General features: G+C 42.1%; 2 protein-coding genes and 1 long non-coding RNA gene across 3 annotated transcripts; 1 reads left to right on the top strand and 2 right to left on the bottom strand.

Moving 5' to 3' along the window:
• Positions 1-17,350: 17,350 nt before the first annotated feature.
• LOC147338398 (uncharacterized) lies at positions 17,351-20,220 on the bottom strand. Its single transcript, XR_015124715.1, has 5 exons — positions 20,143-20,220; positions 19,378-19,443; positions 18,859-19,014; positions 18,314-18,406; positions 17,351-18,023 (listed from the first exon to the last, which is right to left on the bottom strand). It is a non-coding gene; the product is annotated as an uncharacterized LOC147338398 (long non-coding RNA).
• A 4,496-nt stretch (positions 20,221-24,716) lies between these two features.
• On the top strand, positions 24,717-26,811 carry LOC147338399 (uncharacterized). The gene is made up of 4 exons (XM_086261926.1): positions 24,717-24,997; positions 25,139-25,390; positions 25,958-26,047; positions 26,219-26,811. The coding sequence occupies exons 1-4, from the start codon at positions 24,868-24,870 to the stop codon at positions 26,476-26,478; spliced, it is 732 nt and encodes a 243-aa protein (XP_086118052.1). The 5' UTR covers positions 24,717-24,867; the 3' UTR covers positions 26,479-26,811.
• LOC147338400 (uncharacterized) lies at positions 25,552-28,802 on the bottom strand. Its single transcript, XM_086261939.1, has 2 exons — positions 28,483-28,802; positions 25,552-27,686 (listed from the first exon to the last, which is right to left on the bottom strand). Exons 1-2 carry the CDS (start codon positions 28,794-28,796, stop codon positions 27,302-27,304), a joined length of 699 nt encoding a protein of 232 aa, XP_086118065.1. The 5' UTR covers positions 28,797-28,802; the 3' UTR covers positions 25,552-27,301.
• Positions 28,803-72,089: the final 43,287 nt, after the last annotated feature.

Raw genomic sequence — 72,089 nt, forward strand, 5'->3', positions numbered from 1 at the left:
ATTATGGAATCAGTTTATAGACCAAATATATTCTGACTCATCAAAGTCGCCCACTGTGATATAACAGCTGAACACAGCCGTGGCTTCTTTCTACAACAGAAATCAAATCTTCTCCCATATCTGTAGCAGAAGTTCCCATGAATGTGGACCTTGTAGCTGCTTTGCTTTCACTCTTCTGTCCAGTTCAAACCAGCTCGATGGGGTTTAAGTCTGGAGACTGTGCTGGACCTCCATGTTTCCAAGCTCATCTTGTTCTTGTTCCTGAGGTGGTTCTTCCACAGCTTGGACTGTGTGGGGTCTTTATCCTGCTGTAGGATGAAGCCCTGACCAACTAGGTGCATACCAGATGGTCCTGCATGGTGCTGCATGAATGCTGTGGTAGCTGTTCTGGTTCAGGGAGCGTCTCTGTACCAGTCACTGACCCTGGATCAGCAAACAGCCCCAGACCATCACACTTCCTCCTCCATGTTTGACCGTTGATGCCACACACTGTGGAACTTTCACCTACTCCACGGCGTACAAAGATCCTGCATGAAGATTTCAAATGTTGATCCATCCGTCCATAAAACCTTCTTCCAGTCTTCAGTAGTCCAGTGTCGGTGTTTCATGGCCCAGACGAGCCTCTGTGTCTTATTCTGACGTCTGGCTTTCTAGCTGCAGCTCATCCTGTCAAACCTGCAGCTCGAAGTTTCTCTTCACAGCTGAAACTGAGACTTTCTTACTCTTTTTTTTTTTTGCCTGTCCCATTTTGTTCTTTTGCCATCAGAATTATTGTCTAAAGGCAAAGAAAGATGCCCAACGGATTTACTTTACCAAATGGACCATCCCAGCCTTGCCGTATTGGTCTATTTGATTCACCTTTTATTGTTTATTTTATTTTCACTTGCTAAACATGGGACAAACTTGACTGGGGAAAAGAAAAGGGAGAAAGAAAAACAGCGGGGAAGAGGGACGGTGATAAAGGGCAAAAAACCAACAAAATAAGCAGACAGAAAATACAAATATCAATCACCTGGATCACCTGTTGAGAAAGAAAAAAGAGAAAACAAGCAGAAGAAAAAAAAAGAGCAACATAATAAACAACATCAGGATGATCTGTGGGGATATCACAGTAAATGCTAAACGTTATTGTGCAGCACATAAGATCGAGACTTTTGAGACTTTCTTACTCTTACTAAGCTGCTTGAAGCTGTTGTCCTGTGAGCCGCCGATCACACAAGCTGTTAACTCTCAGAAACTTGTCCTCTGATTCAGTCGTGTCTTTGGGTCTGCAGACCTCTTCCTCTCAGTTTGCTTCTGAGCCTTTGATGGTGAAGGAAACTGTACTCACTGACATCTTAACTTTCTTTGCAGTCTCTTTGTGTTATGATTGTCTGTCTCTCCTCTATTGTTAATTTCCTTTTTCTTGGAATTTTTTCTTCATTTTTGTACCAACACTTTCTGCAGTACAATACTGTTCAACAGATGCTCATGAGGGTGTGGTACCACAGTGTGTTCAACACTGCTATTTGCAGACAAAGGGGGCTGTAAGTAATCCAGAAAAGTTGGAACACCTGTAGGAATTAGTAGCACCAGCTTTAAAGGCTTGAGCAACCTCCATTGCTGCGGAGAAGCTTTAAATTATTAACCCATGTTGTGTTCCCTGACAAAGGCCTTTTTGCATAATTCTGAAATGTACATTATTTTTCAGTTTTGGGTAACCTTACCTTCTATTTTAACCTCTGGCAGTTCACCACTTACGTTTGTACCATTTATAGCCACTCTGATGGACAGGTCGTCAGTGTGTCGCAGGGCTAACAGGTCGCGAATGAAATGCGGCCTGAGAACATGTCGGAGCTGGTCAAGGATGAGTCTTTCCAGGGTCTTCATGACGCAGGAAGTCAGTGCCACAGGTTTGTAATCCTAGGGACCACTGGGATGTGACGTCTTCAGTATAGGAACGAGGTACGATGTCTTCCACAGCACTGGGACCCTCTGCAGACTAAGACTCACAATGAACAGTTTATGAAAGACTCCACAAAGCTGGAGGACACAGGCCTATAAGAAGTAAGACTCACCCTGTATGGTCCAGCAGACGTGCCTGAGTTGAGTCTCCTCATTTGTCTGTGAACCTGGTCGTGAGTGAAAGTGACAGGTGAGGGAGGGGGTCAGGACTTTTAGAGAAAGCTATTGTGCAATGTGGAGAAAGGAGAGAGAGTGCTGTCGATTCCAGGCTGACTACAAGGAAGTCAGTACAGAGATGAGCATTCAAAGTGAGTGTTTGACATTTTTCATAAGGTTGTTTTGGACATATCTTTATGGAGTCTGCCCTGTTGCTGCTCTCTTCTTTGGACTGTTTAACTTGCTGCCAGTCTTCCTGTGCATGGTCACTCTCTGTTTCTGATTGAATGTCGCATTTTTACTCAGCCCCTGTCCTCACCGTTGTTTTCGATTAAATTATGTGCTGTCCACAGGAACTTGTGTAGGCTGAGTGGCCATCTTTTCCCAGCAGAAATGGTGTTGAGCCCATGGCCATTGTGCGCTGTCCTTTAGAATCTATGCCTGTTATTGTGAATGTTTTTAACAATACTCTCTGCATTAACTAAGAGTTAGGGTAGTACAGGGTGGGCCATTTCTATGGATACAGCGTAATAACATGGGAATGGTTGGTGATATTAAAGTCCTGTTTGTGGCACATTAGTATATGTGAGGGGGCAAACTCCTCAAGATGGGTGGTGACCATGGTGGCCATTTAGAAGTCGGCCATCTTGGATACAACTTTTGTTTCTTCAATAGGAAGAGGACCATGTGACACATCAGACTTATTGGTAATGTCACAAGAACAACAATGGTGTGCTTGGTTTCAACGTAACTTTATTCTTTCATGAGTTATTTACAAGTTTCTCTTTGTTCACAGCCATTGACATGTCGAAGAGATTAACACATGAGGAGCAGATCGAAATTGTGTTGATATCTGGTGAACGCAGTAACCGGGTCATTGCAGCAGATTTCAATGCAAGACCCCCTACGAGACCACCCATTTCCCATGCTACAGTCAGCAAACTGCTTGCTAAGTTTGGTGAAACTGGTTCAGTGTTGGATTTGGCAAAATGTGGACGCAAGAAAACTGTCACTAATGAAGAAACATCACCGGCTGTCCTAGCTTCATTCAGCAAGAGCCCACAGCGTAGCACTCGCCGCATGTCACCGGAGAGTGGCATTAGTCGAACCTCCCTTCGGCGGATATTAGCTACTCACAAATGGCACCCTTACAAACTCCAGCTGCTGCAGCATCTCAGCGAGGATGACCCAGATCAGCCACAGAATCTGCAGAATGGGCAAAACAAAAACTGGAACAGGACCCTCAGTTCACGCAGAAGATTTTGTTCAGTGATGAGGCAAATTTTTATGTGAATGCTGAAGTTAACAAACAAAACCAACGCTATTGGTCTGACCCTAACCCACATTGGATGGATCCCTCCAAGACTGTTGGAACAACAAAAGTGATGGTTTGGTGTGGTATATGGGGAACAACGATAGTGGGTCCATTCTTCATCAATGGAAACCTCAAGGCCACTGGATATTTGAAATTGCTACATGATGATGTGTTTCCCTCTTTATGCACTGAAGCTGGCACGTTCTCTGAGTTTTTCCAGCAAGATGGTGCACCACCACATTATGGGTGCAGGTCCGAGCATTCCTAGATGAACCGTTTCCTGGAAAGTGGATTGGTCGTCGTGGGCCAGTTGAATGGCCCCCAAGGTCTCCCGATCTGAACCCCTTAGACTTTTATCTTTGGGGTCATCTGAAGGCAATTGTCTATGGTGTGAAGATACGAGATGTGCAGCACCTGAAACTACGGATACTGGATGCCTGTGCTGGCATTTCTCCTGCGGTGTTGCTATCAGTGTGTGAAGAGTGGGAGAAGAGGGTTGCATTGACAATCCAACACAATGGGCAGCACATTGCACACATTTTATGAGTGGTCAGAAACTTGTAAATAACTCATGAAAGAATAAAGTTACGTTGAAACCAAGCACATCATTGTTTTTCTTGTGACATTACCAATAAGTTTGATGTGTCACATGGTCCTCTTCCTATTGAAAAAACAAAAGTTGTATCCAAGATGGCCGACTTCTACATGGCCACCATGGTCACCGCCCATCTTGAGGAGTTTGCCCCCTCACATATACTGATGTGCCACAAACAGGACTTTAATATCACCAACCATTCCCATGTTATTACTCTGTATCCATAGAAATGGCCCACCCTGTAGTTGTAAACTAAGTATAGACCAACAATTCTATGTTTTGTGTGTGTGTGTTTCTTTTTACATCTGTTAAATTCATGTGTGTAACCAAGTCTGTGTCTTTTGTTTGGGATGTTTGTGTTGGGACCCGGATAAACAGTCCAGGTCTCTGCTCCCTCTCTCCCGCTCTCTTGGCAGCCTCCTCTCTTATTTGAACAAACCATAGTGATCTTCACCCAAAGACCATCATTCCTGCCAAATCTCCCACCACCATCAGTGCTGGCTCTAAGCCAGGGACTGAAGATGCCAGCACTGGCCTCCTGCTGGGTGGCCCCCACCGGTCTACCAAGGTCAAATGTATTTAGCTCCACTTCTCAGGTAGTGATGGTGATGGCAGTAGGAGTAGGTTTAAGAAGACAGTGCAGACCTGAGAACTGGATAAACATTAAAGCTTGAGGACGAAATAGGCTTATAAAAACAGAAGCTTGTTTTTTCTTTGTTTGTTTCGTTTTTGTGAAGATGGAGAAATTTAGCTAACTGGCTCATGTCCAAAACATGCACTCTGATATGCTCTGTGTCTGTAACTTTGTTTGTTTTCACGAGGGCTCTGTAGGCTGTAAGATAACCTTTGTTATTTGCATCTCAGTATATCCATAGAGGTGTACTATAAAACAAGATTAAGCTGGGCAAGTTTCCGACACACCTCAGTGCTCCAGTGAGGTCCATTCAAAATTCTTCAGGAGCTGGGTTGTACACTGGTTGTACATCCTTTCAAATCAAACCATTTTCCTCCTCACAACAGGGCAGCATCGAGTAGCACGTGGCCAAATTTATCAGAATGCAGCCTTGTGAATTCAGCCAAAACCTCTGGAACGTCTTACTGTCACCTTCATTTGTTTATAAAATCTACCCAGTAGAAGTACCTTACTCAGATTAAGTCAACTAACCAGTCATGCAAACCCATTTCCATATTCTATTTTAACATAAACTCATCCTTAAGCCTTTACAAGCCACTGCACCATAACCTCCAGCTGCCACTAGTCCCCTCTGGAGCCTTCTCTAAACCAGGCTCAACTCCAGGCAGTGTCCTCCACATATTTTTGTTTTATATTACATTTATTTCCAGGTGCCCTTGGTGCAGTCCTATTACAAAATTCTGGAAATACCACAATCTGGTGCTATATCTGCGTTAAAGCTCATCGAAAGGCATCTAAGTCAACAAAATAACACCTTCTTTGTTAAACACAGATGGGGGGCAGCCATAGCAATTAAGAACCATAGAGGGATTCCATACATTTCTCTGATGCATGGGATAAAAATGAAATTAGGTGTTCACATGTATCCAAGAGCAAGTAATTATGTAGTCCTGATATTAAATAACAGTATCAGTTCTCTCTCATAGACAGCTAATCTATTACACTTTACTACCATTACACACTCTAGGCAGCACTTAACCTGTAAAGTGACGTGTAACCATGTGCTGCTAAGCTATAATAGAATGATTAACACAAGGCTGGACTGGGACAAAAAAATCGGCCCGGGCATTTTGACTAGAGACCGGCCCACCAGGATAAAGATTGAAAATGTGACGTCACTCAGGGGTAGAACCGCAAAGGATTCTGGGAACTTGTTGCAAGAGGTACTAGCGCACGCAGGCTTTCAATTGAACTCAGTTACACAACAATAAAAAGAAACCCGAAAAATGGCAAGAAGCTGTTGTATTATTAACTGCAATAGCCGGTCGCATGACAGCCACGGGAAGCCGACGGGTAAAGAGATCGTTTTTTTTATCGGATTACGTCGTTGAAGAGAAATTTTTTAAGCCATGTTTCCGAAGTAAGAGCCGACGGATGGCCTGGATATACCAAATATAACGTCTCAGAACACTCCGGCTCACATGTTAGTCTGCTCCAAGCATTCCCACAAAGGTCAGAGTTTTGTAGTCGTTAATACGTCATTTTTCTTAACATAATTGGTGATATAGGTTACAAGCAAGTCTGGCGCTGAACAGAAATTGTTGCGCTATGCTCCTTTGTTTATTGTGCATAAATAGTAAATTGTCCTGACACAATATTGCGTTTCGCTTCTGTTATTATGGTACATTGACAAAAACATATACTTTTATTCACAGGATAAAACAGTTGTTTTGTATCACTAATTGTCCAGTATGATTACAGCATACAATATTATTGTCACTGCTACATTTCTGTAATGCTACCAGAAATTATTTCCACTACTAATTAATTACCATTGAGCTCAAAGGTTATATTAATAAACGGTTAACGAATGTGTATTTATGACGACGATTTGTGAGACTGGAAATCTTACGTTTGTTCGTAAGATAGTCTTTACTTTCTACACGGTGCATTTCAAGGTCCTGCACCCATCCGTCGGTAAACTGTACCTGGGCTTGTTGCAGTGACCTGAAGTTACTAAACTTCACGAGTGTATGCACTCACTCCAAGAACCGTATGATTATAAATATGAGCGTGGTGAAAGTTGGGCAGCACGCTAACGTCTTTTGTCCCTCTGTGTGCTCGTAAGGGTCTAACCCTTTCACTCCTTTGATTTTTTTCCTCGTATCTTTTCTTTGTCTTTTCGTCGAGTCTGTCTTTGTACGGACCGGCATTGTTCTCCTTTTGTTTTGTACATTACTTTTTTGTGCGGCAAAGAAAAAACAAGAAGGTATTGGAACCGGAGAATGAACGTTTTGCGGTGCTGCAAATGCTTGCATTTGATGCGGTACTTGGATTGTTTTGCCACGAGTTCCCGGCATGCAATACGCAAAAGTCACGTGATTGCTAAACAAGGGGGAGGGTGCATCCGGCCTCCTCGGCTGTAATTGGTCCAGCCCAGAGCCCTTTTCATTTGTTTTTGCACCTTCCTTTCTCCATGCATTCAGTTCCTTGGCCCTGTGCCATTTCTCATTATTACGCATAGCTTAATTTATGGATATCTATGGTCTGATTTCATTCCATGTGTGGATTGGACCGACGTCTGGTGATAATTTAATGCCAGTAGCACCTATAAAAAAAAAAAAATAAATAATATATATATATATATATATATATATATATATATATATATATATATATACACACACACACACATACATACAATTATTTACTTACTGTATGTATGACTCTTTGTTTTTCTCTAATCCAAACAAATTCAAACCTGTGCACCAAATTCTTGTTGTTAAAGTCAATAAAGATGTGTGCTGTGCAGTCATTCCACCACTGAAGAAAATAAACAGTTCAAATAAAACATTAAACCCCAAAAATAATGTGTCATGGCTTGGTGATGATACATTAAGGACCATGTTAATATGAAGACTATATCATTCAGTGACAAAGCAAGTAGATAAAAGCTGGTTATCTGGTGGAAGTGTTGACCAAACACTTGCACCTATTACAGCATCATACATGATATTCTCTTGGAACATGTTCCAGGTAGAAGGTCCACACAGCAGCCTCTCAGGCCCAGACCCAGGATGCTGTTGAGAAGGCTGGCAATGCTTAGCCTGGTCACTGCTGCTGTTTGCTGGGACTGTGCTGGAAACCTTTGGCTGACCAGATGCTGGTCACAGTGGAGAGAGGATATACCTGCTGAATCGTGGCAGCGATGCTGAACCACACTAACTCGTCCCATCAACATAAGTTAAGAGAGGATAGAGGCCACGTGATGAACTGTATTTCATGAATTGAATGAAAAGAAAGACATCACTTCATGTTGTAGTATATATATACCAAATTTTACAGTGTTTATTTATTGGATAAAATAAGTTAAATGTCACCGTTATTACTGTCCAGCCGGAAACGGCGGGGATGTCCAAATTCAGGCTGCATCATCCTAAGGACCTGGCCTTCGTGGTCTACGTAAGCTACGAGTTTGGCTTTTTCAGTGTTTTATTTGTTCATGAGTAAATCGGTTTGGCTGAGATTAAAGTTATTAGATTAGATTAAATTAAATTTAACTTTATTAATCCCTCGGGAGGGTTCCTCCGGGGTTTTCACACAGCTGAATAAACGTCAAACAGAAAACTGATTAAACAGAAGTGTGAGACGGTCGAGAGTTTACGTCAGCGCCCGGTTATATTTTAGATAGCAAGGAGCAGACGGCAGAGTTTCACTCCACCGAGGGAGCTCTTGACGTACTACCCGGCTTTCTTTAGACCGCGAAGGCCGGGTCCTCAGGTGGAAGCAGCCTCTGAATTTGGACACCCCCCGCTGTTTCCGGGCCGGCCAATAATAACGGTGACATTTAACGTATTTTACCCAATAAATAAACCCTGTAAAATGTATTTACCCCCAATAGCCCTCTTGAATGTCTCCCTAGTATGGACACAACACCTCACTTTTTTGCCACATGTATCGCAAACCACGTCTCAGCTGTTTGTGGAGGTAAAATACGTCCGCACAATTACACTCAGCCATTGTTGTGAGTGCGCACGCCAGCGGCTGTGAGACATTTATGCAGCCGTATTTCGCACATGACTATGAAAGGCGGAAGAGGAAGTAGTTCCTTTGAATGTAGACAATCCGAATGTTATAGTTTCTTTCCACTGTGTTCATGTTAATGATAAACTACAAATTTACTCTAAATTACTAAAATATCGATATTTTAATGTGAGAATCGATTCTAGAACATAAATGATTGGTATCGGAGGAATCGATATTTCAGGATCGATCCGCACATCACTAACAGTCACACATCTGCGTCCTCCAAACAAAGAAGAAGAGGCCCCTCCAGACATTTCAGTGGAGGCTTGTCAGAGCTGCCTCTCTGTGACCACCAGAGATATCAGAATAGTTAGGATTGACCAAAACCAGAGATACTGGCAGCAAATATTTGTTTTTTATTTTTGGAGTTGAGTGTGCAGTTAGAGGTGGACTTTTTTCACAGACACAGAAAAGGAGTTGAGTGGAAGCACACTTTCATTTGCTCAGTTTTATCTTGTGTTCTGCTTTAAGATGAAAGTGCTCGTGGCTGTCTGAGTGAATGACACGCTGTGTTATCTGCCGCCAGAGAGTCTGTATTAATTAGCAAACAACCGCCTAAACATGTTCTGGATCTGAGGGTTAAATCAAAATGCTGACAAAGAGCAGATTAACAAAGTTGGCCCAGAAAGCTTCAAATCACAAGGCTGAGTTCAGCAGTGGGTGTTTCTATAAATATTCCCATCACTTTTCCATGCACCTCCAGGGGAGGTGCACAGATTCCAGATGCCTTGTTACGCTTGGTTTGGCTGTTACGGAGGGTGTAGGGGCCGGGGGCCACTGACAAACACACACCTGAGATTTTCAAGGATCAGGTGTGACTAATCTGAACACCCTCATCGTAGTTTGAAGAAATGACTGTGTTGACTCTGCTCTTATTTTTTACAAGGTTCTTAAACAAGAAATAGTAAAGTTTTTCTCTTTCTGTTAATATTTCATTGTTTTGGTTTTGACGCATGACCTGAAAACACTAAATATTTCATAAATGCTTCATGATTGGCTGACGAGTTAAAAACAATACAGTGTAGGGGAAAGGCAAATAAAACACTTCTGTAAGCAGCTGTGAAGAGGCATTGAGTGATACTTGAACATTTACTTGAACCTCCGAAATGCAAATTCTTTTGTAATTTTTTTTAAACCTTCGCCATCTACAAAGACGCCTTTTACTTGGCATGAACACTTGAACCAGGTCACACACACATGTGGTGCTTTTCCTCCTGTCTGCTCGCATCTCTTCCTGTCATTAGATCTGATTTTTTCAACATGGTCTTAAATTGCCATAACAAAATCATTGGCTCGCTCCCTGCTTGTCAGAATCTATCGTCCTTTAACCTTCATTGCTCTTTCTGCCCTTGACCATGACATGGCAACCTCAAGTATTGATAGTATCAGATTGATGGTATTGATAATATAAGATCTCCCTCAGTACTTAAGGATAATCAGCGTAGATGTACAGTACAAGTATTCTGCACTGAAGGCTGAAGAAACAGGGTCAACAAGGTCAGTGCGCCCCAGGGCAGCTGTGGCTACAATGTAGCTGCCATTGCCAGTGTGCGAATGTGTGTGTGAATGACTGAATGTAGTGTAAAGCGCTTTGGGGTCCTTAGGGACTGAGTAAAGCGCTATACAAATGCAGGCCATTTACCATATCATATGAGGGGCCCATGTTATTACAGGTTTTGATTGATTTGATATGAAATGTATGACCGATGCGTGTACATCATTCATCAGTGTCAAGACGACAAGCTAGTAATCAGCACATCACACAGCTGTCATTCAGGCCTGGCTGCACCGTGTGGTGAAATCACCTGCACGCACAAGGAAGTGTACGTATGCGTTTGTTTAACCAAAAGAACCAGAACAAAACCAAAAAACAAAGAAGAGAATACACTGGAAATGGTCCGTCTCACTTATTTAAAGGCAGGACTTGCCTAAGTCTCAGTACCACTCATCGTAACACTGCCTGCCTGGTTCTACCATTGCCTGGCTGGTTTTAATGGTTCTAATGCTTTTCCCATCATGTAATTGAGGGTGAATCTGTTAAGGCTCTCCAGAGGCCGTGATTGTTAAGAGGCTCCTAAATGAAGACATTTAAAGCAAAAGAAGGAGAAAGGGCCAACTAATCAAGAACATCTGTTTGGTAAAAATAAAGGATGTAAAAAAGGGCGTTTGGGTTTACCCACCATGGAGGGCAAAGAAGGAAACGGGTAGGGCAAAGTATCTAGGACACCAAAAGTGAAACACACTTTTAGATCACAGAGATGATGTTAAGTGTGTCAGACAAACTGACCTATTTTGGATAAGCACCTATTTTCCCTTCTTGAAATGTTAAACTTCATCTCCTTGAATTCATGTAGACAGTGATGAATCCAGGAGGAGAGGAGAGCATCCAGTGGAGATCCGTCTGCTTTTTATCATAATTAGGGGAACCAAAAAGTATACATAAAAATGTGATGAGCAGTCATATCCAATAGGTCCACTCTCCATTTATTAACATTAATTATATACACTTCGTGATATGGAGGTTGATTAACCATATGCTCGTTATGGAGGTTGCATGTTATAATAACATAATTGGCGACTCAGACTTGCAGGTTCATAACATAATGCATGCCGCTTTCTTTTATTAATGATTTGATATACAGACTCTTAACTGGTGACCACCGATAAAATAACAGCAATATCAAAGATCGTGCAGCCTACATGGCCCATCCAGCCCTTCAGCTGTCCTTGACCAGCCCTCATGAGGTTAATGGAAAGTTTGAATTCAAACATAAATATGCATCATGCAGGATGTCCCATTTCAGGCACCAAAAACTCTTCTCTGGGGATATTAGCAAGGAAGAGGAATAAACTACCCAAAGAATGGCTTACTGGGATTTTTTGGAACAGACCTATGAGATCTATGAGATATGCATTTGCTATGAAATATGTCTGCTCACATTAAAAATGTCATAATCTGAGATACTGTCCGGTGTTTTTCTGCTTGGGCTCTTTTTGTTTCCTGTGCCCACCCACTGGGGGGTGACTGGTTCCACAGCTGCATCTTTCCACTTATAATCCATCAACAGCAATGAGCGGGATGTCATTTAAGACAAGCCCAGCCTTCCATTCTTTACCAGTTCCTCAGCTTTCTTATGGTGGTAACTAGTCCTTCACGTCTCTTATTGTTTAAGTTTTGCCTGGTACTTACGTCTCCTTGTATCTTCATTCTCTTTTTCTAAGACCTCAGTTCGATTTACCTGCAGCACAACTCACTGGACTCACCTCAGGATCCCTGGAAGGCTCAGAACCTCTCTTAACCCACTTTGCGATTCAGCCGGATGCGTAGTCGTCGTTCTGCCCGGAGCTAACCGTCTGTTACGTTCCCCTGAGGGGTCTAGGCGGTGAGGGGGGAGTAACAAAAAGTGACCGGGTTAGAAAAAGGAGTCAAGGAGGCAAAAGGGTTCAATCAAAGAGTTTTATTAAAGTAGCTCAACTAAAAGAGACGGACAAGCCGCTATCACCATTTAAGAAAACAAACAAAACTCAGGCGTGGTCAATAAAGTAAAACGTAAGCCAAAAAGAAAGAGCAGCTCACTAGCTGCAAACCACAATAACACAGCTCACTAGCTGTAACCACTCACAAACACACTCAGCTCACTAGCTGTAACCACACTCATGGCACTCTGGCCCAGAGCTCACCTTTCCCTGGGCTTAAATACTTTTAATTACTGATGTGAGTCAGCTGTGTAACAGGGAAAGGTGGCACCTCAGGCAGAAGAGGTGGTGGGACACGCCCACACAGGCACCTTCAGGAGGAGGCCCTGCTAGGGCCGTAACACCGTCTCCAACCTGCAAGTAAGCTTCTGCTCTCCAAACCCATACTGACCTTCAGTCAAACTTACCTCAGGAATGAACCGCTCTTTCCCTCTGTTCCAGTTGCCTCATTGCCAGAGACTCTCGCTACGTTTCCACGAGTTCAACAATACTAAATAAAGCTTTAAGTCCAAACTGTTCTTTGATTCTGCTTTTGGGTCCACTCCTACGTACTGGCTTCTTGGCCCCCTGACAAAAAAGGCTGATGCATAACATGGACCTTTAACAAGACAGACTTATATTTATCTTGGTGTTTTAGCACTGTATGGCACAACAGGGGGTGTTTTGTAAGTCAGAGCTAAAAATGAAACTAAAATAGTTGACTTCATTCGGCCTGTCAGTACATAGAGCAGATTTCTCTTGTATTGGCTTCCCTTCATTGGCTTCCTGTTAAATCCAGAATTCAAAATCCTGCTCCTCACATACAAGGTCTTAAATAATCAGGCCCCATCTTATCTTAATGACCTTGTAGTACCATATCACCCTATTAGAGCACTTCGCTCTCACTCTGCAGGCCTACTTGTTGTTCCTAGAGTATTTAAAAGTAGAATGGGAGGCAGAGCCTTGTTGGGTTTGATTTTAATTTGGGATTGGTACAATCTTCAGTTTTTTACTGATTGAATAATTACTTAGAAACCTGCAGACATCAGTATAAAAGAATGTGCAGGGGCAGCTTGAGACACGAGAACTGACATCTGATTTCGGTCAAGGCCACCTCTTAGCTCAGTGCCTGCAAAACAACCAGCTTCTCCCCACCAGTTTTAACTGGTTAGATGCACATTCTCAGAGGTGCCTGAAGCACCACTGGTACAAAGAAGAAAGTGGACTAGACTAATGCCAGGAAAAAAGCTAACACCCCATTTGTGCATTTTCAGTGTCTCCAGCACCTTCACACAACTCTTCTCTTCAGAGCATGCCTCCACCTCTCTAGGCTCTCCTCCACCCACCCCCTCCCTACTCTCACTACTGTAGGATGAACCTCAGACCAGGCCGGTGCTGCAGGATGCTGTGGTAACTGTTTTGGCTCAGGGTTCCTGAAAACTGCCTTTTTGTATGATTCTGAAATACTGTATATGTTATTTTTCTGTTTTGTGTAATCTTTCCTTTGTTTTAAACCTCTGGCAGTTCACCACTTACCTTTGTACCATTTCAAGCTGTTCACTGGACTTGAATGACTTGAACTGCAATAAATAACTGGAAAAATTTGGCTGTTCTAAAATTTTTAGTAGAGTATATCTTTAAAAATGTCATTAATCATAACTGAACATAACATTGGACTTACCACACTTCCTTGAGGAGTTCCATATTTTACATTGCTCTGAAACATGTGATCCTAATTTAACTTGAACACTTCTGTCACATTCCTCTTCCGACTTGATGCTATTAAATCAATGAACCCTGTCTCCCGTTGGCCCTTGAATGAATATTCTTCGGCCTTTAAAAGGTGCAATTGTGACCAATCAGTTGCTGATCAGTTGCTGATTGGTCTGGTATCCCTCAGCTGGTCCAATAGGGCTTCGGAGTTGACGTCACGCCGCAATGCATTGTGGGAGCGCGGCGGCATTTTCGGGGTCTACGAATCAAATCAAACACACTGTGTTGGAACGACGATTACAAGATGGCTTTCACTGGAGGTGCAAGCTAAGGTTCCCAGGCAGCCAGTCATCTGAATGTGTGTTCACACTCACTCACATTTGCATGAAAGAAGGCTGCCTCACTTCTTAGGCCATAATGCTCCTATTGGCCGCTCTCAGCCCATTTGTGCCTGGGTGGGCGCCTAATAGCTTTGCAGCAGAGCTGCTCCTGCTTCTCTGGGCTACGCTACAGAAGTGCTGCTGCTTTGGCATCACTTTCTTTTTTCGTGGATTTTCTGCTGGACATTTCAGTAACAGGCTGTGCAGTAATTAGCTTCAGAGTGGGCTCTCTGTCTCATGCACAGCTGACTTGGATTTCTGTGGTGACCCACAACGTTTGATCTTTGTGCGTGGCTTGGACTTATAAGTCCTTTTATACACCAGTGGTTGAGCTGTGGGATGTACGCAGAGCTGCTAATGTGTTTTTGATGCATTCAATGATTCAGCTTGAGCAGTTTGTGTATAGAACAACTTCACACTACTAACTGACTAATCAATACTGATCTGATTTAAACTGAAGCTTTAACCACACAGGGTGTGTTTGCTTTGGAAATATTAATAAACTGATGCTCTCTGTATTCAGAAGCTGCCGGGCTAAAGCTGAGGCACTCCTGGTTTGAGCTTACCTTAATGTGTGTGTGTGTGTGTGTGTGTGTGTGTGTGTGTGTGAGAGAGAGAGAGAGAGAGAGCAGCATGCGTGAGTTGGTGATTCTCTGGACCTCATCTGCATTCACCCACTGGTACGGCACAGCTCTGAATCAATTAACAGTCCATTTGTAATTGAATTGTTGTGTTAAATCGCTGACAATAAATCAATTATTTAATAAACGAACCACCTCTCTGTTCTAAGTATAACAGACCTGAGTGCTTTCTTGGTAATTAGCATAGTCCTAGATATTCTCTGGGTTTCCCAGGGTAGTGTTGTCAGGTTTCTCCTGGTAATTGCAAAGCTTTCAGAGTGTGTGCATGTAACATCATCATTAGTTTCTCTCACCTTTTTCCTCACCCCTCAGACACAAAACTGCATGTGCAAATTGGAGAACAATATAAGAATAATGCTCCTCAATGTAAAAGTGTGAAGAAGTGAACGATTTGAAAAGTTGATTATTTAAAGTACAAAATTTCAATAAAAGTTTCAGAGAATCTGGAGACATTTGTATGAGCAGAGGGCTGACAATCAGTAATGGGTGCCGCTTATCTCCAGGATCACGTTACTTTAAAAACGGGTTTAGTGACTGCATGGGCTCAGGATACTTTCAGAAATCACATCTGTGAGCACAGGTCATTGAGTCATCCACATAGTAGGTTAAAGCTCCATCACAAGTGACGTATGTGAACATGATCTAAAAACACTGGCGTCTTGTCCGACCAAAACAAAATTCAAATGGACCATGTGGCCATTTCCTCAGCCCTCAGTTCAAAAGCCTGCATCTCTGATCATATGGGTATATTATTAACTATGGACCCGGCAGCTTCTACATCTGCAAAGGTCTCAACACGGTGTATGCATGTTTTAGAGGAACATCTGTTCCAGTCAGAGAAGTGTGCTACTGAACTGCCTGCAGTCCAGACCTTTCACCAACTGAACATATTCTGTACATCACGAGTTCTCTGTCGACCACGACTGAGAGGAGATGATCCAGAGGCTCAGCACACTCAAAAAAATGAAACGTTGACTTTAATTAAAATTATTTTGTCAACAGGTTCCACGAAATTGAATTATGTTAGTTTAAAGCAAAAATCTTTAGTTCATCTAATTTAAAAAAAACTACTTAAGATTAACAAGACATATTTAAGACTAACTAAATCAAGTTATGTTGTATGAACAAAGATGATATATTTTCAGGTTAGATAGTTTAGATTAGTTACTTCAACATATTTCTTATTTGTGGCAGTAAAATGTTAAATTTAAGTTAGATTAATTCAAATATTATATTTTCAGCCACCTTGTGCTTTATTAATTAGTTTTACATAAATCTATTTTGTCAACAGGTTCCACACAAATGAATTAAGTACATCCAACTTATTTTTTAAAATTTCTTTTATTGCCAACACATTCAGTGAGCATTTGTGTAAACCCAGTCCAAAATAAAACACAACAGCTCATTAGGGTTAGTAATTAACAGTATGTAGACAGATGCAACATCAAGACTTTAAATTAAATGTCTGTATCTACCAGAAATAGAAGAGAGAAAAAAAAACGCATTGAAGATCACATAACACATTGATAAGATGACACTTGAGTTATGCACATGTGATGCTAGTAAGATCTGTGAGTGTTTTTTTTCTTTTAGTGTCTAAAATGGATAGCAAAGTTGCTATTTGCAATGATTGCTTAGGGTCAGTCCAGTAACACAATGCCAATGAAGTGCTTTCCTTTAACAATGCAAAGTGAAGTGTCCACCTCAACAGCCACAATTTAAAAAAAATTTATGTAACAACAACAACAACAACAACAACAATAATAATAATAAATAGTCCACTGATATTAGCAATCAAAGAAAATTACATCACCATCCCAAATAAAACTTTAACAAAACATGCCAACATTATGGTCTAACAATAAAACAGCTTGTCAGCGTTCAGTTTTTTTGCAACAGCACAGCAGTAACCATTTAACACTCGCCACTGTCAACATTTATTTTACTAGTGTTTGGGCAAAAAACTTCAGATGTAAACATTTTAACATGGAAACAATTGTTCGTCTTTAAAAGTCCACAAAATATACATTCATCCTGCATTCCCAACTTGGATGATCTGATATCCTCGTGTTGGTGTTGTTCCCAGACCATCATGAAAATGTTGTCACATTGTTGTGACGTTATTCTTTTGCGCGCCAAGCCATTCGTGCATTTATGAAATTCCAATGTTGCAAGGACAATATCAATTCTGCTTACTGTTTATTAAAGGGTTACGGTTAGGGTTAGGGTCAGTTGATCGGCGGACAGAGGCGGTTTCACGCAGCTTAAGTACAGTTTTTTGTTTTACGCCGGTTTTTCCCGAAGTCGCAAAAGTATGACGTCACAACATTCTGATTGGTCACTTGCAATGTTGATCCTGGAACAACATTTAGTATGATGATCTGGGAACAACACCAACACGAGGATATCAGATCAACCTCCTAACTTACCCTTATTTTTAGTATGTATTGCAATTACCTTTACAATGCACACAATGTAACACAAACTGAATATGAACATATTTCCACCTCATAACAATATGCCTTGAACGCTAATATACACACCACCCTTCAACATTTCTGGTGCAGTATCATCTCTCAATTAAATCCTTTAAATCTCAATACTTTTGATTGTCTCTTACTAGCCCCCCACAACAGTAAAATCTCTCAAATTGTAGTAGTTTACAAACTTTTCAAAATGTTCTAAATTTCTCTTAAATGTAATTTTCCCGTTATCTGTCATTTACAAATTACCATTTTATTCCCATTCAGCCTCCGAAAAACTTCTGTCCATCTGACAGAACATTCATCATCCAAATTAAAGGTTGGCTTATTCATTCAGTGTATTCTTGAGCAACTGTACCTTGGTCAAGAGTATGCTGACATACAGATGAAGGAAGAGCTTCTGAAGTACTTCAAAGAAAGCTTTCAGTCTTGAGGTTAACTGAGATTCAGTGCATATATCCCACCCATTAAGAGTGCACATGCAGAGGCCAGGTCTTCCAGGTCATGCAGGACACACTAGATGGTTATACCCACATCGGCTGGAGGAGTGCTGGCATCAGCTCTTTCGATGGTAAAGATAGCAAGGGTAATTTGTTCCAGCTCCCTCTGAACAGCTGTAGCTTAGACACAAAAACATAGAAAAATGGCATCCAGTTTTAAAAAAAAGAAAGAAAAAGGGCCAAAGCTACCCTTTAATGACGTAAACACAATATTAGGAACATGCACCCCAGTGCGCCACTATTTCAGACTACAGATTCAACGATAAATATAAATAGTTTGGGTATACAAGAAGATTTCCCAAAACATTTAAACAGGTTCCATGCAAATTACAACAACAACAACATGCAACAACATTAGTTATTCAAAATTTGGTTTAATACAGATAAAAAACTAAACTAAAATTACCAACCAATTATTCTTTGAAGAGGATGCTTGGGTCTTCATTCAGGTAAAAAGGTAGTGCCCTGAGGACACACTCCCTCCCCTTTTCAATACTTTCCTTCTGTAGAGAGTGGCAGAGATACAGGAAGAGAAAACAGATATACTTTAGGATGACAGAAACTCACATTATACGCAAAATGAATGACATATCCACTGCACAGATAGACATGTACACAAGACCAACTAATCATCACATGGACATGAATAGTTAACCTGTTGGGCAGGGTTTCCACCACATTATATATGTCCATAATGGAGGTAAAGACAAACTAATACATCATCTTTTTTGCATTCAAAACATAACATAAAAACATTCACTTCTGGTTTAACCTAAATCAAGGGATCAGATTTTACATATGTTTAGGTAATTTAAATTTTCCAACGTTTTGAGTACCAAACTTTGTCTTGCTTAATATAAATGTAAGTGCACTGTGCAGCTACCATACACTAGCTGTTTAAATTTGAAAATGATCTTATTAGCCATAATATTTTGCTACCAACAGAATAACGCACCTGTGTGGCTGGGGCCAAAGTTTGTCTAATTTTCTTCCCTGCAACGCCTCCTTTTTTCTTGAAGACTTTTATGAGCTGGTCAGTGTATTGGTCAAGTTGTGTAAAAAGCCTTGGAACATGTGCAGCAGTAGTAATCCTCACATATTCTGCTTCCACCTGAAAATATGTCAACAAACACAACATACTGTACTGTAAATATACATACTATATGTACACATATACAAACTAAAACTAATGTAGTAAGACCTCATTAAAGCTATAATTTTAACACAAACATTTACACAAAATGCTAATGGAGCCATTACAGCTTTTATTATATTTATATTATATTTATTTATAAGTTCCAAAAAATATTGATCACAGCTGATCTGAAAAGAATTTCATGCCTCAGGCCCTTGAACTGCAACCTTTACCATGGTTCAGATGTGGAGAAGAAATAACAGGGGCATGGGATGGGTCACAAAAGAAAACTTAACTTATAAAACAGTTTTGTTTTTAAAAGTATAACAGTTCACATACCACATACAAGCTCAGCAATACCACATACACCACATCAGTATAGGAGGGAGCAGGTAAAGGCAGGATCTGAGATTTATAAAGAAAAACAAGAAATTCATTACTTAATTTCAAGAAGCAAATTATTGTTTGAATTACAACTAAATAAAATACTACTCAGAAGAAAAGCAAGAGATTGACACTGCCATGTGCTAACTTTCTATAGAAGCAATTATCACCAGGTCTGTCGACCTCCATTGTCTGTCCACTCATATGTCTTGAATAATTTTATTTAAAAAATTAAGTGTGTACTTTCACAAACTGTAATTTATAACTACATTGATATGTATAACTCCGCTAGGAAACATGCTGTATTTACAGACCATTTTTACATAATACAGATTACTGATAGAGCAGAACAATGGTGTCACAGTGGCTTTCGCCCTTGACTTTTTGGATTTTAAATGTCACTTTATGCTATCCTTGCTATCCTATTCGATATTTCCGACTCTCGGATTACAGAAAAGGAATCCCAAGAAAGCAAATGGAAAAATAACCCCTTGAAAGAATAACCCCATGAACCCCTGTAGCTAATCCCTTAATAAAACAAAAAACAATAAAAATGTTTCTTACACAGTCTACAAAATAAGCATGTCCAGGACCCAGTAAAACTAATGTAAAACAAGCACACGCAAACGATATAACATGTCTTGTAAGACAAACGCAAAATATAACCATGCTGGACATATAGATACTACACAACATAGTCAAAGAAAAAAGTGGTCTTACCTCTCAAAGAAACAGTAGCTTGGCGCCAAAACAGCCTTTTTCAGTTAAATTTGAAGTCTTGCGCATGAGCAGGCACAAGCCGTGAAACCTTCTTGTTCTGCGCGGTTTCATTACAACTGTTTTTGCATTACTGCCACCTTGTGGATATACAAGGTATATTGATCCTAATTGACTTAAATGTTATGCGATCAAGTAACACATTAGTATTATGTACGTTGAATAATAGACACAATTACGTAGACTTGATTAGAAAAACATATGTTAACTTAACAAAAACATATATTTTAAGTAAAATGAAAATAAATAATTAATATACACTGAACAATCCACCTCATTCATTTTTTTGAGTGCAGCTGAAGCGCTGTTCAGAGAGGGTTTGCTGCACAGTGGTAAACACGGTCCTATCCCAGTTATTTTTAGACATTTTAAACATGTATTCTGTATTTTTTATATGTTTTCTATGTTCTATTGTGCATAAAATATGGATTCATGAGATCTGGAAATCATCTGAGGATGCACACTGGTCGGTACAGAGATAGCGCTTCTATTTTGGCGTCAGATTAAAGGATATTTAAAATCAGTACTAAAATACCAGTGTGTGTCAAACTGCTGTAACATGTTCGCTTCTCTTCTTCTGTATTTTAAACAATTGAAAGTTTTTCTAAAACCTTTAAACACATTTTCTGAAAAACTCCACAAATCTCTTGCAAAATGAAACACAAATAGATTTCTTATTGCATAAATTAACACAAGTGACAAACTCAGTACACCATCATCACGAGGCCACGTTCCATATTCAGATGCAGCTACATTTGTGGAGATAAAGTTTCCTGTGGAAATGAAATGTACACTGCAGTGCTTCAGCTTTGTCATGTAAACAGAACGAGAAACTCAACCAAAGCATACACAGAAAAATGCAACAAAAGAAGTCCTCCTGTTGATCTCAGTCTCCTGCTGTGTTCTTGCTGCACCATCTTAACACCTGCACAAGTCACTCAGCATCTCTGTGAAACACATGACTGAGTTGTTCCAGAGGAGTCTGAACAAGTATGACATGAGTGAGAGTAATTAGCAATTTGAAGGCCAATAAGTGTGCTGAATTACACATAAGTGTGAGATCAATGGGACTGTGCTGTAGTCTGGAGTCATGTCGTTAATACACGAGCTTCATGAATTGTGTGCACAGTTAATGTTGTTGTGTATGGAAAACAGGGAAAAAGTGTAACCGAAACCAAAGCACAAATAATATTCTGAGCATCACTAAAACTCGATTACATTTCAACAGATTTTGTGATTTCTTTTCTTTTCAAAGTGTTTTGAGGACTCACACCTTTGATCCGTCTGATGTTGGAGTCATATTTTAACCAGCACTGCTTTCAAAGACTCGTCTTAGACCTCAAACCAAAGACAAAAAAGGGAGCGTAGATTGATTTTTGGAACAGTTGTGGTTATTGACATTTGCAATAACATACACAGCATGAATATAGTTTCCACTGTCGACATATACACACTGAACAATGTACAAGTTTCAGCTTATTCTATGGAAACGTTTTTTCTTTTGTTGTGGTTCCTGAATGTGTTAATATGTGACTAAATGAAGGATCTCCGTTGAGGTGCAATAAAATCAGAGCTGGCACTTCTCCAGCCCAAACAGCTCCGACTTTGATGAGGAAATGAAGCTGTCCTGGAGCCTTGTCGCTGTAATGACATTTAAAGCCTGTCTGGAATGACAAACACCGTTTCCTGACATGGAAATAATGAAATGCAAAGTATGCGGGTGTTCAGACGCAGAGCTAGTGCTTTACAATAAAAGCCTTTTTTAAGCTGGAAGCCATTTCTTCTGTTTGATGTTGTAACTGTACTACAGCGTCCTTAATCTCTATCACAATACATTTGATTTTAATTACTTTGGTTCTTTATTTTAATGGAACTATTCTGAGTCAACCCTCTGAGGTGATGAGCCCCGACTCTAACCAATCAGAATATGTAACTTTAATTTTTATCTAATTGTGCTCCCAAGTTTTAAGTGTTAAGTTAAATTATTATTGTAACCAACACATATCAAACATCCATTAATCTTCATCCGCTTTATCCGAGGCCGGGTCGCGGGGGCAGCAGCCTAAGCAGAGAGGCCCAGACCTCCCTCTCCCCAGCCACCTCCTCCAGCTTATCCGGGGGAACACCAAGGCGTTCCCAGGCCAGCCGAGAGATATAATCTCTCCAGCGTGTCCTGGGTCTGCCCCGGGGCCTCCTCCCGGTGGGACATGCCTGGAACACCTCACCCAGGAGGCGCCCAGGGGGCATCCTTGTCAGATGCCCGAACCACCTCAGCTGGCTCCTTTCGATGTGGAGCAGCAGCTGCTCTACTCTGAGCCCCTCCCGGATGGCCGAACTTCTCACCCTATCTCTAAGGGAGAGGCCAGCCACCCTTCGGAGGAAGCTCATTTCTGCCGCTTGTATCCGCGATCTCGTTCTTTCGGTCACTACCCACAGCTCGTGGCCATAGGTGAGGGTAGGGACGTACAGGGAGTGCAGAATTATTAGGCAAGTTGTATTTTTGAGGAATAATTTTATTATTGAACAACAACCATGTTCTCAATGAACCCAAAAAACTCATTAATATCAAAGCTGAATGTTTTTGGAAGTAGTTTTTAGTTTGTTTTTAGTTTTAGCTATTTTAGGGGGATATCTGTGTGTGCAGGTGACTATTACTGTGCATAATTATTAGGCAACCAAACAAAACACAAATATATACCCATTTCAATTATTTATTTTTACCAGTGAAACCAATATAACATCTCCACATTCACAAATATACATTTCTGACATTCAAAAACCAAACAAAAACAAATCAGCGACCAATATAGCCACCTTTCTTTGCAAGGACACTCAAAAGCCTGCCATCCATGGATTCTGTCAGTGTTTTGATCTGTTCACCATCAACATTGCGTGCAGCAGCAACCACAGCCTCCCAGACACTGTTCAGAGAGGTGTACTGTTTTCCCTCCTTGTAAATCTCACATTTGATGATGGACCACAGGTTCTCAATGGGGTTCAGATCAGGTGAACAAGGAGGCCATGTCATTCGTTTTTCTTCTTTTATACCCTTTCTTGCAGCCACGCTGTGGAGTACTTGGACGCGTGTGATGGAGCATTGTCCTGCATGAAAATCATGTTTTTCTTGAAGGATGCAGACTTCTTCCTGTACCACTGCTTGAAGAAGGTGTCTTCCAGAAACTGGCAGTAGGACTGGGAGTTGAGCTTGACTCCATCCTCAACCCGAAAAGGCCCCACAAGCTCATCTTTGATGATACCAGCCCAAACCAGTACTCCACCTCCACCTTGCTGGCGTCTGAGTCGGACTGGAGCTCTCTGCCCTTTACCAATCCAGCCACGGGCCCATCCATCTGGCCCATCAAGACTCACTCTCATTTCATCAGTCCATAAAACCTTAGAAAAACCAGTCTTGAGATATTTCTTGGCCCAGTCTTGACGTTTCAGCTTGTGTGTCTTGTTGAGTGGTGGTCGTCTTTCAGCCTTTCTTACCTTGGCCATGTCTCTGAGTATTGCACACCTTGTGCTTTTGGGCACTCCAGTGATGTTGCAGCTCTGAAATATGGCCAAACTGGTGGCAAGTGGCATCTTGGCAGCTGCACGCTTGACTTTTCTCAGTTCATGGGCAGTTATTTTGCGCCTTGGTTTTTCCACACGCTTCTTGCGACGCTGTTGTAGGATACAGAATCATTGAAAACACCAAAGAAATCCCAAACCTGAAGACAAAGATGGAGGTTATGGGTTAAATATATGTCAGTTCATGTTGGTCTGTTGGTCAAAGCCTTGTGGTGTCGGCCACTGCTTCAACAGATCAGCTGGAAGGTTGAACGTTTAACTTCCAGAGAAGCTGTATTGTTGTTTTGAATAATTTAAAATATGATATAATTTTCTGTCAACTGTTGAGGGGAGACACGGAATGATGAGACAAAGGGAGACGAGACAGAGGGAGACAGGGGCTTGACTTAAGAGACACAGAGGATGTGACGGGCTGGCACAGAACACGGAACGACCCACTGATCATAAGACTAACTGACCAAGACTGAACATTTCCCCAAAACAGCAAAAAAGGAATCAAAAACACCAAAAACAAAGACCCTGAGGACAGCGCCTCACTTTGTTCTCCTGCACTTCATGGTTACTTTTTGTCTTAGAGTTCTTTTGCACACCTCTATCAACTGGGAGTTGGTGCTGTGACCCTGGTGTTACACGCAGGGGGATTACTGTTAAGGCTTTAAAACTTTCCAAAACTTACGGTGTGTTCACACCGAACGCGATGGACGCGAATAGAGCGTCAGGTTTACATGTAAAGTCAATGGAAAGGCGCGATGACGCGCGATTGCGGGTCCCGCGAAAATTCGGAAGCAGATTTGCGTCGCGAAAACGCCAAAACGCGTGAAACGCGCGTCAGTGTAGCGCGTCAGGCGCGTTTGACGCGCGAAACGCGCGTCAGTGTAGTGCGTCAGGCGCGTTTGACGCGCGAATAAAACCACGCGCGTGAGTTTTTGTGTTGCACTTTGTGCATACGCGCGTTTCGCGTCTACCGCTCGAGTTGGAAAAATCTGAACTCCAGCGTCAAATCGCGCCGCGACAACCAATCAGGAGCCTGGTGACGTGGCTCTGACCTAGGTCAAAGGGGCAGATCCAGCCAAAGCCCTTCATTCTTCATTCAGTATGGAGGAAAAGCTGATCAGCGCCGTGGCTAACCACCCCGAGCTATATGATGCCAGCTCCTATTTCTACCGAGACAGGAATAAAAAGGACCTAGCTTGGAGACACATAAGTGAGGAGATCGGGCAACCTGGTAAGTTCATTCCTTCTTCTTTTTAATTTTCAGACTGACCCGATGAAGCCGTGCAAAAGCTAGCAAGCGCGCCTACTGTCCCGCGATTTTCCCACTGTTGTACAAATACCTTTCCGCTAACCAGATAATGCGTTTATTCAGAGGACATCTGCAGGAGAAAGTGGAAGAGCCTCAGGGACACCTATAATAAGGAGAAGAGGTCAGAGAAGGAGAAGAGGAGTGGGTCTGCAGCAGGATCGGGGAGGAGATGGAAGTTCTTCGCGGTCATGGGGTTTCTGGACCCCTTCCTCACCCCGCGGGAGACCAGCGGTAATATGGTGCGGACCGTGGAGAACTTCTCCCCCGAGGACCAGGGACAGCCCGAAGAGGCAGCAGGGGAGTGTCAGTCAGAAGGTATGTTTACAATTAATTAATGTAGGCAGTTAATTTATGCGTGTTGTCATACAGGAATATATTTTGTTTATTAATAAACAGTATAAAGTAGTCCCGCTGTTCATCCGTCACTGCCTCGCCTTTTCGCTGATTTTTTTATTGCACCGTACAGCTTTCAACGATGCGCATTGCATTCTGCAGCCCAAATGACAAATCTCCTCCGTGTCGTGTCTCCTGCGCTTGCCAAACTTATCATGTTTGGTTTTGATAACCATCACTTCAAATAGAAAAAAACAGCACAAAAACACTCATAACTATGACCCTCATTCGGAAATAGACACCTGCACCGGGAGCAAAAAAGGCGCACAAAAGTGGCGCCGCAGACGGAGAAAAAGCGCGGCATAATACTTTTACGTTTTAAAATCGACAAAGGTTTGCACTTTGAGAATCAACTTGTGAGAACTGTGACTACTGTTCATGTGCTGCAATAAATGGGAGACCACTGTATATAATAATAAGTATATAATAATATAATATTCTCTATGACTATTGTCTTCAACCTGTTAACATTTAATATTGTCTTGATAGAGTCAAGTTATCATGCAGCAGAGTCCTCCCCTGTTGCTTCTCCTGACTCCCCAGTCCCTGGTCCCTCCACTCCTGCTGCTGCACCCACAGGTATGAACATCAAGCACTGATAGCTTTTTACTTGCTTGGATTCCCTTGTGATCACCTTTACTAAATATCTACAACCAATCTGTTCATATCCTGGTTTTTTTCAATTTTGAAAATGACAATCTAGTAGCAGCCTTCTCATTTCTTTGTGGTGTTTTGTTCTGTTTTTTACAGGCCCACAGAGGAGGAGAGCTCGAAGGCGGTCGAGGGAAGGGTCCCAGGATGGTCCATCGGCGGTGGAGCTGGCTATCCTGGAGTCCCTAAAGAGGCCACGCCCGTCTGCAACAGAGTATTTCCTCCTCGGCCTTGTTCCTGCTCTGGAGAGCATGCCGCCTCAGACACGAGAATTCGTGAAATTCCAAATTCATAAATTAGTTTTTGACAACAGCACAGCTGTGCTAAATTTGGAAACATTGGACCCTAATGATCAGTAGTTTTCTGATGAGGCAGCAGCTCTCCAGGGCAGAAACAATGTTCTTATTCTTCTCCTCCTTCTCCCCTGAGGCTCTTCCACTCCAAGCTGGGTCCTTTTTATTCCTGTCTCTCTGTAAATAGTTAAATTTCATATATTTATGTTGAATCTTTTTATTACTGAATTTATATATTTTATCAAATAAACATTTATAATGACAAATGTCTCTGTTCTACTACACAGCAAATATTGGCACCCGACTTGACACAAGTAGAATTTATTTCATATTATACTAATGACAAAATATACTGATACAGTGGGATGCAAAAGTTTGGGCAACCTTGTTAATAGCCATCATTGTCCTGTACAAATCGTTATTTGTCACAATTTAAATTGTCAGTTAAATACATCATATAGGAGACACACACAGTGATATTTGAGAAGTGAAATGCAGTTCACTGGATTTACAGAAAGTGTGCAATAACTTTACACTAAATAAAGCAGGTGCATATATTGGCAACACATAAAAAGAGAAATAACATAAATATGTAGTGTATATCAATGTGTGTGTCTCCTATATGATATATGTAATTGACATTTTTTACTGTAACCGATTCATACAGGAAAATAATGACTATTAATAAGGTTGCTCAAACTTTTGCATCACACTGGTTATAGGAACATAGTGAAGACAAGTTACTTAAGAGAATAAAGAGAGGTTAGGTTATTTTGGAGTAGAGATCCATTTATTAAGAAAATTTTAAAAAGACAGGAACACTCTTTAGAGGTTTGTGGGTGGCTCTTAAAAGAGCCGTTGTGGGGAAGTCACTCAGACTTCAAACAGGCTACTCCTTTGGTTGCCAAGACACAGCTCCCTCTGCCGAGAAGTGGGCCATGAACTTCTCCCTCACCAGGACAGCCTCTCTGGAGGAGTTGTTTGCTGCTACACGACCCAGGCCTTGCAACGGCTCCACCACAGCAGGTGCCACACCCCTCACAGCAGGTGCCCCTCTCTCGTCCACACAGCGCAGAAAATTGTGGAGAACACACGTTGCCTTCACACACTCTGCGATGGACCGCCAGTCTTCAGTTGAAGGCACAGCCATGAAATCGTCCACTAGACAGTCCCAGATGGCCGTCGCTACCTGGGGGATGATCTGGCTCACCGTGGACACACCGACTCGAAAACTGAACGCGATGGTCCTGAAGGAGTCCCCGGTGGCAAGGAACCTGGACAAAATTGTTTAAAATGTGTATTATGTGTACTGCAGTTACAAAATACATTATTGAAATTCCAAAATTACAAATTTCAAAACATAAATCTTACATAAAACATTTTGTAATTATAAGGATAATTACATGATATATATTTGATATAATCTAAAACAGTCTGCAGTGATTATATACAAATATTCAACTATCCCAGAAATTAAACCAGGTATAAATAAACAAAAGGAGTGTGTATCACTACAAAGATTAACCCACAGTGGTCCTAATACCAGTTTGATATCAGCAAACACCGAGAGCATACCTATGACACCACAGCCATGCTATCATTCAACCACTGATAACAGCATAAATCGAATTAAATCGGGACTTGATGAGACCATCTGAGTATCACTAGAAATATTATAAACAGTACCAGTTTGCTATCGGTAAACACCGAGAGCATTCACTGTTAGCATAGCACATCCATGTTAGCAGTGTATAAACGATACACTGCTAACATGGATGTGCTATGCCATCAGTAAACGCCGACAGCATTCACTGTTAGCATAGCACATCCATGTTAGCAGTGTATAAACGATAGTTTATACACGCCGACAGCATTCACTGTTATAGCACATCCATGTTAGCAGTGTATACACGATACACTGCTAACATGGATGTGCTATGCCATCAGTAAACGCCGACAGCATTCACTGTTAGCATAGCACATCCATGTTAGCAGTGTATAAATGGATGGTTTAGCATATATTAGCACAGGTATCAATAAAGGACTACCGTATTGACCACTTTTACTAACCTCAGGCAGACGGACAGGCGCTCTGCAGGTGGGATTGAGCGCCTGTAATTGGTGTCTAGGCGGGCGATTCTGGGACCGACGCGGGAAAGCAGGTCCTCAAACTGGCCGGGTGACAGACGATGATATCGCTGGAATCTGCCGTCATCCAGGCGCAGCTCCTGGAGCAAATGGTGAAACTCACCAAACTGCTCACGCGCCTGGAGGACTTGATGGACCCAGGTACGGCGAGGACGTCTTTTACGCTGCTGCTCTGCTCTCCACAGTACATAGAGAAGGGAGACTCTCTCTTCAAGCGCTAGCTCGACAGCTGCCATCTTGCAAAGATGGAAACTCCCACATTTCCGGTTCACGCGCGTCACGCGCGTCAAAATATCATATTTTGACGCGCGATGGATTTTTCTTGGACACGCGTTGAGACGCGAATGTACACGCGTCAAATTAGGGGCGTTTGGGGCGTTTTATTCGCGTCCATCGCGTTCGGTGTGAACACACCGTTAGAAGCATCTTTGGAGAGATGACAAGTAGAAATCTGATTTGGCTCTTTTAACGAGTCGATACACAGATGTTGGATTTGTCTAAACTTTTACCAATCCAGTGAAAGATTTTTGGCAGTTGCCTACAACTATGTTTGCAGGCGTGAGAGCTAAAGTCAGAGGTTGGAGCGCTGTTTTAACCTAAAGCAATGATAGGGTGCATGTTTGTTACGTATATTACATTATTATTGAATTTGCTATTTTTTTTTTTTTTTGGCAGCACGGTGGCACGGTGGGGCAGCACGGTGGCACGGTGGTTAGCACTGTTGCCGCACAGCAAGAAGGTCCTGAGTTCAATTCCACCATCAGGCCGGGGTCTTTCTGTGTGGAGTTTGCATGTTCTCCCCGTGTTTGCGTGGGTTCCCTCCGGGTACTCTGGCTTCCTCCCACCGTCCAAAGACATGCAGCTTGTGGGGATAGGTTAATTGGATAATCCAAATTGTCACTAGGTGTGAATGTGCGAATGAATGTGAGTGTGAATGGTTGTCTGTCCCTGTGTGTTGGCCCTGCGACAGACTGGCGACCTGTCCAGGGTGGACCCCGCCTCTCGCCCTATGACAGCTGGGATAGGCTCCAGCGCCCCCCGCGACCCTGAAAAGGATAAGCGGAAGTGAATGGATGGATGGATGGGGGGGGCTGCAGATTAGCTAAAATATGTAGTTATGTAAAATATTGAAAATCACCTTTCTTTGGTAAGCATAGTTACCTGTTAGCATGGAGGCTAACGGGTCTTGAGGAAACTTAAGGATACTTAAATGTATTATTTGTTTAAAAACCGTCTGTTAAGGTGAATTTAACAAAGAAAAACATCAAAGTAGAAATATGTGTTGACAATGTATATTTAGAAAGAGTAAATGAAATAAAATTTCTTGGGGTGATCATTGACCACAAGCTCTGTTGGAAGCCACACAGCACTTATGTTCGGGGGAATTTGGCACGGGGCATTGCCGTCCTGGGGAAAGCAAAGCATATGTTGGATCAGAAAGCACTGCACATTTTATACTGTGCTTTACTACTGCCACATATGAGCTACTGTGTAGAGGTCTGGGGAAACACATACAAAAGTAACACAAAAACAATAACTATAATACAGAAAAGGGCTGTTAGATTAATAAATAATGTAGGGTACAGGGACCACACAAATGCACTCTTTGTCAAAATGCAAGCTTTTAAATTCCAAGACTTGGTGAAGTTTAAAACAGCGCAAATAATGTATAAAGTAAGAAATAAACTGCTTCCAAAAGAAATCTGTAAATTGTTCATAGAAAGAGAAGGTGGGTATAACTTAAGAGGGAAATGGAATTTAAAAATACAAAGTGCTAGAACAACAAACGATGTCTATCTCAATTGCAGGAGTTAAATTATGGAACAGTCTAACAGAAGAAATGAAAGACAGTAAAAATATAAAACAATTTAAAGTAAAATATAAAAACCTAATTTTAAATAAGTATAAGAATGAAGAAAACGGGGTTAACCCAGGGCGGTAATGTTGCTGGTAATGGTGTTGTGGTTCTTTTTTGGTTTTTTGTTTTGGTTTGTTTGTTTTTCCATAACTTGTGTATCTGCAAATATTAAACACATGGTAATTTCTTGTTTTTGATTTCTGTATGTTTTGTTTTGTTTTGCTTTGCTTTACTTTTGTTTCATATGTTGTTTGTTTAATTTAAGACTAAAAAAAATTAAATGAATGAGAGGTTAAACTTGAGGGGGTAGGGACATATAAGTAAATACTTCTGCCTACTCCTTTTCAAACAAATAATGGAATGATATTTTGTAATGATTGTGAAGGCACATATTTGAAATGTTTGAAATAAAAATGAACTGAACTGAATTTAACAAGACTGTGTTTGTTGAGTTGGGCGATCAGCTGATGTAAATGAAGCTCCAAGAAGGGTTTGTTAGAGCAGCCGAGCTTTCAGAGTATCAATCTAGATTTAAGTCACACAAAATAACAACCTCAGAACTAACATAAGAGAAATTAATTTGGAAACTGTTTCCAGGGCATCTCAGCTCATTGAAGGAGGATAATAAACTTCCATTACAGTAATAATGATCATCACCTTCAGGACAAACATCAGTAACAGTATCCCAAAGTTTTGGTGAGACAGTGACTGAGAAGAATCTGTAACATGGATCAGTGCTCTGCCTCCGGTCAGTCACAGTCATCCAAAGATACGGTCCAAGTCTGAGGCATCTTTTTCTAAAGTGTGCAGGGAAGTAAGGTTAAAGCCAAGGTACGAGTTGTCTCATTAGGCTGTCCTCTGCACATTTCCTCTCATTTCTAATCCCGTCCACTCCGTTCAACTCCCACTGAAAATCTCTGCACCCTCAGCTCTGACACTTTTTTTAATGCCACTGGATCCAAGAGATGCATCATAGCAGGCCTCACTACCTTCCTGTAAATCTTCCCTTTCTATCTCACTGCTGTCCTTCTGTTGCAAATCACCCTCGTCCCCCTCTCTAGCCTGCACTCTCCTCTTCTGTTGCTGTGGATGGTCAACCCGGGTATTTAAACTCATCCTTTTCCTTCCATGTTCAGCTTTCCACCCATCTCCCTCACACACATGTATTCTGTCTTGATTTTACTGAACTAAAAAAATCTGTATTACAGAGAAGAACTGATTCTTAGAGAGTTGTCCCTGGAAGAAGTATTGTTGTGTGGCGATGGCTGTCGTGCCTGTGAAGCAGCTGAGACTGCACGGCATGGAGAGTGTTTGCCTTTTTAATATGCACAGTAATATCCATCCATCACTCTCTCTCTCCATATAAAACTTTACCTTTTGCATGAGGCAGAGGGATTAGTGTGTGGGCATGCCTGTGCTCCACACACTCAGCCACATCCTCTGTGCATACATAAATCTTTTTACATTTGACCCTGCAGTGAGTCAGCCTGCAGGTAATGAAATTTGAAAGCTCCATGCTGCCTGTATGGACACCTGTGATAATGGCATATTTTCCAACAGGCCAGGGAGTCAAATCATCAACAGATGAGATGTAGCATGCTGCGTTACATGTTAAACAGTCATTTAATGGACTGACACTAGCAGTAGCTTCCACCTTGTCTCCATGGCAACCTTGTCGGGGTGTCTAGAACTGTTTGGTAGAGCTGGCAAAAGGCCGGTCAGGTGTGAAATTACCTCAGTGCCCGGCGCCACATGGAGCATGAAGAGAGTTTAACAAAAGTAACGTGGTTAAAGGAGAGACACCACACACCTCCCACGTGCACTATTCCACCTCCCAGCACACACACACACACATGCATCTCTTTCTTTGATGTGATACGAACATAATTCCCTCCAAGTAGCATTTCTTCTCTGGGCGAGAACGTCAGCGGCAAGTTAAATTGGGAGGTAGATGTAGGCATGCTAATGCTGAATTCTGGGATCACTGTGCAGTAGAGGGAGATTTGCTTTGACACGTCTATACCACTATTTCATGGCTCTGTTGATTTTCTGTCTTCGTGTTGTGTCAACTTGGATTCAAGTAGTGCCAGCTGCTGCTGATCTGTTCATTTGCTGCAGGAAAAGCTTGACTTCTCAGACAGCATCTACACAAATGTGTCTGTGTCATTATGTACTTTTTTATTGACACACTATTCGTGTTGGCGAAGCGTTCTAATAAGATCATCTCTCTGTCATGTCGTGACATCTATTTATTTGGTTTCTTTACACCAGGGAAGGAGTCGTTCCCAACTGGACCGCACTAAAGAGGTGAACTCGATATTCATTGGATATCATTATAAACTTCATCTATTAAGAGCAGATGTTACAATTAGTCAATGTGAATGTGACATATATGGCATAGCAAAAATGCAGTGACATCACTCTTTAATCAACTGTCAAAATTTGGTGCATGTTTTTACAAATGTCACACTTTACACGCGTAATTTCAGTGATGAATCAGAAGTGCTTCAGTGTTTTGCCCTGATGAAGTCAGCTGACCTCCTTGCATGAACATGTAATGATGAGGAGAGCGGGCTCTGCGTTCAGCAGGAGGTGGAACCCTTCATCAGTAGCAGAGAAAAACCTCCTCTGAGACGTCCACTTTTTAGCATAACTCCACGCAAACCGGCACTAAGACGTCTGATACTCGCCCAGTTTGTCCTTCAGTCTAGTTTCTGGCTACAGCTTAAACTCATACACTAGTCCTAATCTTTGGACGGTCCCCAACCCCCGGACCGTGGACCGGTCCGTGAGCCGTTTGGTACCGGGTCCCAAGAGTTGAGGCTCAGGTGTGAAATTGACGGTTTTCAGGGGTTTTATTGTTAACTCGGTTTCCCTGGGTCTTTTCCCGTGTTGTAGTTGTGTCTTATTTTGAAAGAAATGTTTACACGTTACCATAGCCACCAGAGAGCGTTAAGGCCCAGAGAGGAGGACGTTACTCTCAGCGTTGGAGCATTTCAGGAGGACGCTGCTAATAAAGTTACACAGTGAATTCACGTTTATGATTATATTTACAAAACCCCACGGTTTTTGTCTCAGTCGTGTCGTTTTATTTTGTTGTATTTATCCGCCACACCTTAAAGGCCGGTCCGTGGAGCAAAAGAGGTTGGTGAGCGCCGCCCTGCTGTATGCCTTTATGGTGAACACCCTTTGTACTGTCTTCCAGATACTCGGGGGAATGAATGAATAATACGACCTCAATAAAATCAGTTCTGTTGTACCTTTGAGAAGATGATGCTACATGTTGAACTGAACTGAGTTGGTGTTCCAGTGTAACTTATTCTTCTCTCAGTGAGGCATATATCAGTTTACAGCACACTTACATATTGAGTGTACTTAATAACCCAAAAGGTGAACTTTAAAACCCGCTCACCCCAGACTAAAAAAGCCGGTCGTACGTTCGTCCTGTGAAGTGTAGCCTTTTCTCAAATGTCAACTCTTTCATGCACATCAGTCCCACGTTACACCATCGCTGACAGAGGGGAAGAAAAACAACAAAACACAAAAACAAGCCGTCGCTGTATTTATCCCAAATTGTAGTGAGCTGTAATGACATCACCACTGTGTCTGCTATGACATCTTAATTACATGCCAGACAGCGGTGGCTGATCTGGCATCTCTGCGAACTCCTCCAGTATGATTTATGATGACAAATATCACAGCGTGGCTGCAAAAGGATAGAAGACGAAGAGAGTCTGCCTGGGCGCAAGGCAGTGCGGTGTGATGGAGGAATGAACACACACACAAACTGAAAGGAGACGTTTCATTTTAGTCAAAATCAATGTATCGTCTCACCGTAGGATGTGTGCGATACATGGGCAAAGGCAGCCAGTATTAACCGGCACATCTAAATACCACAGCACTGATAGCAGCCATTTTTGTGACCACTTCCTCGACCCTGGCAGTTCTGGCTGATGACCGTTGGTGGCTATCAGAAGCGAACATTCAGAAATGTGCATCACTGAGCAAGCAGCTACCGGCTCCAAGGAGGACAGCATGCAAGTTTAAATCAGGTCCAGCTTTTTCACAAACAATCTTTTGATTGCACTTTGTATGTAAAACAGTGTGTAAGCATGCTTTTACAGTTCTGACAGCACCACCCGGGGATTTGAACCCCAGGAGATAATACGCTAATCAAGCGTAATTATTACCAATTAGTCATAAAAACACGCGAGCTCGTTATTGAAAAAGCAAGTTCATTTCAATAATTTAATAATCAGACTGGAGCTGTAAGGAAACGAAAAGTTAGGTTACGGGCAGGACCGAGTATTTTGTTACATTTAATAACAAGTAACAAGTAACAGATTAATATAGGCAATATATAGGCAAATATAGACAGCCCTGAAAGATCCATCTATATCTGATCTGCAGCGCACCAGACTGATTCGTGACAGTCTACTGCCTCCTGCCTGTAACATGGTAAAACATCTCAGCCTTGACACACCACCAGAGGTCTATATGAAACAACTTGACTCAGCCTATGGCACTGTGCAAGATGGAGATGAGTTATACGCCAAGTTCATGGACACCTTCCAGGACAGCGGAGAAAAGCCTTCGGCCTATTTGCAACGTCTGCAGGTGGTATTACAGCATGCAGCAAAAAGAGGGGGTGTTTTAGAGAAAGACATAGACAACTGATTGTTGAATCAATTCTGCAGGGGATGTTGGGATAACAATTTAATATCGGAACTCCAACTTAAGCAAAAGAAGCACAACCCCCCCAAATTTACTGAGCTTCTATTACTCCTTCGAACTGAAGAGGACAGAGAGGCAGCAAAGACATTAAGGATGAAACAGCATTTGGGACCGACAAAACAGAAAGCCACCACTAATGCCCAGTTTGCCAATACTGGAGAAGAAACTAACCTCTGTGCTGCGCTAACCACTCTGACTAAACGGCTCTCACAACAGATGGCAGCTATACAACAGCAGCTTTCAGCTTTGACAGCACAGCAGTGTAATGTCAAACCATCGGTTGCTGCCTGCCCAGCTCCAAAGCTCTATGGGCCAAAGGTTGGTAAGAATCCAAAACCTAGCGTCTCCAGCCCTAAACCAGGGTTTTGCTTCCGCTGTGGAGAAGATGGTCACATTAAGCCACAATGTGAAAATGCACCCAATTCAGCATTGGTAAGTGCCAAGCGGAAGCAATTTGACAGCAAACAAAAGTGGCAGAAGCAAAAGTCCTCTGCTTCTGAGGATTTAAACTAGTTCCAGTTCCTGTTGAGGGGCAAACAGGAGCTGAGCTGGACCAACCTTGTCCCGCTGAGAACAAAAAGCATGCCAAGTGTGCAAAGTCGCAGACAAAGATCCACACTAGATTACCACCAGGATTAGTTGGATCCAGATGTACAGCAGAAGTCAACATTGCAGGTTGCAACTGCCCGTGTCTACTGGATACTGGTTCCCAGGTTACCACAATTCCAGTTTCATTCTATAATGAGCATCTCTCCGATCAGCCAGTCCACCCATTGAATGAGCTTCTTCATGTGGAGGGGGCTGCTGGTCAATGTGTTCCATACCTTGGGTATGTTGAGGTTGCCATGACATTTCCAAAAGACTTTCTTGGGAGTGACTTCCCAGTTCAAACGCTTGCACTTGTTGTTCCTGATGTGAGACCTGATTATCCAACCTCAGTACTTGTTGGCATGAATACACTTGAAATTCTTTATGAACAATTCTCTTCTAGTAACTGTTCATCATTCCAGCCTACCTCTTACGGGTACAGAGCAGTTCTGCAAACTCTCCAAGTGACATACCAACAGAATTGGAATGATCATCTTGGTGTTGTGACGACCCTTAGTAAATCTCCTGTGCTAATTCCAGCTGGCTGCACAGTTGTGGTCGAGGGTTCTGCCAAGCTTCTCAGCCCAGCTAGTCAATGTGTTGTCATTCAGCACCCGGGTTCAGGCCTGCCGGGTGGTTTGTGTGTCAGTAATTGTCTAGTCGCTCTTAAAGGTGGTACACATACTCAGGTTCCAGTTGTTGTGTCAAACAGAACAGAGCAAGACATCTATATACCAGCTTTGAGTGTCATTGCAGAGCTGGGAGCCTATGACTGCATAGTCTCTGAGCACAGTGTGACCAACCCCCCAGATCGGGAGATGGTGTCAACACCACTCACTTTCAAATTTGGCGAGTCACCAATACCAGCAGAATGGAGAGAACGGATCACAACAAAACTAAATGCCATGTCTGAAGTTTTTTCACATCATGACTTGGATTTTGGTTGCACTAAGGAAGTGAAGCATCACATCAAGCTCCATGACAATACCCCTTTTAAACACAAAGCAAGACCTATTCATCCCCAGGACATAGAAGCTGTTCGTAAACATCTTCGAGAGCTTCTAGATACTGGTGTTATCAGGGAGTCGGAGTCATCATTTTCATCACCAATAGTGGTTGTCAAGAAGAAAAATGGAGACATTCGACTATGTATTGACTACCGCAAACTCAACCTGCAAACGATCAAGGATGTGTACGCATTGCCCAACTTGGAGGAATCGTTTACAGCACTCACTGGATCGAAATGGTTCTCTGTGCTTGATCTCAAATCTGGTTATTATCAGATAGAGATGGATGAAGCTGATAAAGCCAAAACCGCTTTTGTAACGCCAATTGGGTTTTGGGAGTTCAACCGAATGCCTCAAGGAGTTACTAATGCACCTTCAACGTTCCAAAGACTCATGGAGAAGTGCATGGGAGACTTGCACTTGAAAGAGGTCCTCGTGTTTTTGGATGATTTGATCATATTCTCCAACACTCTTGAGGAGCACGAAGACCGTTTGCTGAGGGTGTTGAATCGCTTGAGAGAATTTGGGTTAAAACTTTCTCCAGAAAAATGCAAATTCTTTCAGACATCCGTCCGATACTTGGGCCACATTGTTTCAGAAAATGGTGTTGAGACAGACCCAGAAAAGGTTGCCACCTTGAAATCCTGGCCAATTCCAACCAACCTGAAGACCTTGAAATCTTTTCTGGGATTCGCTGGCTACTATAGGCGTTTTATTAAGGGATATGCCATGATTGCCAAGCCACTCAACAACCTCACACGTGGATATCCATCCACACACAAAAGCTCCAAAAATGAGACTTCTAAGAGCTCACAGTTTGATCCCAAGCACTCCTTTGGTTCCAGGTGGAGTCCTGAATGTCAGTTGGCTTTTGATACCCTCATTGACAAACTTACCACTGCACCAGTTCTAGGTTTTGCTGATCCGGCACTGCCTTACATTCTCCACACAGATGCCAGCACCAACGGATTGGGCGCTGCCCTTTACCAAGAGCAAGAGGGGAGACTTAGGGTGATAGCCTATGCTAGTAGGGGGTTGTCATCCAGTGAAAGTCGTTACCCAGCTCACAAGCTTGAATTCTTGGCACTGAAGTGGAGCGTGACAGAAAAATTTCATGATTACTTGTACGGAGCAAGCTTTACAGTGGTCACGGATAACAACCCACTTACCTATATCTTGACATCAGCAAAGTTGGATGCTACCGGCCATCGTTGGCTGGCTGCTCTTTCTACATTCTCGTTCAAGATACAGTATCGAGCAGGCAAGCAAAACCTGGATGCAGATGCACTTTCCCGTCTGCCCCATGATGGTACTTCCTCTGGGGAACCTGCTCAAAAAGATGAGGAGCTAATTAATCAGTTTACTCAACAACGTCTCTCAAGCAGCAGTGATGGTGAAATATCAGCTGAAGTTGTCGATGCGATTTGCCAAAGTGGTGTTGTCAGGACCCAAGCTGAGAATAGTTTGGTTGAATCCCTGTCCATCAACACAGCAGTGCTTCCTGAGAATTACTCAGAAGATTCACATGGACTTCCTGTTATTTCCACCATATCCCATTCTGAGCTTTATGAAAAACAGAGAACTGATCCAACTCTTCAGGAGGTTATTCACCAGTTGGAGTCAGGAGAAAAAGTTCCTCTGACAGCCAGGAAAGAGCTTCCTGAAATTCCTCTTCTCCTTCGCGAACTGAACAAATTGGAGCTGATTGATGGTATCCTCTATAGGATAAGATATGAAAATGAACAACCATCATACCAACTGGTCCTTCCGACAGAACTGCGGCAAACTGTTCTCCACAGCCTCCACAATGATATGGGCCACCTGGGAGTGGAACGGACCCTTGACCTTGCCAGGACTCGGTTCTATTGGCCAAGAATGGCAGTGGATGTGGAAAATAAAGTAAAAACCTGTGGCCGGTGTATTCGCCGGAAAAGCTTGCCGGAGAGAGCTGCTCCTCTGGTTAACATTCGGACATCACGTCCGCTTGAACTCATTTGTATGGATTTCCTCAGTCTCGAGCCCGATACCAGCAACACCAAAGACATCCTGGTACTGACAGATCATTTTACCAAATATGCCCTTGCCATTCCAACACCAAACCAAAAGGCAAAAACTGTGGCTAACTGTCTTTGGGAAAACTTCATTGTTTATTATGGAATTCCAGAAAGACTCCATACAGATCAAGGGCCAGACTTTGAGTCGAAATTGATAAAGGAGTTATGCGCCCTGTTGGGAGTCCAAAAGTGTCACACAACACCGTACCATCCAAGAGGAAACCCAGTAGAGAGGTTTAATCGCACTCTACTGGCCATGTTGGGAACTCTTGAATTCAAACAGAAATCCAAATGGAAACAGTTTGTGAAACCACTTGTCCATGCCTACAACTGTACCAAAAATGAAGTCACTGGCTACACCCCATACGAACTAATGTTTGGACGTTGTCCTCGTCTCCCCATTGACCTCGCTTTTAATCTTCCTGTACGTGAGAAAGAACAACAGACACATTCACAGTATGTACAAGACTTAAAAGCTAGGTTGAAAGAAAGTTATCTGCTATCTTCAAAGAATGCTGCAAAGAACGCTGAGAGGAACAAGACTCGATTTGACCAACGTATTATACCGTCCAAGCTAGAAGTTGGAAGCAGAGTTTTGGTACGGAACATGAGGCTGAGGGGCAAACATAAACTTGCTGACAAATGGGAACCAGATGTCTTTGTAGTGCTGAAATGTGCCAAAGATCTCCCCGTCTACACTGTAAAACCAGAATGCAAAGACGGCCCAATTCGCACATTGCACAGAGATCTCCTTCTTCCGTGTGGGTTTCTTCCTGCAACAGAGTCAGGACCATCAGATGAGACTATTCCAATCACACCCTCTTTAACTCGTCAACAGGCCAAGAAACAACAGGAATCTCCTGAGTACTATGTTGAAGAGAATGTATTTGAACCGACCTTTGTCCACCTTGCCCCGCTCCCAATGGAGTTTAGAGTGGAGAAGTCTCTCAACCCCCTACAGTCTTTTCCCAGTGGTGAGGAGGAAAGACTTCCTCCAACATCTACACCTGAAATGGAATCAGCTGGAGAAGCTTTGTCAGGATCCCAGAGGGAAGACCCATTGGAGTTTGACGCTGATGAGACATCGGGGGAAGATTTGCTTGAAATCTTACCCGAACCCATTCTTGAAACCGTGTCTACAGACTTGTCCGATCCTGGAGTCTCTGACAACTTAGCGGCCGAGCCTAGTCCTGTGACATTACCAACTCTTAATTGCTCAGATTCGGTTATTGACCCCCCTCTGAGGCGGTCAACGCGTCACAGATCACCACCTAGGCGACTTCAGTATGCCCGCTTAGGCAATCCATTGATATCAGTTGTTCAGTCTCTGTTACATAGTCTGTCAGATGCTTTGACCACCGCAACCACCAATTCTAACCCTTCAGTCGTACATATTGTGTAGTGTTGTCATGCAACGGGACGTGCATGTATTCAAGGGGGGAGGGTGTAACCCAGAGTAATTTCCTGCACTTATTTCCTGCCATTGAACGCATCACAAATGCATGACTCCAACCACATGACTTTGCTCAGCCAATCGAATGGCATGTAGGTCATAGTAAGCCTGTCCCGGCTTCCTCCCGTCAGATGCGTGGAGGCAAGCCAGGTGACAGAGCTGTTGCAGGTGTGTATTGGCAAACATTTGCTTTTCCCGTTTTAATGCATTTTCTTAACACCAACTAACTTATGCAACTTAGATGCTGATTACTGTGAGCCAGAGCCATAATGTTGTTGTGCACTGAACAGAACGGAATTGGTGAGTTTGAACTTTTAATTGACTGTTTGTATTGCTACCAGCTGACCCTAATCGGCTGCTGCCGGTCCAAACAATTTGATTTTGATTTGACTGATAGTTGTTGAATAACAAATGTTGTGGAGCTACATAGTATGTATGTATGTATGTATGTATGTATGTAGCAGTTGAAATGTTTTCAGTTAAATCCTTATTGGTTAGAAATATTATATTTAACCAATATATTGTTTGTTTATTTTTATAAATTGTGTACACAGGAACAAGAATAACTTAATGTATTTAGCTTAATTGGCTGACATTTTTGTATGTTATTCTTGTGATTTCTTATTGGCCTTGTTTATTTAATGCAGGCCAGGTGAACCTTTTTTGGGTATGGAAAAGGATGGCGAGCCAATGAACGGCTAGGAGCAGGACTCATTCTGCATTGAAGCTTCCACTGGACTGGTAGGAAGCTATCAAAGGCGACGCTCTGTCCCATAATTTCCGAATACACTGATTTCCACAATCATACACACCAGTTCCCCCGTTTATGGACAATAGCGCTTGGACATCTCTCATGGATATTCAGATAAAACTCATGGACTTCAGTGTGGATCAGTGTTTTCGATGTTAACATGTGTTATTTATGGGGAACTTTTTTTGAGAATCTATATTGCTTGGTATAAGCCAGAAGAATTTGCTTAGTTGTTTTTGTGCACCCCCACTGGGTTTTTCTATTAATTAAATAGCTACAGCAGGAATGATTATTTAAGCTTTCATTTTCTTTTCTTAATTTTCTTTGCTTTTGGTTAAATACATGGTACCTGCAAAAGCATTTTGTGTTGTGTGTATTTAATTACTGCCCATCAGCTCCAGTAGCATTCCTAAATCTTCTGATTAATAATAATCACACTCAATCCCTAGCCTGTATTAACTCATTAGCGCTACATCAGTGTTACACAAGGCAAGGCAAGTTTATTTGTATAGCACAATTCAACAACAAGATGATTCAAAGTGCTTTACAGAGACATTAGAAACAAAAACAAATAAAAAGCATGATTTACAATTGATTAAAACAAGCAAACTAACTAATTAACAAACAAACAAACCAAACAGTATATAAAATCAAAACAGATAAATGATATATGAACACATTAGTAGTTGTCCAGCAGGTAAGGCAGGCCAGGACAGTGTCATGGTCTCCCACGCTTGCTCTCTTCTCCCTTTCTCTCCCTCATCAATCAGTGTGTGCTTCAGAGGTCTCTCATGTTCGTTTGCCTGCATACTGTACTCACCTGGATGCAGCTGGGCTGATCATGGTTGACCTGCTGAAGATGGAAGCTTTTCCTCAGTTACTCCTGGATTGTTGCACCACATGCAGTATTGCTGCCTGGCTCCTTGCTTTGTGTGTACTCACCTGCCTTTCTGCTGTGCCCAATCATCAGAGCCTCATTCAGAAAACATCCTGAACTTTTACATCTGTGTTCTGTGCTTTTGTCTTTGCATAGCACACAGGGCAACGTAGTTCAAATATAAAACACTTATTTAGTTAATATATTAAAATGTGCAGTAAAACTAAAGCACAATCAAACAGTTGGAGTGAGAGGGAGAACAGTTGTTATACATGGTTCACAATTACAGGTTTAACGCTGTAATCCTGTTTACCAGCAGCAGCCACTGGGCTGCCATAAAACCACCAAGCAAATGAATTCATTGTTGTGCACAAGCAACAGGCAGAGAACAGAAAGGAACATCTAAATGTGCTCGCACAGCTATTCTAAACACCTAAATGCATTTTCTACGATCTGCCAGCAACACGAGACATAGAGAGGATGAACAGGGGGCTGCAGGTACTGCTGCTAATTAAGCTCTGATAAGGGAGCTAGAGGGGGTGTTAAGGCTCTCCCCACTACAGGATCCATTTAAACCAGGGATTCATGGTTGGTTCTGCTGTTTGCTTCACTCTCGAGTCTCTCTTCAAGATAAAAACACAGTTAAAGACAAACAAGTGAACAAAGAGGAAATATAAGCGCTAAAGAGACTCGTTCAGTTCTTGTTGTTCTCTGTCACTGCAGCTTCTGCTCTCAAACATGTTTAACTGGGTCAGTCGGGTTAGCAAAGCTTTCTGTGTAATTAGCTGATTTCTTTTAAAAATATAGCTCTTTGTGAAGTGTTGATGAGGGCTGACTTCCTTAGTATGTCGCTGACCTTCATCTCCCGAGACACTTTATCAAATGTTTGCCGAAATAAGATGAAAATTATTTTGGAGCGCTGCCTTTGCTTCGGTTTTTTCAAGAATTAAGCAACATGAACGTCTTCCTGCTGTAAGTGCAAAACAAGTCTGAGAGAATAAAAAAATCAAAGTGTTGATAACAAGCTTTTTCCACATAAAAAACTCTGAGGAAAGGTGACATGAATATTTTGCAAGATGAACAATGTTTTATCGTTTAGCTCTGCAGTGCATTCAAGGTTTTGTTGCTCGCAGCCAACAACTTTGAATTGACTCATCAGTGGTGCATCAAAGGCAGCAGCAGTGACTGAGGAAGCATTAAAAGCAGATCTTTAGAGAATGACGGCGGGCAAGGGAACAACATGAAAATCTGCAGAGTGGCAGGGAGCCAGGTTCCTCCAGACTCGGAGACTGAAAGCTGCCGTATGTTTGCTTGTCCTTGCATCGCCCTCAATGAACCAGATAATCGGCAACATGGAAGACGACCAACAGAGGTGTGTGTGCACCACAGAGACTAGGATGGGAGGCTGGGAAGTTACTGTAGTGTAAAAATACATATTCATATTTAGCATGAAAAAGACACGTGAACAAGAACAGACTGCACAAAGTGAAAGTTAATTAGAAGACTGAAAGGGCGAGGGATCCTAAAATAACATATGTTGCCACTTCTTTATGAATATTCATTTTTATAGTCATGTTTGTAGGTGGAAGAAATGTTTGCACATTATGAACTAACTCAGTGAGTTTTTTATGTTCTGCAAGGCTCCAACGTGGGACAGATAAATGAACCTTATCATCATTCATTAACCGTTAATTTATCGACTCCTTCATTTGACTGTCAAAATGACTGCAGAGAATGCAGCAGGCTGATTAAGGTTACAGTTTGCAAACCATAATGCTGTAAATGATTCGATTTTACAAGCATGCTTTCTTTATGTGTCATCAGAGAAAATGTCCAGGCGGCTTCATTTTGGAAGTCTTGTCTATCAGAAGTTACAACAAATTGATGCAGTTATTTAAAAAAATCTGAAGGGTTTTGTGATGTTTTAATGTACTTGCAAGTTATTTGGTTAATATGAAAAGGAAGTGCCTGATAATACAGTTTTTAGAGTTTTCCATTGGAATTCCAAGGCAGCTGAGCCAATCGGGAACAAAGTGCATGGTGCCACCTGGCCAGTCAGTGGCATCACTTAGTCAGTGGGGGAAATGGCTGCACAAACCCAGCCCCATGTGGAGTCATATCAATCAATCAATCAATCAAGGCTTTATTCGCCACATGCAGGTTGCCCTGCAGTGAAATGGACTCTGTAGGCAAACACAAAGGAGCCACTGCCCTCCCTCACAGACCAGAACTTCCTCTTCTTAACACTTCAGTATTTTCTTGCAGTTCGAAGGATTCTTGTTGCCACAAACTCTGTGAGGAGATTGAAACTGGGATGTGCTGCATACATCATCCCAGCGAGGTCTGTGCGCTGCAACCAGCACTGGCTCACCAGTCACACGAAGGAAAAGAAGAGTTTCTTCAAGTCTGGGAACAAGGACGAAGTTGAGGAGTGTGAACTGAAGACGAGATGCGAGATTCTGGGTGCATTCTGGGTAGTTGCTACTAGTTGCTACTGTCATATTCAGTGCTGCACGGTGGAGTCAAAATGCAGGACTCAATTAATTATTGCTGTGCTATGCACACATCTTTTCAAAATCTTGTCAGAAGAAATGTCTTTGCTTCTTCCATTCGACCAAAGTCCAGTTAACAACATCAAAGACATGTGGGTGGGGTGAAGCTGATCACTGGCACTAATCTGGAAATCATCAGCAGTGTGGTGCAAAGCCTGGACAAGGCCAGTGAGCTCAACTGGTTCACTACTGGAACCACGTTGCACTAATCTTAACATGTCCTCAGCCATCAAACCATTTTGCAATGTCCCTGTGGGAGTAATAAGGTTTATATCTATCTGACTACTAAACATGTCACATGTGCACTATTTAAGCACTATGTGACACTTTTCAATGGATTATGCCCGTCACAACCGACTGGCTTGGAGTGAAAACTGTGAGGATAGCCCAGTCTGAGGTTGCTGAGTTCTAATGTGTGAAGACTCAACGGATCGCTGCTTCATCAGATCAGTTGTATGTGGACAACTGGATTGAATGATTTGGTTGGACCTGTGATTTCACAGGGAAACATTCGGTAATCAAAGTTAGGAAAAACCAGGAAATTAGGAAAATGTTGGAACGTGTGTTAGTTTCGATCATTGTTGGTTGCTTAAATGTGCAACCGTAACTAGTGCATTAGTAATGAGTAAGTGAGGCAGGTAGGTTGTTGGGTGAGAGGGGAGGGGGGAGGGTGTTAGCAAGGCCCCAGGCACTGCTTCTCCACAGAGACCTGGGGATTGAACTAGAGAGACGCTGCTGATCCATCTGGAGGCTTTGCAAGCCTGAGGTTACCAGACACAGGTGCATGCACAGACAGGTGAACAGAGCCACATATGTAATAAACACGAGGGTGAGATAAAGGGGAGGTTTGTAAGCATCATGTGCACGGAGCAGGTGGAGAAACAGATTCCTGCTGAGTGCCGGTGAATGTCCACTCTTATTTTTCCTACATCCATTTTTCCCTCACACGTCCCGTCTTCAGCCTCGCATTTCCACACAATACAAACTATAGACCAAGTTGTTAACACCCATCCTGTCAGTGAGGTTTAAACCTGTCCTCTCCCCAACAGCATTATAGTAGAAGCTTCTAGTTTCCAAAGTTTCACAGTCGCTTTAAGAGTAAATAGATATGGATCTGATATCTTTAAAGCTGAGGCAGATATTTGGAGGTAATAATTCATTTTAGAGCATTAACTGAGTTTTATGAGTCTTTGAGTGTTTCAGGAGTTTATTCAGTGTACAGAGCTCAAGGCTGCGTCCCTGCACACAAACAGACGCTGCCCGTGACTCTGTTGGCCGGGCAGCTCAAACAGCTTGGATGTGGGGCATGTGGTAGTTTGTGGGGAGAGACTGTCTGTTTCTTTCTCCCTGCCGTATGGATGCACAGACTGCAAACAGGCTTTCGCGGTGGTGGTTAAGCCTGCAAGAGTACACACATGGGCATATATAGGCACACACTCTGGTAAGCTGAAACATGGTCCTTTGGCCTCTGTTCCACCACAACGAGCAACATTGGCTCTGCTGCTTTGCCTCTGACCTTCCCCTTCTGATTGCTGGCTTGTCAGTCGTCCCTCCACAAACCGCTCGCTGGTCCAGTGTCCAGCCCTCTACACGAGAGTGAGCATCTTCTCTGTGTCTTTGTTTGAAAACTAGCATGCTGGTCTTAGTTTAGATCACAGATGGGGTCCAAACATGTAAGCTCCACAACACCATGTTTGACTGTTACACCAGCTGTGGAAACACGCCCCCTCCTGGCTTCCAGTCTGTCTGAGAGATGGCCTGGTAGCCCTAACCACGAATAGACAACTCCAAAAAAAGATTTTCCCAAGCTGCACGAGTCCCCATCAGCCATTCAAATGTCATATTTTCAGTGATACCTGGAAAGACTTCCACTTTCACATGTGCATAACAGCATTGGCACGATTAGTTTATTGCTGACGCCCACATTTCACAGAACTGTACCCTGTCGGAGGTTGTTCATTTACAGCTAGGCTGGTAATTTGTTGGTGTTGCCTCAGTTCAACACCACCGTGGATTTTAAATCAGGTAATCAATATCCGACTGAGGCATAGACGTTCATCTTTAATTTTTAAATCTTTTTAAATCTCATTCCCCCATTCTCAGAGGCTCACAAACCAAAATAATATTAATCACAAGGATTTTGATTCTTGACAGAAAACCTGCAGTGGATGTCTGCCTGAGGTCAAGAACCCATGGATGCCATCAATGATGTGTTTCCTCTTGTTTGTGGGTCTTTGTGTTCAGTTTTGAAAAGCTGCTCTACTGGCTTCAAATCATTTGACTGACTCAGCCACTGAAGAATATCCAATTTATTTTCCTGGAGAAGCTCTTTGGGTGCTTTTGCACTTTGATTTGGGTCATTATCCATTTGCACTGTGAAGCTTTGTCAGTTCAGTTTTGCAACGTGTGGCTGAGTCTGAGCAGAGTCTACCCCTTCACAGCTCACTCTGCCACTTCTATCAGCAGTCACATTATCAACAAAAGCTATTGGCCCAGATACCACAGATGTGCGTGCCATAACATCGCTTCCACTACATTTGACAGATGTGGTGTTCTTCAGGTGGTTTCTTCCCCTCCTTCTCGATCTATCATATTTTTACTGCATTTGTTTTTTTACCATGATTATTATGATTAATTATTACATTAAGTACTCAGTTAATTTTGGAGTTACAACTATGAACGCTTCTAATGTGTCCTTGTTGTTTTTCAGGCTGATTTACACCATTTCTATTTACATCCAGGCGTCTCGACTGAAGAGCTCGACACTGATGCATCTCTGGAGTCTTGTTGACTTGCTTTGGTTTTGTGAAGCTGTTCTTCTTAATCATGGACATAATTCTGTTATCTTGCGCTCTTCTGCTGACCTGGTGAGATCATTCATTCTTTTGAATAAAGCACCAGATTGTTCCTTTGGCCACTACCTGATACTTTCTGTTGGTTTTTCAGCCTTCCTAGTGTGCAATGATATAAACCAACTGTGTTTGGATCATAACATATCAAAGATTGCAGGAGCTTTTGACTGTCTGCCCCCGTCCATCTATTTCACATTAGGTCCAGTCTGTGACGTCAATCCTGCCACCAAGAATGGTAAATGGCCTGTGTTTATATAGCGCTTTATTAGTCCCCTAAGGACCCCCTCATTCACACACAGGTGATGGCAGCTACACTGTAGCCACAGCCACCCTGGGGCGCACTGACAGAGGCGAGGCTGCCGGACACTGGCGCCACCGGGCCCTCTGACCACCACCAGTAGGCAACGGGTGAAGTGTCTTGCCCAAGGACACAACGACCGAGACTGTCCAAGCCGGGGCTCGAACCGGCAACCTTCTGATTACAAGGCGAACTCCCAACTCTTGAGCCACGATCGCCCCAAGAAGTATCATAATATAGAAAAACAAGGCTGTGAGTCTCCTACTTTGACTGTATAAAGGAATGGTTGTCAAAAAAGACATGTTCTTCAATGAAAAACTGATTTAGACATGAAATATTGTAAAATTGTTCAGAAATGTCATTGTTCAGTAACTGGATTCAGCAATAAATCATAGCTTTCAAGGTGATATCTATGTGGTTGTGTTATCTAGTGCTTTTATCATGTGGTAAATTAATCATGTTAGCTCAGCTGAAGGCTGTCCTGATTAAAAAAGCAGTTCATTTGTCAGCAGAGCATCAGGCTTTGATCATTTTCATAAAATGACAAAAATAGTTTTCTTCGTCTGTGAGCTGAAGTCTGTCCCATCTGAGAAACTGCTGAAAAGTTTCTTGGTGTGTTTTTCACAGAACTGCATAATCCGGCTCTGAGCAGGTAATAAACGGACAGGTGAGCAGCCTGGGAGCAGAAGTGAGAAGACAAGTGTATCACGAAACACTTTCAGTATCAACGGAGAAATGGTGACTGAGCTGAACTCATGAATAAATTATGTTCATTTAACAAAAGTTAAATTCATCTGCATAACACAATTTTTAAGTGTGTGGTTTTTGATCAATTCGAAATATTTGTGAGACAGGAAAAAAGATGTCATCTCAAATGTGGAAAAGAACTTTTTTCCATTAAACATGGAAAATTCAGTCATGTGATATTGTGCTATACAAATAACAACATTCAGTAACAATCACCATACTCATGATTGTGTCTTGCTAGTTGTTGTGTTATTGTTTTTGATGTCTCTCAGCAAAACCTCTGAGTGAATCTCTCCATGCATATTGTTCGTGCATTGCTAAGTGAGCCCATAGCCCAGCCAGCTTTAACAATGTGGGTGATGAGAGCTTCTGTTATCCAGTCGCTGCAGTGTCACCAAAAGGGGAATCTCACAAATTATTATAGCTCCAAATATGACACTGTCACAACATTTAAGGTGCCTTCCAGGAATGCTACCCAAGCTGGTGGCCACATAAGCACTGAGTTTATCAAAATCATACTGATTTGTCTGAAAGTAGAACAGAGTCACAAAACAAAAACAGGAGTGAAGATGGATTATTGTGCAATAAGATGAGCCGGATTGTAGGAAGTGATGAGAGAGGTCAGGAGCCTGCTGCTATCTCACAAATACCGCACACACACCGATGTGTGTATGAGAGTGCCACAAAAGACACACAATCCCTGGTAGACCTCGGAAAGAGCTGCAAAGTGGCCCTGCTGTAAGAAATTTACAATGCTTAGCATGGCAGTGTAGTCATGATAGGGTCCTAGATCAGTGACAGCCTCCAAGGCAATGTGGTACCGGGGATTACTAGAACCTGACAAGGGTCTAAGGACTTAGAATGAGCACAGGTGGGCCACACAGATACCAACACACATCTCTCTCAAGATCTGTGTTCATAAAGACTCTGGAGAAAGGAGATTAAATGGTTGATATAAGGAGAATTTGGTGTCCAGTGGATTACCTGGGAGTGTTGGTCAGTCTGGGTCACATTCATCACAAGAAGGAATATGTAGCGATCATGGCTGGCAAAGCTTTTATTGGCTACATTGTGCTGGAGTTAAGTGATCTAAACAGCAGCTATAAAGGACAGCTCACTGATGTGACTGTGGAATTTAAAGTTTAGATTAAAATATGGTGATTATGAGCTCAGTGTTGATATTCAGCAGCTGTTTCAGTCTGCAGAAAGCAACACAAATTATACTGAAGTGATGCTTAAGCTGTAAAATAATTAGTAGCCTAATTACGAGAAATCCTCTCATATGGGGGTGGCTGTAGCTCAGGTGGCAGAGCAGGTCAGCCACTAATCTGAAGGTCGGTGGTTCGATCCCAGGCTGCCTCCTGGCTGCATGCCAAATATCCTTGGGCAAGGGTTATGTTGCCATGTTTGCCTACTGGTGGTGGTCAGAGGGCCCGGTGGCGCCAGTGTCCGGCAGCCTCGCCTCTGTCAGTGCGCCCCAGGGCAGCTGTGGCTACAACGTAGCTGCCATCACCAGTGTGTGAATGACTGAATGTAGTGTAAAGCGCTTTGGGGTCCTTAGGGACTGAGTAAAGCGCTATACAAATGCAGGCCATTTACCATTTAAAACAACCTCTGGTGTGTGCAGAAAGACAATCTGGCAGTTTTAAGCAAAACTAACCAGAAAAGAAGACGGAGAACCAACGAGCTAAAGAGCCAGCGAGTCAGTCCTCATCAATACAATTATACAAATATTTGCAGCAGACTACAACAAAATAACCCATGATACAGTGGGGCCCTGCTAGAATCTCTGCTAGAAGGGAAGCAGGCCCCACTCCTCCCTCAGCACTGGCTCCCCACAGGAATGTGTGCCGACTGTACACCCACTACACACATGACTGCACCCACACCCACCCAAGAAATTCCACTGTAAAGTTCACAGATGACTCAGCAGTGGTCAGGCTCATCACTGGGGTAGCTGAGTGTGCACACAGGAGAAGCAGATCTACCCTCAGCCCGTTAACATCACTGTGTGGACAGAAGTCTGTGGATCTAAACCCACACCACTGCACTGATTAAGGCACAAAGACCCCACAAGATTCTGAGAAATAGCGCCAAAGAGCTACTGGTGTCTACAGATGCTCTGTTGAAAGTATACTGGTGTACTGTATCCCAGTGTGGTTTCCTCCGGAGGGTCATCAGCACAGCGCAGGAGCTCATCCACTCTGTTCTCCTCTCCTTAGAGGAGCTCCACAGCTGTTCCTAGGACTGTGCTCTTCTGGACAGAGATCTCCAGTGTTGTTCCCGGGATCTGCTGGAGCCACTCACTCTATCTGGGGGGGGGGGTCACTGCCCCTTTCTTAACAATTGTACATATGTGGAGCAAAGGCCTTTGGTAGACAGTACTATGAGGTCTTCAAGGTGAAATGGGGTCTGATTAAGTCCGTGTAACAAAGAAGAGAAATTTAAGCAGTCGGCAAAATAGTTTTCCTTTTGTTTCCTCACTAAAAATGTTCAGATACGGGCCCAACTGGTCCCAGCTTCCTGGCATTTTGCAGAAGCAGCTTCCAGACAAAGCACATCAAGTATTTCTGGTTTCTTACTGTACGGGAGAACCCAATAACTGCACATCATTTCCCTTGTTTAATAAGATGCCTCTTAAATTAGGACTCATATTCGTTTCAACTAAACATACAGATTTATAACAAGATTTGAAACACTGTGTCAAACAGATGTATTACTGTTTTCACCAGTATGGTTTGTCTGAGCTACAGTGCTGGTGGTTTGACATCAAACAATGAATCATGTTAGCTAAGTGCTTTTGATAACTGGACAGCATTTATTTGCATTTACCTTGAATGAAATTATACTGGGATAGTGAGTCCAGCGATCCATCCTCTGTGCAGCTCTCTGTGCTGCAGCAGGAACATTTGTTGTGTGCTCCGCCTCGTCCTCCAGCTCTGTTGGCACAGACAGAGCCACAGTGATGGCTGTGGTAATGAACCCTCCCTGGCTTCTAACCTCCTCCATATTAGCTGGGCAAACACAGGCAGACTTTTGGCTGCCACTCTCCTACAGTCTCCTAACAAGCTGCATCGATGCCCCCTGGCTGCCAGCCACAAAGCGATGGACCCGCAAATGTTGCATCTTTATCTGCTGTTGGAGAAAAAGCTTTGCCCCGTCTCTGCTAGAAGCCACAAATGTTTATCGCCTGGTTTTCCCAATGTGCACGGGTGGAACAGTAAACGTGAAATTCCACGCCACGGCCATCGTCGACCCCACGGTGTTGTCTCTCCGTCCTCGTCTGTGTTTCCTGGCCTCTGGCCAGCACAGAGTCTCATTTTTCCACTGTTACAAGCCCCCATTGCCCCCGCCACCTAAAACCCTGCCCTTACTCTGTTCGTGAAAGCATCTCCTCGCCCCCAGATGCATTCTGGTCATTTTCTGTGTGGTTTGTTTTGGCAGCAGCTCAGTGAGCCATCACAGCCATTTAATGGCTGGGTGCTCCCCAGCTCACTGTGTTGTTTCTCACATTGCCAGAGTCTGTCACTCCAGACACACAGCCTGCGCTCCTGCAGCCTCTGTAATTGTTGCACAAACCACTGCAATAACGTCAGCTTTTATATATATATAAGACTATAGCAGTGCTCCATCTTTAGTTGTCACTCACCATGTGGCTTTGCAAAAAGAAAAGCAAAAACTTTAGTTCATAACTGTGTAATTCAGCAGCATTTTGCATTAACAGCCTTGACAGTGACACAGAGTGCTGTGGCCTCTGCAGCAGTATGTTAAACCTACTGTAACAAACCACAATATGCACCGAACATTTCCAAACTCTCTTAACTCTTACAGATTGAACAAACTTTGGAGATTACGAGTGACAAACCTGCTAGTACATTTAAATCTGGATTACTCTTCATCATTAATCAGAATAGACGGTAACATATTGGCTGACCTTCTATTAGGGACAGGAGGATGCCTACTAGCCATATCTATGTGAGTGATTACAGCTTATAGCAGCCATTTAATGGACTGATAAGAATCAAAGTAGGTGCATTTTAATGAGCCTTATTTCAGGTGTGCAAGTTCCAGGTTATCAGCAAAGTTGATAATCGCACTAAGTACTGAATAATCAAGTAAACTCCAAGTCCACAATACTGAAGCAGATGTAATATTTTCAGCTTCAGACAAAATGTATCAATCTACGTATAGAAGCGAGCGGAGCAATAGGGGGTGTTGGCATGCTGAGAAAAGCTGGCAGTGTTTCAGCTGAATGATGGATAGATCACATCAGATCATAAAGTCTACGCTGTCATGGATGCTGTGTGTGTGGTCTTTAGGGCAGGGAGGAGAGAAGGATGGTGTGAGACGTCTTTATCATAATACTTCTACATCCATTTATCTTATTATGACTCAAAAGTACAAAAATGATATATTCATTTAACAGACAGCTCAGGCTCACTGCTGGAATATACGAAAGAGGAAAAAACACCTTCATAGTTTTTTGTTTCCTAACGTAGCCTGTCAGTCAGTCAGTGGACGTAACTCATCGGATCGTCTCATAATTAGTCCTCTTCTGTCTTTGTACTGATGCAGCCGTCACCTGGCCAAACGAATCAGACAAAGGCACAGATCTATCCGTCTCTCAGAGATAATCTCTGTCCTCCCGCTGCTTTATCAGATACTTTAATGTCTGTGTTTTTAGAGGACGCCAGGCCACTGTGATCAATGGGCAGAGCTGGGCCCACCACGTCAGACCAGAGAAAGCGATTATGCGCATCATAGATTTTCCATATTCCTATAGGAGTCTAAATTAAACACGGATGACCTTACTTTACTATTGAAAATCATTGGCACTTTATTTTGCCTTTGAGGACAATGTGTCCTGAAGTATTTTTTCCTCACAGATTCATAAAGAGAATGAAACCCATGAGAGTCTTTGTTCTTTTTTGGTCCTGCAGAAACAATAGATCAAATCAAGTGGCCTAATAGGTGTTGTGTAAATATATTAGTGCTGTCGATGTCACTTCTGTCACCATCAGATGTTGAAAGTGAGGCTGTGACGGCTGTTTTTCTATTGATGACTCTTGTGATTAAAGTTTGATTTAAAGAGTACATGTTTGAAAAATGTCACAAACAAAAGCACGTGGAAAGGATTACAGAGTGACGGGGTCTGTACCGCAGGACGGACGTGTGAGTCTGTCACATGCTGTTTCTTTCACGTAGCTGTGTAAAGGTTAATGCTTAAAGCAAACATTTCCAAGTCTGTATCTTTACTTCCATATTGCAGGAATAATTTGAGCAAACTTTGCTTTGCTTGCACTGATTGTTGATGCGGCCTCAGATCAGTTTCTGCCTAAAACAGGTTCAGTCTGGAGAAAACAAACATACTTTACTTAAATGTCAAACATTTAGCCATCAGAGGTAATCTTTCAAACCTGTCACAAGAAACGAACATGAATGAAACTGAAGCACCAGAATAGAGTCAAGTGAATAGAAGTGGCGAGCTGTTTGTGGGCATGTGTTAGCATTATGCTGTCAGGGGTGATTTCAGGGCTCCACCTCTGCTGATTCCCTCCTTTCTTGCCTGATTGCCCCCTCGCCCTTCCTTCAAGTGAGAGGGTGTGTTATGTGTATGGCTTCCACTTCTGCTCACGAGCACATTAGCTTTTCATCAGTTCATCAGACTTATGCAAAAGACTGTCTTCTAGTCAATTCCATTCGATTTTTCAATTCAATCTTATTTCAATTCCATTTTATTTATACAGCACCAAATCATAACAGCAGTTGCCTCAAGGCGCTTTGTATTGTAAGGTAGATCGTACAATAATACATACAGAGAAAAACCCAACAATCATATGACCCCCTATGAGCAGCACTTTGGCGACAGTGGGAAGGAAAAACTCCCTTTTAACAGGAAGAAACCTCCAGCAGAACCAGGCTCAGGGAGGGGCGGGGCCATCTGCTGTGATTGGTTGGGGTGAGAGAAGGAAGACAGGATAAAGACATGCTGTGGAAGAGAGACAGAGGTTAACCCTTGTATGGTGTTCGGGTCTGTGAGACCTGTTTTCAGTATTTTTCAAAAGAAAAATTAAACAATTAATTATTTTTTCAACCTGAAATTCATTGGCTTTGGCTTATTTTCTGTGAAGAACATAAACTAATTTTCAATGACCTCATACTGTACCTCCCCCCACGCATTTACATTACATACAAGGTGATCGGGTCCACTGGACCCAGGTCTAATAAAAGTGTTGAAAGTGTAGGTCCTGTGTTCCCATACTCTGTCTTCCTCCTTTCTGGTGCTGCTGATAGTGTTTTCTTCCCCTCCTGCTCCCGCACAAAGTTGCAGCATTGTTGAAAATTCAACCATCAACACCATCTGCTCTGACATTCTCACACATTTTACCCTCTTTCTTGAGGGATCCAAATTTTATTTTCTCATACCCTGTCCCTCCTGCAAATTAGGGGCATAATACTATAAATAAGACTTTGCCAGTGTGGTTCTTTATCACAACTGATCAAGATGGCAAAAGATTATCTGCTGCGAGGGCCATCCAATTGATTTTGGAAGAGAGAGGGGCTTCTGATGATGATGTTGACAAAGAGGTTTCAGAATATTTCACATTTCTGAAAATTCTGAGTCTGACAGTGACTTTGAAGAAGAGGATGAGGTTGAACACCATTTAGTAACAAAACGAAGACGAGTACCCCATCTGCAGCCAGCTCCAGGACCAGAACAAGCCCACCAGACAGCAAGTGAAGAAATATGGATGTCAATAACTGGTGACATTGAATGGCCTTCTTGCCCAAGAAATGAGCCACCCTGCAGAGCTGTTACTGTGATAAGCCAGGGCCAACACGGCTGACAGGACATCAAGTCTTCATTTGAGCTTTTCATCCCAGATTCCATCCAGAAAATTATTCTGGATTGCAGTAATCTAGAAGGAAGATGTTTTTTTGGAGAGAGGTGGAAGGAGAGGGACCAAATTCATCTAAGAACTCCAAAGGCCTACTTTGGGGTTTTTATCCTTGCAGGAGTTTTCAGGTCCAAAGGGGAATCCACAGAATCCCTGTGGGATGCAGAAACTGGCAAGAACCTTTCCGTGCATCAATGTCTCTGGAAAACTTCCACAAAATTTCCAGGATTATCCGTTTTGATAACCGAGACGACAGACCAGCTCGACGGCAGAGAGACAAGCTAGCTGCCATCAGGACAGTGTGGGATAAGTGGGTGCACCACCTCCCCCTGTTTTACAACCCTGGGCCTAATGTCACCATTGATGAGCAGCTGATCCCATTTAGTTGTGAAACATATTGCTTCACGTGTAAATGTGTTGTGTCTTTCCACTCACTCCACTTGATTATAACTGATTTATTTTTTTTATAACATTTTATTTTAAAAAAAAACAAAAAAAAAAACGAGAAGCACATTAATTCATAAATGTGATCTAACAAAGGTAAAGGGAAAAAATTAACCATGTTTGCTGTTCATATGTCTTGTAATTGGGATGAAGTAAACATCTGTTGAGTAATTTAACATAAAATTGTTTGATAGTGTTAATTTGGAAAGCCAAAACTCTAGCGGGTCCACCAGACCCATGAACACTGGCTGAGTAACAAAAATATGAACACCACACAAGGGTTATTAACAGATATGATTCAATGCAGAGATGTCTATTAACACATAGTGAGTGAAGAAGAAGCACCCAGTGCATCATGGGAATCCCCAGCAGTCTACGTCTATTGCAGCATAACTAAGGGAGGATTCAGGGTCACCTGGTCCAGCCCTAACTATATGCTTTAGCAAAAAAGAAAGTTTGAAGCCTAATCTTGAAAGTAGAGATAGTGTCTGTCTCCTGAATCCAAACTGGAAGCTGGTTCCACAGAAGAGGGGCCTGAAAACTGAAGGCTCTGCCTCCCATTCTACTTTTAAATACTCTAGGAACAACAAGTAGGCCTGCAGAGCGAGAGCGAAGTGCTCTAATAGGGTGATATGGTGCTACAAGGTCATTAAGATAAGATGGGGCCTGATTATTTAAGACCTTGTATGTGAGGAGCAGGATTTTGAAATCTGGATTTAACAGGAAGCCAATTATAAGTCTGTATCATGATGTCTGGTGTTTTCGTGTTTTTTTTAGCCGATGCCCGTGATGCCGCCCCCCACCACGATGCCGCCCCGGGCAACCGCCCATGTCGCCCATATCAAAAACCGCTACTGCCTGTATAGCAGGTTTGTCAGAGAAACTGAATTTTCTCAAAGCTCAACATCCCAGTGCACTTCAGACGCAGCCACACCGTCAGACAGAAAATGGTTCAAGGACAAAACTCTCAAACACAAGCTAACCAACATAGTGCATTTCTGTGCAGCGAAGAGTCCTCAGACCTCGTTGGAGAGACCAGCTATTAGGAAAAATCCATGGCACAACATAGAAGAGCCGCCTCGACGGGACACCAGTGTTCACATTTTGGACAGAGAAGACAGATGGTTGGAAAGAAAAATAAAAGATGCCAGTTATGTCCACTGTGGACAACCATCACTGAACAGATGAGGGGGCTTACAGCCATCTACAATACTGTCTTTTGATCCCTCCCACCTTGCGTCAGGTGATCTCAATAGGTCACATGACAGGTGAGACAGTGGTTTCTCCTAAAAGCTCTGGGAGTAATGACCCTTTTCACACCTCGGCTCACAAACAAATGAGAGAGATGATTCAAACCACTGTGGCACAGTGGTTTGAAATCCAGGAGCAGAGGAACTCAGTTACTTTCAGAGAATGCTACGACATGATGATATTGGTTTTCCAGTAGTCCATTTTTGTGAATTGAAATGTTATTAAGACAAAAGAGACTTTTCAGGGAATACTGTTAAACGATCAGTTTCTACTGCTGGTTCATTTGAACTGCGGGTGTCTGTAAGGCACAGATCAGGATATTGATCAATTCAATAATTTACTAACACAGACTTCGAAGAGACTGACCTCATGTTTAACTGACCACATTCAGCTGATTTACTTTTTGCAGTCGAGGGTGTTATGATGTCCTTTCTTTGAGTTTTTAATACTTCATTTAGCAGACGCGGTCTCTACAGGGACGGCTTTATTAGCAACTCTGCTTCCTGGTCCCAACCCTTGATAATCATATTATGGGTAACTTAATAAATATGGGAAGATTTCTTCCAGATGTTCCAGCTGCTCTGGAACATCTGGAAGCAACATTAATTCAAGTAAAAAAGAAGCAACATTTCAGGTTGTGATATGGTACCACAGTTAGGTCAAATAGTGAGTCTCTGCTCTAACATGCATTTGTTAGGACGGTGGGAGGAAGTTGGAGCATATGAAGGTTAGTCATGTAGGCAAGGGGAGAACATGCAAACTGCACGCATCAAGGATGTGTTTTGCATTGTTGCTGCAGAGCCGCAGCACCAGCCACAGCATCACTGAGCCATCTGCTAATACGTAGGCTGGATAGTGATTGCTTTAAAAGCAGCCTTGAACAGGACAAAGGACCACAGTGGATTTTAGATGCACACTTTGATAAACCCGACTTGCAGTTTTACAAAGCAGAATCATGTTTGCTGTGTCAAACACATTTGCTTCTTAAGGAGGAGCACTGTAGGCTCCACTTGTTAATCTTTCTGTTTTATATATTCTTTTTATTTTATTATTCACATTATTATCAGAGTGGGTGGACCAGGGTGAAGGCCAGGTTGGCAAACACAGGAGAAGAAGGCAGAGCAAGAAGAGAAGGAACAGAAATGAAGGGGATGAAGCCAACAGTAACGAAGCACAGTCAGAACTACACAGCACCTGAACAACAAAACAATAACTGAGACGGTTATCTGCGTCAGGACTTATTGTTTCTTCATCATTTCTTAGAAATTCTGAACTAGAGTTAAAAGCCAAGGAAAGCCAGCACATTTCCCTGCCTGTGCCTCAAGATTCAGTTCATTCAGTTTCATTCAACAGCACCAAATCATACCAACAGTTACCTCGAGGCACTTCATATTGTAATGTAAAGATCCTACAAAAGCATTTTCAGACAACATGCTTCCTTCACAGACACATTTTCCCCTCGTGCTTAACAGCTTTCTAGCTAACATTTGTGTTTCCTAGAAACTTGGGGTTCATATCTTGCCTCGAGGATATTTGGCACACAGACTGGGCGAGTCGGAGCTCAAACCACCAACCTTCCAATAAGTAAGGCTCTGCTCCACCTCTTGAGCTATAACCACCCAAATTAAATTCATAAAATAAACTGAGAGCCAAGTGGGTATTTGTAGCTGCCTAGCGGCACTGAAAATTAAAAATCCACCAGTTAACTGTAATGGTAGGGTTTATAAAAGATAACTATGTAGAGGGAAAGCTGTTTGAGTCGGGTGCATGGGCTGTTTGCAGGGTCAACAAGCTGAAGTCCGATGCTGCCCTTCTGGTGTAAGGTCTGATGTACAGACCATCTCTCACAGCCCTCTAGCATAGAAGCAGCTGTGCGATGTAAGGGGCTGAGGGTGCAACCACAGCAGAGACAAGTGCAACCAGTAAGGTCAACATGCTCACAAGATCTGATCAGCACTATTTTCCATACGTGTGATTTAAACCCTGCTTACCTTGGAGAGAGATTTCTTTTCCAAAGCACCAGTTTACAAAAGCATAGATTGCTACATGCCCATCACTGGGTTTCTTACTTTCTTGCGTTTCCACACAGCGAGAAGGAGAATCAGCACATTAGTCTCCTTCATTAGGCCCTCACAAGTCTGTATTTTGCCTCATTTGTAGTATGAATTAGCTCATTCGCTAAGACAAGGCAGTCGAGTGAACAGTTTCAATGGCTATAAGGTTTCTAAAATGCATCTGTTCCAAACATCAGTCAATTCAAACAAGTGCTTTACTCACAGAACAACAGCTGTACAAGTGAAACAGCCTGGTTTGATATCTATCTAAAGCCCCGATAACGAGCTATTCAGTTCAGTTCAGTTCAGTTCATTTTTATTTCAAACATTTCAAACATGTGCCTTCACAATCATTACAAAATATCATTCCATTATTTGTTTGAAAAGGAGTAGGCTGAAGTATTTACTTATTTGTCCCTACCCCCTCAAGTTTTACCTCTCATTCATTTAATTTTTTTTTGTCTTAAATTAAACAAACAACATATGAAACATATGAAACATATGAAGTAAAACAAAACATAACATACATAAATCAAAACAAGAAATTAGCAAGCCCCACCACAGTATAGTTTCTTTCATATGAAAAATACAGAATGTGTATATTTGCAGATACACAAGTTATGGAAAAACAACAAACCAAAACAAAACAAAAAAAAACAAAAAAGAACCGCAACACCATTACCAGCAACATTACCGTCCTGGGTTAACCCCGTTTTCTTCATTCTTATACTTATTTAAAATTAGGTTTTTATATTTTACTTTAAACTGTTTTATATTTTTTATGTTATATGTTATGTTTATATTATATTGTGTTTCTATTTTTATTTATATGTTTTGACTGTCTTTTATTTCTTCTGTTAGACTGTTCCATAATTTAACTCCTGCAATTGAGATTGACATAGTTCTTAAAGTTGTTCTAGCACTTTGTATTTTTAAATTCCATCTCCCTCTTAAGTTATACCCACCTTCTCTTTCTATGAACAATTTACAGATTTCTTTGGGAAGCAGTTTATTTCTGACTTTATACATTATCTGCGCTGTTTTAAGCTTCACCAAGTCTTGGAATTTAATAGCTTGCATTTTGACAAAGAGTGCATTTGTATGGTCCCTGTACCCTACATTATTTATTAATCTAATGGCCCTTTTCTGTATTATAGTTATTGTTTTTGTGTTACTTTTGTATGTGTTTCCCCAGACCTCTACACAGTAGCTCATATATGGCAGTAGTAAAGCACAGTATAAAATGTGCAGTGCTTTCTGACCCAACATATGCTTTGCTTTCCCCAGGACGGCAATGCCCCGTGCCAATTTCCCCCGAACATAAGTAATGTGTGGCTTCCAACAGAGCTTGTGGTCAATGATCACCCCAAGAAATTTTATTTCATTTACTCTTTCTAAATATACATTGTCAACACATATTTCTACTTCGATGTTTTTCTTTTGGTTTCCAAACAACATAAATTTGGTTTTATCTAGATTCAATGATAATTTATTTATATCAAACCACTTCTTTAATATCGTTAATTCCTGTGTGATCATCTCCAAAACCTGTGGCAACTCCACACCTGAACACAGTGTGTCATCTGCAAATATTACAAACTTTAAAATCTCCGATACTCTGCAGATATCATTTAAGTACATAATAAACATTTTTGGACCCAGTACTGAACCTTGAGGTACTCCACAAGCTATATCCATCAAATTAGATTTATATTCATTTATTTGTACATATTGTTGCCTATTCCCTACATAGCTTTTTAACCATTCCAAAACCACTCCCCTAAACCCGTACTTTTCCAGTTTTTTTAATAGAATTTCATGATTAACAGTATCAAACGCCTTCTTTAGATCTAAGAAAACTCCGAGCGCATACCTCTTATTATCCATACATTCCGTTATCTTTTCCGTTAAATCTATCAGTGCCAAAGCTGTTGATCTGTTGTTTCTGAACCCATACTGACTATCTGTCATTAATTCATATTTTTCCACAAAACTATCAAATCTTTTTATGAAGAGTTTTTCCAGTATCTTAGAGAACTGGGAGAGTATTGACACTGGTCTATAGTTTGTAAAATGATGTCTTTCACCGGTTTTGTAAATGGGAGTAACTTTAGCAACTTTCATTTTTTGTGGAAAAACTCCTTTTTGAAACGACAAGTTGAATATATATTTTAATGGTTTTACGATACCATCAATAACTGTCTTTACCGTTACCATATCAATATCATTCCAGTCTGTACTGGTTTTGTTCTTAAGTCCTCTAACTATGTCATAAATCTCTTTCTCTTCCACTGCTCTTAAAAACATTGAGCTACTATTCCTTTCAATATTTTCACCAGTGTCCCTTTCTATTCCATCAACCTTTATTTCTTCTGCCAGTTTTGGCCCTATGTTTACGAAGAATTCATTAAAGCCATTTACTATCTCTTCCATGTTATTAATACTTCTTGTCCCTTCTATAAAGTACCCAGGGTAATCATTATTCCTTGATTCATTTTTGATTATTCTGTTTAATACATTCCATATATCTCTTGTGTTATCTTTATTGTGTTCTAACCTTTTAATGTAATACTCTCTTTTACAGGATCTCATTATATTAGTTAATTTATTTTTGTAAGTTTTATACTTCATTTCAGTTTCTATTGTTCTCTTTTTCATGAATTCTCGATATAGGGTATTCTTTTTTTTGCTGGCATTTTGTAGTCCTTTTGTCATCCATGGTCTTCCTGCATAATTGTGTTTCCTATTGATTTCAATTACTGGGCAGTTTTTATCAAGTAATGTGTTAAATGTTCTTAAAAATCCTTCGTAAGCTTTATTAACTTCTGTTTGTTCATACACAATATTCCAATCTTGCTTTAAAAGTTCATTTCTAAGACAATTTAAGGTCTTCTCTGTTCTTATTCTTTTGTAAATAATCTTATGTCCAATCATATTCATTTGATTCAGGTGTGTTGAAACGATGAGCTCTGGAGGTCCGAGGTTGGAGACCCTGATATAAACACTATAGAATTACTATAAGCTGGAAACTTAAGGTTGTATATGTATTTAGGTATTTATTTATTTATTGTCATTGTCAGAGAACAATGAAATTGCATTTGGGGCTTCCGTACAACCCATAAATAAAATAATGAAGAAAATAATAAATACCCCTTAAAACCCAAGTGTAAATATTTAACCCAGTGTGACTCCAGTGCAATAAGACAATCCTTAGCAACAACCTGAGAACATGACAAGTAAACATGAGAACCTGACAAGTAAGTTCAGTGCTATTAAGAAGTTGGATATGGTTATTGTCCGTGAGAGGGGGGCAGAGAGTTCAGGAGCCTCACAGCCTGTGGATACAGGCTGTTGGCCAGTCTGGATGTTCTGGCCTGTATAGACCTGTACCTTCTCCCTGAGGGCAGCAGATGGAAAAGGTGGCACGCAGGGTGATGTTGGTCCCGCAGGATACTGTGCACCCTCCTCAGACAGCGAGTGGGGAAGATATTACTGATCTCTGGCAGACTTGTTCCAATAATTCTGCCAGCTTCTTTCACCACCCGCTGGAGTGCTTGCTGGTCGGCCTTGGTGCAGCTGGGGAACCACACTAGAAATCCATACGTCAGAACGCTGCTGATGGCACAGTTGTAGAAGTTCAACATCAGAGATCTGGGAATGTGTGCGCTCCGCAGTCTCCTCAGGTAGTAGAGGCGCTGTTGGGCTTTCCGTGCAACTGAGATGATATGGTTGCCCCAGGACAGGTCCTCGGTCACAGTTACCCCCAAGAATTTAAAACTGCTCACCCTCTCCACCGCCTCACTGCCAATGAAGAGAGGCAGATGGTTGTTATGACCCTTCCTCCGGAAATCTACATTGATCTCCTTGGTCTTTTTGGTGTTTAAGACCAAGTTATTGTCGTGGCACCATGACTCTAGTTGTTGCACCTCTGTCCTGTAGTTTGTCTCATCGTTGTTGGATATAAGTCCGAGCACTGTGGTGTCATCGGCAAACTTAACAATGAGATTGGACGCGCAGGAGGAAATACAGTCATGGGTGAAGAGAGTGTATAGCAGAGGGCTCAGAACACACCCCTGAGGGGCACCGGTGTTGACCACAAGGGTGGAAGAGGTGTTCTTACCCACTCTGACACTCTGTCTGCGATTAGTGAGGAAGTCCACAATCCAGTTGCACAGAGAGGAGTTAAGTCCCAGTTGGTGGAGTTTGGGACGGAGTTTATATGGCCGGATGGTATTAAAAGCCGAGCTGTAGTCTACAAAGAGGAGCCGTGCATAGGTGTTCCTGTGTTCCAGGTGCTCCAGTAATGTGTGCAGCACTGTGGCGATCGCATCCTCGGTTGACTGGTTCTCCCTGTATGCAAACTGGTACGAGTCCAGGGATGGTGGAAAAGCAGCTCTGATGTGTTTGATGACCAGTCTCTCCAGGCATTTGGCGGGAATGGGGGTGAGTGCCAAAGGTCTGAAATCGTTCAGACATGTGACATTTGACTGTTTTGGGATGGGAACGATGGTTGCTGCTTTGAAACAGGATGGTACCAGTGAACAGGACAGCGAGGTGTTATATATAGAGGTGAAGACGTCCGCCAGGTCCGCAGCACAGTCTTTGCATTGATTATTGTATTGGTTTGACTCGCCTCGGTCAGTGCGCCCCAGGGCGGCTGTGGTGTGTGTGTGTGTGTGTGTGTGTGTGTGTGTGTGTGTGTGTGTGTGTGTGTGTGTGTGTGTGTGTGTGAGTGTGTGGATGACTGGTTGTGTAAAGCGCTTTGAGGTCCTTGGGGACTAGTAAAGCGCTATACAAATACAGGCCATTTACCATTTATTGTTGACTAAAATCATAATAAGAATAACCACAATAGTTCATTAAACTTCTTTATTATTATTATATGTTCAGATTGACTGAGTCCATGAGGAAGGAAAGCAGCAGCTAAGCTGTCAGAACAGATTTCCATTTATACACGTAAGAAAAGGAAGTCACTCACTGTGACTCCGTATGTGTATTCTTTTGTTAATAATCCTCCAGTATTTTTCACAGCTTCTGACAGCTTTTATATTTAAAAAGCACCTCAAAATTTTCTCAGCTCCGAGGCTTTTTAATGCTGAGAATTCCAACACTAATTGTTGTTCAACAGGAATAGGTAGATAGTGGGGTAAGGTCAGAATAGATGTCTTTGTTTTTTTCTGTTCTCATAGGACAGACGAGCATTCAGCTCAGTTTGATTTTGATATCACAACAACAGTTGCCTCAAAGTGCTCGTCGTACACAACAGCAGCATGACAAAGGGGGACATCAGGACTGAGGAGCAGCAGGAACTAAAGGGTCACCATGAGTGAGGCAGACAGAACATCAGCTGGGAGTGGCAGTGACTGTTAAACAATACAGCAACAGAGACACTATGACAGGCTGTGCACACTTCATTCATGACCGTAATTCTCACTTTTATTTCAAGCTAGCTTAAGATTTCATCCCTGTCACAATCAGCTGGGCTGACTGTGTGTAGAGTGAAGGGTGGACCCAAATGCAGACGGAAACAAAATGTGAAACATGACTTGAATAACAGAAAACGAGCCGTTTACTGAGGCTGGCAAAATAACTGTAAACAAAAGGCAAAATGCAAGGCTAACAATAAACTAAACTGGGTGAGCTAAATTAACTAAAAACCTAGAACAGGAACATGGACTTGACATGAGGAGACTTGACATGAGGAGACTTGACATGAGGAAACTTGACACAACTTCTTGGCTTGAAAACAAAGCAGACGATCTGACAATGACACACTGAAAACACAGGACTTAAATACACAGGAGGTGATTAGGGGAAATGGGAACACATGGAGGAACAGCTGACTGACATGAGCCTAATGACAGGACAGGGGAAGTGAAACTAAATACAATGAACAGAGAACAATTCAATTCAATTCAATTCAATTTTATTTATATAGCGCCAAATCACAACATAAGTCGCCTCAAGGCGCTTCATAGATACAGAGAAAAACCCAACAATCATATGACCCCCTATGAGCAGCACTTTGGCGACAGTGGGAAGGAAAAACTCCCTTTTAACAGGAAGAAACCTCCGGCAGAACCAGGCTCAGGGAAGGGCGGCCATCTGCTGCTACCGGTTGGGGTGAGAGAAGGAAGACAGGATAAAGACATGCTGTGGAAGAGAGACAGAGATTAATAACAGATATGATTCAATGCAGAGAGGTCTGTTAACACATAGTGAGTGAGAAAGGTGACTGGAAAGGAAAAACTCAATGCATCATGGGAATCCCCCGGCAGCCTATGTCTATTGCAGCATAACTAAGGGAGGGTTCAGGATCACCTGGTCCAGCCCTAACTATATGCTTTAGCAAAAAGGAAAGTTTGAAGCCTAATCTTGAAAGTAGAGATAGTGTCTGTCTCCTGAATCCAAACTGGAAGCTGGTTCCACAGAAGAGGGGCCTGAAAACTGAAGGCTCTCCCTCCCATTCTACTTTTAAATACTCTAGGAACAACAAGTAGGCCTGCAGAGCGAGAGCGAAGTGCTCTAATAGGGTGATATGGTACTACAAACAAACAAAACAGTGAAGAAGGCGCAGCAGCCCCTCTTCTTTCTCAGGAGACTGAAAAGATTTGGCATGAGCCCCCGCATCCTCAGGACCTTCTATCACTGTGCCATTGAGAGCATCCTCACTGGATGCATCACCACCTGGTATGGCAACAGCACCGCCTACAACTGCAAAGCTCTCCAGAGAGTAGTGCGGTGCTCTGAAGGGATAATTGGAGGTGAGCTTCCCTCCCTCCAAGACATCTACAGGAAGCACTGCCTGAGGAAAGCGGGGAGGATCATCAAGGACTCCAGTCACCCCAGCCATAAACTGTTCAGACTACTTCCATCAGGAAGGAGGTTCTGCAGCATCCGGTCCCGAACCAGCAGACTGAGAGACAGCTTCTTCCATCAGGCCATCAGACTGCTGAACACGTCATAGACACCTCAGCTTCACTACTGGAACTTCAACATTATGCACTCCATACTGTACAGTAATGCCACTGTTTTGCAGATATTCAACTCTGTATATTTTATATATTTTATTATTATTATTATTATTATTATTATTACTATTTTATTTATTTTTTTTACTATTTAATTTGTAAAAATGTGTATACACACACACACACACACACACACGTAGGAAAATATTTGGTATACACATCCAGAAATGCATACACTATTATATATTGTACATATATTTATTAGTTTCAGGTTGGCCATTCTTGTATTTTGCTCGTTTGTGTTGTTGTGTTTGCACATCTCTGTTGCTTGTGGGGCTCGCACACAAGAATTTCACTCGCATGTGCTGTGCCAGTGTGCCTGCACATGTGATGTGACAATAAAAGTGATTTCATTTGATTTGATTTGATACAGGTCATTAAGATAAGATGGGGCCTGATTATTTAAGACCTTGTATGTGAGGAGCAGGATTTTGAATTCAATTCTGGATTTAACAGGAAGCCAATGAAGGGAAGCCAAAACAGGAGAAATCTGCTCTCTCTTTCTAGTCCCTGTCAGGACTCTTGCTGCAGCATTTTGGATTAACTGAAGGCTTTTCAGTGAGTTTGTTGGACATCCTGATAATAATGAATCACAGTCGTCCAGCCTGGAAGTAATAAATGCATGAACTAGTTTTTCAGCGTCACTCTGTGACAGGATATTTCTAATTTTAGAGATGTTGCGCAAATGGAAGAACGCAGTCTTACATATTTGTTTAATATGTGCATTGAAGGACATGTCCTGGTCTGAATTAAGAAGCAAAAAGTTAGCGGCCATCCAGGTCTTTATGTCTTTAAGACATTCCTGCAGTTTAACTCATTGGTGTGTGTTATCTGGCTTCATAGATAGATAGAGCTGGGTGTCATCTGCATAGCAGTGTAAATGTATGCTATGTCTTCTAATGATGCTGCCTAAGGGAAGCATGTATAATGTAAACAGAATTGGTCCTAGCACTGAACACACGACTCCTTCAAAATAAAACAGGAAACACTGAAACTAGACATGACAACACAAGCTTAACAGACCTAACACGTAATGAACGATACAAGAACTCAAACATAGAAACCAAGGAAACAATAAATAATAACTGCCTTTCCTTAACTAAAGCTAAATAGGAATGACACAAACTAATCACAAATCTACAATGAGACAAATACAAAATGAACTCAGAGCGCTGGGTCAGAGACCCAGCCTTTGACAATCCCTGCATCAACAGAACCTCTGTCTTCTCTGAATGGGGGATGGAGAGTCCAGGAGAGGCAACTTAATGGAAGAGAGCTCAAATGTGAGCATGATTTAAAAGCACCAATGAGAGTGAAAATGTGAGTGATGTGGAAGATGAAGAAATAAATGTCTCTCAAGACCAAAAGGGCACTGTGTCTTTTCATGAGCTGTTAAAGTGTGCCGCTGGGAAGATGGTGGGAAATGTTCCGTCCAGCCACGAACCATTAAGGGAAGTGGATTTGGCCTAAAACCTAAATCTAAATGACTTCACCTGAAACTGTTTTTTTAGGGGGTCAACCCAGTATCATTGCAAAATAGACACGCGGCCCACCGTGTGCATTTCATGCTTTAGCATTCCTAAAGGTGAAACGGACTCGCTTGTAGAAGTTGCGCTACCTGTACAAGGAGATGACACATTTAAAGCCAAGTTGGTAGTGAGCTGTGGTTTGTAGGGGACCTGCAGCTCGTTATGCCACTGGTAACAAGTGCAGTTTACTTCTGGAGATCTATGACCCCAAAGGTCTGAAAGTCTGGCAAAAGGAGAATTGTTTAATATTCCAACAGCATATGTCACCCCTGAAGTATAGACAACAATACCAGCAGCACCGAATAACAGATCACTGGTTGTTTGTAGACTGTATAACCACTCTGGCCACAATACAATGTCTGGGACTTTGTGTTGGTGGGACAGGATACTGTCAAGGTCGCAGAAGTGAAACAGCATGTGCCATAGGGTGTTTGGGTAGGTCAAAAAACCCCGTTGGCTTCATCATCTGCCAATTTGTACACACATTTATTTGAATTCAGTAACAAGCTAATCATGAGTATATATTTGCCTGGGCGCACAATCCCAATAACCAACCTAACATAGGCAGTGTTGCAATGACAAGATGGTGCTTAGAGGAGGATTTAGACCATGTGTAGCACCGACTCTTTAGGTCCACTCTTCGTGAACAATCCTAAAGTTGTGACAGTATTTTTAGAGTAGGGCTCTATTGTGCAAATGAGCCTTAATACAAGAGAACCAAGTAGAACATTTATGCCAAATTACACAAGAACTAGGCTGAAATGTGCTATTGTTTAATGTGGAACAGCCCAATTTCTCAGCATGAAAATCATCTCAAACACACTGCCAATGGAGAAAAAATATACCTGGATAGAAAAGCATGGAATGGAAAATGATCAATCATGGATTGCCCCCCAGAGAAACTGAGACCATCCTTAAGACCGGATGATAAAGGAAGGATGACGTAAAGAGATGAGAATGGATGCTCTGCTGGAGTGACTGCAGGAGTAAGAAGAAGATGTTGGCTAAGAAGATAAAGTCATAGCAACAAATTAATATTTTGTGTAAAAACAAAAGGATGAATTTGCATGTCGTTCTTTAATCTTCCATTCATAACAATGCTGAGTAACCCAGATGTTTAAGACATCAAAGCATTTTAACACAAAGGTGTTTTACTGTGTTTATGCTGATGGATAGTTCAGCCTTTTTCACACAGGAGGCTGCTGTACAACAGGTCGTCCCGTCCAGCCTCCATCAGGAACTCAGTGGGGATGTGGCGAACAACACTAGAGGCCAACTTCCATCCAATACCAAGAGTCACCATCAAGTATGAGATCTACCAAGGAGATGCTCTGTCTGTTTCTGAGCCGTATGTTAAAATATATCTGGACTGGTGGTTATCGTTTGCATTTTCCTTTCTTTTATTTAATTCTGCTGAAGGAGCTGCAGAGTTAAATGTAGTTTGGAGGAAGGATGTATTTTAATATCAGTCTTATTAAACTTATTCTGAAATTTGCAGAAGTTAAACTGTCTTGGACTGTGTCAGCCTCAGCAGTGGTACAGAATAGATGATCTCATATATGGTCTTTACAGCACATATGTGGCTCTGAAGAAGTAAACAATGGGATGTTTACTTCTTCGTGTCTATATCTGCCTGCAGATGTAGATGTAGAATAACAATGAGAAATGAAGGAATCTGTAAGGTAAAGAGTGGGGGGAGTAAACAATATATGTAGGAAATGCTGTGCAAAGTGCTTTTACTGAATAGAGTGCAACGTTTTAATAGCCTGAGTAAATAAGTGTGTTATTGTAAGACATTAACTGAGCAGTGCCCGGGGTGAGTGGGCGCTGTGAGCTGTTGGTTCTGATGGACTGCACCCTCCTGCCAGGTGGGAGTGTCACAAACGCTTTATGCCCGGGGTGGGAGGAGTCGGCAGCACTTTTGCTTGCCTGTCTCAGAGTCCTGGAGTTATACAGGTCTTATAGGGAAGGCAGACTGCAGCCAATCACCTGCTCGGCAGGAGCATAGCAGATGGTGATGGAGGAGGTGAGGATAAATTCAACAATGGAGCAGTAAAATATCACCATCGCATTGGCAGGTTGTATTTCTTCAGCTGATGCAGGAAGTACATCCTCTCCTGTCCCATCTGGAGGAGGGAACTGATGTTAAAGCTCCCAGTTTAGGTCCTGGGAGATGATGGTGCTGCCTGAATACTGTGGTGTCATCATCACTTGAGGAGTTTGATACGCTGGTGATTGGAGCTGTTGGTGATCCACCTCACGGTGGGAACAGTCACATTCAGCTGGGAGAGCTCGTAGTGCAGCAGAGCTGGGATTTATGGGCTGAAAGAAAGTCGAGATTAAACATGATTTTTTTCAGTTTTTAAAGTTTCAAGTTTCGGTTTTTATCCATTTTAGTGCATGTTTTACCGGACTGTTAGTATTCAAAGCAAGTGGAATGCGTATGCTGTTGATTATCTTGTCTAATCAAAGAATGTAGCAGGCTTTAGCCCACATAATAGCTAAGAGCTGTAATTCCCAGCATGGTTGGAAATATATGTAATAACAGTGTTTATAAACACTGTTAATGTGTGAACCATTAAAAATGTATAAAAGTCGACAGAAATAATGATTAAAGTTCTGAAAAAAGAATCAGTCAGTTTGGATCCAACACTCTGTTACAACAAATAAGAGAAACTTGCTGCTTGTTTGTCCATCTATTCACTTTTTAGTCAGTTTGTTAGTAAATCCCTGTCACGCTCTGTGGGTAACGATTCACAACCAGGTAACCCTAACCAGGTACACAGTTTATGTTTTCTGTCTTGTAGAATAAATATTTTGGCAACTCCTCCTAAGTGAATTCAAGTTAAGTTCTCCACTTTGTGGCCTGTTTCATGGCTTCTACAAACTTCAGCCCAGCTTGGTTTTGCATGTAGAGCAGCTCTGGGACTGAATGATGCAGGCAGCTGACTCCAGATCAGAGAAACGGTGTTCAGCTCCAGACAAAAAGATGTGGTGGAGTATGAGTATCCACAGTGACTGCAGGCTTAACTGGAAGACTTAACACAGAAGCTCTGATGAGCAGGATGACCAGGCTCTGTTTCCTGCAGGAACTGTGATCCCTCACTTTGCTGGAGACTTCCTGTCAGTCCGTTGCAGTGAGCTCAGTGTCTGTGGAGAGTAATGTTGGAGCTGGTAGCACTAACCGACTAAAGCAGGTGACAGAACAAAGTGCCAGCCATCATGCAGAGTCCTCTCCACCCTGTGCAACACTTACTGGACAAGCAGCAGATTATTCAGATCCACTGTTGTACAACATGCAAGAGTTACTAATAAAATCATCCTGCAAAGGATTTATTTTTAAATATTTTATTTGACTTCTCTTATAATACTGTTAGTTTTTTTACTACTGTTATTATTACAAGTATTATTATTGTTATTATTGTTGTTATTATTATTGTTATTATTGTTATTATTATTATTATTGTTGTTGTTATTGTTGTTGTTGTTGTTATTATTATTATTATCATTATTGTTGTTGTTGTTGTTATTATTATTATTGTTGTTGTTGTTGTTGTTATTATTATTATTGTTATTATTATTGTTATTATTATTATTATTATTATTGTTGTTGTTTTTATTATTGTTATTATTATTGTTATTATTATTATTATTGTTGTTTTTATTATTGTTATTATTATTGTTATTATTGTTATTGTTGTTGTTATTATTATTATTATTGTTGTTGTTTTTGTTGTTCCGTGTGTTGTGAGGGAGGAGTCTCCATGTCTCGTGTCTTTTGAATGACCTGGACTCTTCAGTGGTTGGTTTCTGTATGAACTGAGGTGAAAGGGTTTCGTTGGCTCTGGGCTGTGAGGACATCTTCTGCTGCATTTTCCTTTTCGGGACTGATACTAACTTAAACAAGTATTACATCATGTGCCAGTTCCATGCTGCCTGTCACTGACACTTTAATTCACCCATTCACTGTGATACCTGCTGCTGTTGGTCACTGCACTGCTGCCCATGTATAATTCACAAGCTGCTCCATTTATTCATTTGCTTTGTTTATATGTTGCAGTGTTGTTAGGTTAGACTTTTAGCTGTTTCCTAATGATCCTGCTGTATGTCCTGTACATGCAGCAGAGTCTTTGTGTTCCTTTGATCTAAACGAGATCAAATGGCTGCTTTAGACTTCAATGTAGAGGAAGGATAATGAATGGAAACGGATAGAAGCTCTGCTCCCACACAGGCTGCGAGACACTGCTGTGTTGTCATTCGACACTGCGGCCCTTCCACATGTGCGTGTTTGCTGTGGCAGTTAGCACTCAGCCTTTTGTCTATGGAAAGCTCCTCCACATCATGCAGCCTCTTTGCCACTGCGATTCACCGCCTCCTGCTGTGCTGCGCCAAACGCCGCTGCTCGTTTCTGGGTTCTGATGTGAAAACAGCCACCAACTCAGTGCAGCACAGGAACATCCGTTTGTGTGCCACCCACCAGCCTCAGCCTTCAACACGCAGCACACACACCGCCACTTAGCCATTAGGGAGGTAACTCAGCGAGAAATTGA

The sequence above is a fragment of the Aulonocara sp. 'chitande type north' Nkhata Bay genome, linkage group LG2 (genome assembly GCF_057382095.1).
Source record: "Aulonocara sp. 'chitande type north' Nkhata Bay isolate Kocher_YH1m ecotype deep benthic linkage group LG2, A_spYH_male_GT1.1, whole genome shotgun sequence".
Taxonomy (NCBI): Eukaryota; Metazoa; Chordata; class Actinopteri; order Cichliformes; family Cichlidae; genus Aulonocara; species Aulonocara sp. 'chitande type north' Nkhata Bay.

What these genes read in the sequence shown, in the direction of transcription:
- LOC147338399 (XM_086261926.1), top strand. Translation starts at nt 24,868, where the DNA reads ATGGAGGAAAAGCTGATCAGCGCCGTGGCTAACCACCCCGAGCTATAT. An exon ending in TGAGGAGATCGGGCAACCTG is followed by an intron (nt 24,998 to 25,138) that starts GTAAGTTCATTC and finishes GCGTTTATTCAG; the next exon opens with AGGACATCTGCAGGAGAAAG. An exon ending in AGGGGAGTGTCAGTCAGAAG is followed by an intron (nt 25,391 to 25,957) that starts GTATGTTTACAA and finishes TTGTCTTGATAG; the next exon opens with AGTCAAGTTATCATGCAGCA.
- LOC147338400 (XM_086261939.1), bottom strand. Translation starts at nt 28,796, where the DNA reads ATGGCAGCTGTCGAGCTAGCGCTTGAAGAGAGAGTCTCCCTTCTCTAT. An exon ending in CGCCTGTCCGTCTGCCTGAG is followed by an intron (nt 27,687 to 28,482) that starts GTTAGTAAAAGT and finishes AATTTTGTCCAG; the next exon opens with GTTCCTTGCCACCGGGGACT.